The sequence below is a fragment of the Fulmarus glacialis genome, unplaced genomic scaffold, assembly GCF_000690835.1.
Source record: "Fulmarus glacialis isolate BGI_N327 unplaced genomic scaffold, ASM69083v1 scaffold1172, whole genome shotgun sequence".
Taxonomy (NCBI): domain Eukaryota; kingdom Metazoa; phylum Chordata; class Aves; order Procellariiformes; family Procellariidae; genus Fulmarus; species Fulmarus glacialis.
In genome coordinates this window covers 1-52,191 of record NW_009198185.1, presented here as the reverse complement: position 1 = coordinate 52,191, position 52,191 = coordinate 1, and the positions used below count along the sequence as shown (strand labels likewise).

Below are 52,191 nucleotides of genomic sequence, written 5' to 3'. Positions count from 1 at the left end.
CTGCAGAGCCTTCCTGCCCTCAAATCTGGCTGCTGGCAGTAGTGTACAGCCCTTCTCGTTGCCCGTGGGAGAGCCTGCGGCGGTGGGCGATGGCACCGTGTTGGGATGCGGCATCGTTCTGCAGGATGGACAGACATGTTCCTGTTCTGCCAGCTTTGGTCCTGGAACAAGATACCGAGTTGCTATTAGGAGGAGCTACACTGTGAGGTTGCTAACAGGGCTGACTAACCCATCTTTATTCAGGGCTTCATCTTTCACCTTTTACACAGCTGAAGAAGCAGCTAATTTTTGCCACATGGGCACATACATATTATGCCAACTGCTTTAAAGAAGTTTTCTCTCCTTTTTTTTTTTCCTACCAGTGCTTACACCATAATTTTCTGCTCTTCTGTTCTTCTCTTGCTTCAAAGACTTTTTTTAAATCTTTCTCTGTCTCGAGTAAGATGAGCACTTAATTGTACAGCTGCTCCCTCCCCAGGTGTGGGTGAAAGCTGGGGTGATGATTGGCCCCATGACCCCAATATCGTCCCTGCAGCGGGTTTGTGTGTTACCTTCCCCTTGCTCAGCAGAGCAGCAGACAGCAGAACTGCACTTGTCTGTGTGATAATTCAGGAAAAACTTGTGGATATTTTTACACTTATTTCCTACTTGCAGTCCAAACACATCACTGTTTTTACAACTGAGCATTTCACCAGGAAGCCTGGAACTGTTTGGAAACAGATCCTGAGCAGTCTGTCCTTTGCAGGGAAACCTCCCCACTCTGATAACTGGGGTTGAACTGGAGAGTTGCTCAGACCTTGACCTAAGCTGGTGCTGGCAGTGCTGTGGGAGGGATGTACTGTTGTGCCTGTTGTTACTCCGTGGCAGCTTGTGGCAGAAGAACACAAATTAACGTGTTAAAATTTGCTTGTGGCAAATTAACGTGCACAAGAAGTAAAAATTCGGGTCATTATTAATGTGCTCTCCACGTAATCAGTTATCTGTTTCTTCCTCCTCCTTTCACTGTGTAGACAAATTTACACCGTGGTAGAAGTTAACTCAGTTCCTTGGAAAATGCTTGAGAAAATATTTTATGTAGCATGTTCAGAGAGTTAATCTCTGTTTTGATGGACCCTAAGGAGTTGGGTGGCAGTTCCAAAGTCATTAATTTTTTATAAGCAGCCTCTTATGCAAACTAGATTGAGAATGATGAGTAAGGGTTGTGCCCACTGCTCATAATTGTATCATGTCACTCAGGTGGTTAATGGTAAAAAGCAGTGCTCTGCACCAGAGAAAGGCATTTTGGGGGACTTAAAAACCTTTTGTGTATGAGTTGCAGTTCTTTGTCAGATCCCGCTTTTTAACATTATTGTTTCAGTCTTTTGAAATGACATATTGAGTGGCTTCTTGTAGAAAAGCGACAGGGTAGTAGCCAGCAAGCTGGTCGCCTGCATGCAGGGAGATGGTAGCGTGCGTGGATCTGTTTTTTATTTCCTGTCTTCCATCTGGGCTGTTTCTGTTCAATATGCTGTACTGAAGTGTAGCAGCCTGGCTGTATTCTCATTTGTAGCCAACTCAACCTTTCACTTAGGTTTAGGTTTATCATGCCTTAGAGAGAAGTAGTTGTGTGAAAGGTCGCTTTGTATTTTAGCCTGAAGAGTTGTGAGTTTGAGTCATTGGGTTGAATGTCACATAATACTGAAGGACTTTTTTAAAGGACTGTGATGGTGGTGTCTTCAACTTTGTATTCAAGTTAAAATGGTTTTCTAATTTAGAATATGGAAATTCACATCAACTCAGTCATGTTCTTCAGAAGCCTTCTGGACCAAGTTAGGGACTGAGAATATCCTCAGCAATTTTCAGTTAAAATCACCATCAGAAAATGTCAGTGCATAATGCAAGCATTTGGATGCCCTGTTTTCCTTGAAAAACTTGGCATGAAAACCACTATCTGTATGAGAGAATAGCTAGAAGAATTTCTTTGGTTTTGGCATAGAACTGATTGCTATCTAATGACATTTAACAGCATTTGTAATTTTACATTTGATATGTGGAAACTTTCTTAATGGGGATATATTTGACAGGATGAAATACTTGAAATAGTTGATTAAATGAAGTCTCTGGCTAAACGGGACTGTCGTTGTAGCTTAATTCCTTATTGATACTTACTTTGTTCTTGCAAGTCAGAGTTGCTTTCTATCACTGAGTATTAAAGTTTTTTGTTCTTACATATTAAGTTTTAGTTTGAGGTCATGTAGCCACAATAAACTAGATGCTTGTATTGTCTTTGGTTTTGATTTTGTCCTTTAAAGTTTGGTTAACGGTTGTGGTTTGTAAACTCGGAGTGTAGGTATGGCATCTGGCCCATCCGTTTCTTTAGCTGTTAAGATCAGTTTCTCAGATCTGGTGAGAATAACTGGGCTTTTGCTGCTGTTTTGCTCTCAGTGGAGGGAGGGACCCCAAATAATTTCCAAGAGCATACTTGGCTTTCCATTTTTAAAGGCAATGAGGGCTGGATCATACCAGAAAATGAGAAAGTTTGGAAATCACTATGCTGCAATGCTTCATCTGATGGGGGAGGCCCTGCAGAGCTGCTCTAGGGTCTGTGTTGCGCTTCCCCAACACAGCAAATTTTGGGATCTGTGCATTGTGCTATGGTCACTCTCCTAGGAAACCCCTCGGGAGCACTTTTGCCGGTGCCTTACCCACCCCTTTCCCCTGTTCACGCTGTTCCCGAGCTCAGGCTATGCTACGCCTGGCTGGTCCCAGCCTGGGTCCAGGGACAGCTGAGATGCCTGCGTGTGCAGTTACGCCTGAGCCCAGGCAAGTCTGTCAGTGTAGACTCTGCACATAGAAAAGCAGCGTGGTGCCTCCAGACACGGGTCTGTTCTGGGGAAAAAATGTTCATGAGATGTTATGCCTGAGATGATACTTGCATCACGTACACTCTTCAAGCTGGATGACCTGACCACTAGTAAATGCAAGTTGACTGTTCAAAATCACCCTTGCTTAGAGAGAAATTCTGAAGTTTGGTAGAAGGAGTCAGATCCCTCCCCCCTTCCTGCTTTCAGGCTTTCAGTTTGGTGTTAATCCTCAAGAAAAATGACAGAAGAAATATTGGAAGTGGCATTTTAATGATTTTTAACCTCATCTGTGGAGTTAATGTATTATTCTGAAGGTCATTTAATCAGAGGCCTTTTACTTGAGAGGTGTGCTGGTACCTTATGTTCTATATAGTCTTAATCTGCTCGTTTTAGCTTGAGGTACAGTTTTTATAAATGAGGGAAGAAAAAGTGGTATTTTGTATTGGCTTTCATATCAGCTTTTTGGGGATGAAAATGAATATATACGTTGGTGGGCTTTGCAATTTCCAAACGTGAAACTCCAACTGGCTTCCCAGGTAGGTAGGTGGCACCTGAGGAAATTACGGGCAGGTCCATGTTAGGTTTGGGCTGTGATTTCAGTTTTGTGACTAGATCAAGGTAATGTTTTAGTGAGCAAAGTTCTAAATGTGTTTGGGAAATTTTGCTGTGGGATATTACGAATTTCGTCCTTTCAGTATCTCGGGGTGGATTCAGTCCCACAAACTGACCCTTCTGGGGTTGGTATCCACTCCTTCTCATCACTAGGGATTTTTGCATTGTGTACCTTCCCAAACTTCCCCACCCCTTGCTGAAATGAGATGTCAGGAAGGAAGGGAGGAGCGTGATATGAATCATCTCGGTTCAAACCGTAGAAATGAACTTTTTGTTTGAGTCTGTAGCAGAGGGGGCTTCCCCTTCCCCCCCGTGCTGGCGTTGTCCCTGTTTGCGATGCTGATCATGCTGCTGCCCATCCCTGCAGAAAGTGTGTGCACCAACAGACAGAGATCTGCAGGAGAGCTGTAATTTATAAACATATTTAAGAAAGTATTATAAACCATATAAATCTGAATCGCTGCAAATAGGAGATGACCTTTCCGTGCTTAACACAACAGATGAAAAAAGATGGTTGGGGTAGTGCGAAAGCGATGGAGAAATTGAATCCATGGTGCCTTTTTATTGTTCCTTCTGTATTGCTGGTGCTATATTTAGAAGCTTACATCACTTCAGGGATGATGACAGTCTCTGCCCTCCCTCTCCCGCTCCCTCCTGCTCTCCCTCGCTCCTTCCCTTAGGATGGATCGTGTTTTCATACTACTTATGAGTCCTACAGATCTTTCGGTAGGATTTTTCTACAGCCTGTTAGTAAGTGCTACCGTGGAAAGCGATGTATGTAAGGATGCAGTTGCACCATGTAATGTCACCCTGAAGGGGAACGGGAGCTTGCGGTGCTGATTTCCCTGCCTACGCTTCCTAAAAGGGTCAGGAACAGGGTGGAGAGTTGTATATTTTTTTTTCTCTTTTTTCCTTTAAACAGGAATAAACAGAAGCCCTAATGGGGGGTCTAACCTTGCCACGGAAGTACAATGATTCATTTAAGATGCTTAAGTTAAATGGCGGGGAGAAATGGGAGAAGCATGCCAGTGACACTGAATCAAGCAAGCTGTGCCAGCATAGCAGGGACTCCATCCAGCTCGTGCTGCAGCTGGCTCTACGTACTGCACCCCACGCTCCCCATCGCCTGCCTTTCCAAAAGATTTAAAGTACTCAAATATATTGAAACAACCTCTTGATGCAGGTGCCCTTAATGCTAAAATATTTCTGCATTATGCTGCTGTGTTTGGCAATTCTCACTTGCAAAACTGTATTAAGATGAATTATTTTAGCCTGAAACATCTTTGCTTGAGTGTGTGAAATGACAGATTGCTTTCCAAGCAGCTGATCTCCTTCCCTAGCCCCCACTGTGGGCTTGGAGTCAGGATGCTACCTTAGGTACTGTACTCAAAAGCGGGGGGAGCAAATTAAGGTACCTGCTCATAGCTGAGCACTGCTGCAGGGGGACGTGGCAGAGGACAGCGTGCCAGCGGTCGCCTGGCTCCGAGGACAAAAGGACAGAAGTCTGCAAGCCCAGCCCTCAGACCCAGGCCCCTCGGCACGCCGGCAGCTTCTGTCTTTGCTTCTGTCTTTTCAGCCAGTGCCATGATGGTTTTGAGAGCAGCACTCGTCCTCCCCACCGGCGCTGCACAATGGGCTTTTCTTTTTCTGATTGATCAGGAAAAAGTAGTGCTGCTTGATGGGTACCTTCTGCTGACAGCTGCGAGTGCTCCCTGCTTTTGCAGAACTTCAATTCGTGGTGTCCTTAAAAAAGAGAAGACTCTAATCCTGCTTAACTGAATGTGCATATAAATTATGAAAGGCCTCACTATCCTTTTAAAAACATCCCATTTTTCAGTGACTTAGTCTTGTTAGACAATTAGAACATGCAGATTTGTTTAACACTCGGGAGGATTCAGGTAGCATTTATGGGAGGATAAAAGGAACATGATGCATAGAAACATACAGAGTGATATTTCAAGCATGGAAAGAAATCAGTGTTAAGGTACAAAGACCACCTTTAATTCAGAGATTGTAGACCGAAGGGTTTTTTCCTTAAGATTCTCTGAAAACTTGGAATCTGGCTTAAAATGAGACTGGCGATTTACTGTTTGTGATTCTGCCCGATGCTGCGCTTCGTCACAACCGTATTTTGATCATGATCACTATGGAGCAGCCTTTGTATCGGATTTTTTTTTTCATCTCCGAGTTGCTTTAGTTTTGAGGTTTGTCATTAAACAGACGATTTGTAAAAACTTACAGCATTGTGCAGCAGGGAGCTGGGGCTGCAGAAATGCACGTGTTAAAAAAAAAAAAAACACCAAACAAAAACCAACCAACCAAACAAAAAACCCCCAAAAATCAACAAACCCCAAAAAACCCAGACATGAGTGGGGGATGCCCGAAAAGCTGGAGTGTGGAACTAGGTCAGGTTTTCCCCCTGCTCAGGGCTGCGTGGGCGGGCAGGGCTGCGCAGAGCTGGCTGCAGCCCCCCGGGACCACCGCCGCCGCGCTCATTGGCGGGACGGGCAGAGGGATGATGTCATCTTCACTTAAAGGCAAAACTAGAAGGAAATAGAATTTTGTTCCCATTATTGAGCTCGTGTTTACAGTAGTTGTAAAATATGGCATCCGCGCCAAAATCTTTAGAGGATTGGATTTCTTGCACAATGCAGCGGGTTTAAAATGCGGTTGGGAGATGAATATCTGCCCGGCTAGCCGAGGGATGGAGTTTGTGCGCTATCGGTGTGCGTGCAGGCAGGGAGAGGTTTCCTTTAGCTGGGTGGGTTTTCTTTTCTCCTTGATATAAATTGTGATGGTGATAACTATAATACAGGTAACACCGCATAAAAGTATTTGGATGTTCATTGCTGCTGAACAATGTGGCATTATGTTTGATGTTTAAGATGCTTCTGAATACAATTTTGTGAATTATTAGAGAAGATGCAATACAGTTATATGTAAGGTGAAGCTGACATATCTAGCCTATTGTTCAGTATGGAAGGAACAGTAAAAGAGATAGCTATTTATATGGCTGGTGTAATGCATTTTAAAAATCTGAAATAATTATCTAAAATTCTTTCAGCTTTTAAAAATCAAACAGACTTCGGGTTTGCAAATTTTGCAAGTACAGCAATGAAGTTCAGTTTTTCCTTTATGCTTAAATGCGAATTAAAGCCAGTAATATTTATGAAGCCTGGTTGCATCTATTGTTATTTTCATTGTCTGATAGGGGTTAAGTAAATTCAGGTATCAATGTAAATTTTTTTTCTTTTAAGCCAGTTTTGGAAGGTGCTAGGGGAAGGTTTTTTCTTGGTTAAGGCGCAACTCACGTCGTAACTTGGGTTATATGCCAGGAAGAATTCAACTCCTGGATGACTGCTGAAAGGAGCTGTAGGTTTGAGGTGGGGTGGGGTGTCCCGTTGGTGTAACTTGGCTTTCAAAATGTAAGAATATTCTTCCACTTGCCCCTTGAAACAGTAGATGAAAAAGAGCTTTCTGTGGATTGCCTCAAACTGCCCAATTCAGTATTCAAGAATAAACAAACAAACAACAAAAAAAAAGGGATATTTGGCCCTCACGGCCACCAGGCCACTCTTGGAGGCTCCCCTTCTGTACAGGAGGTATGGCCATCAAGGGCTAGTTTGGTTTTGGAGAATTAGCCCTGAGTCTGAGGACTGGGAATAATGGGATATATGGCGATGAAAATTCTTTCCAAAGAGGAAAACGGAAACAGTGAGTGCCCCTTCTTGCAGATGAAGTAAATGATCCAAAGTACTAAATAATGGCTTTAACAGAGCCAGCACCCTCTGTCCCCCTTCTTTTCTTTTCCGTGCTTTCTTCCCTTCTTGCACAGTAGCAGAAGTAATTTGCCTTCTAGGAATTGAAAGCATCGCGGCAGTCCCAGCTCAAAGGTGTGGGATCTCGTAGGTGCTTCCTCAGAGCAGCTCTCCAGCAGGCTGGGCTGCCATCCAAGATACTAAGCTGCTTGCAAATATTTCAGTTTTTAGTTGCAAAAAGAAATTATAAAACTAAATTGACTACTGCAGAATTAACGCAATTTTGGTTAGAAACAGAATTAGCCTTGATTGAGAGGAAAAAAAAAAACCCCACCCACCAAAACTTTTAACATGGTTACAAAACCATTAAAATTATGAGAATATAAACATCACCTTTCAATAAGAAATTTACTTCTCATTCTAGACAGAAATCTAATGAGTGTATAGGATGAAATAAAAATGTTGAGGCTCTTGTTTGACATGCTTGTATAAAAGCAGAAAGTATTTTACTGTGAACTGATTATGGGTGTATCTGTGTGCGTGCATGTGAATGTCTGCAGACATTTATTTTACTTATTTCTAAATTTGGATGCAAAGGTGAGAAATAATCCACCTAAATGCTGTTGAAAGTGTTAATAGACACATGCGACTCACTTAAAAAAATGATTTAGAAAAAGAAGAATATTCAGAGTTACAGTATATGCATTAATAGATCATAAAATGATATAAAATTATAATGTGGAGCAGGGGTGTTTTGCTGAGCAGTTGCTGTACCGATATGTGTGTTTGTATTAGGTCAATAAAGATGCTCTGTTGGCTGCATCTGCAGATACAGTAGCCAATTGATCTAATGCAGTTTCTAAAGGCTTTCTATACAGGTGATGTCATCCTTTTAGCTCGGTTCCCCTCCCACTCTCTTTCCTCCTTATTAGATATTTCATCTTGCTGCGGAGCATCCAATCGATGGGAGCTTCTCCTGAGGGAGCTGCTGAGAAGCAAGCAAAGATAGTAGGAATTAGGACTCCAGCAGTCAGTCTTGCTGTAGCCATGGACGTACTGTTTTGTTGTGCATTACAGAAATGTTTTAATTGGAAAAGCTAGGCGTGGATTAACCGTGGTGTCTGACTGATGCATTAGAATACTAAGCAACACTGCAGAGTTGTAAACTGCATTAAAAAAAGAAGGAGGGGGGGTAAAACAGAAAAGGGTTTGTATTGCAGAGGCTTTTAATGCATTCCACAGTGCAAACCTGTTAGAGCATATATCCTGGAGCTACAATCCGGACACTAATTCAATTTTTGCAGTTATGATGGACAAGAGTATAAAGAAGAAACTTTAATATCCGAGGTGTGGGATTCCTGAATCGCCTAAGACGCTGAAGAACCTTTGCAAAATTTCATCTACAATATGAATGTGAAGTTTCTGAAAAGTGGACCCGAAGATAAGCCACTCACAAATGCATTTTAGTGAAGAGGAAGAAAGGAATTTGAAGAATTAATATCTCGCCTTTTAATATATTGTTGCTTTAACCTGCAGTTCTAATCCATTTCAGAATTAATTCAATTTTAGAAGCACTTTTTGGGTACATGCCTCTTGCCTGCAGGAACATACGGATATTTGTATTTGAAAAGCTAGGAAACATTTTGATTTGAATTTATGTGCTTGTTAAAACTGGAACATTTTTACAGGAATTGCTGTTGCTGCTGCTAACTCACTGCAATACTGAAAACTACTCAGATACACTGGAAGCTGTAATCGAATTCAGTGTGAAATTCAAGCCTGAGAAGTTGCATACATGTACATTTGCTGCTTTGGTTTATGATTTTTAAAGAGAAGCCGGGAGGGATTTTACTCCATATTTTAGTTCTGTGGCTTTTATTTGAGAAAGGAAAACTTTTTTCCTCAGCCTAAGAAATGGCTTTTCTTGTTCGATGTTATGCCAACTGTCTGCAACCGTGGGCCTCCAAAGTAAGTAAGATTTTGTCTGTGCTGCGTTTCTCTGACATGTATTGACAACCATGGTGCTATTTGAATGTTCACTTCTCAAACCCTGATTGCTGCTTGGATGAGATGCTGGGGTCCTGGCTGAGCGTGGGCTGTTCTTGTGGAATCGTTTCTAAACGGGAAGGGGGGGACCTTGAAATCTTGGAATTTGTTTCATATAGAATAGCTTACAAATTAACAGGAAGTATAAAAAATGCCATTTGCATATGAAATGTGTAAAACTTGCTTTTTAGCCTATTAATATATGAAGCAAGTATTATTGAAGTGTAACATTTTTTATGCATATATTGCTAACTTGAAAATATTGGTATACAAACCCACTGATGTTCTAATTTTCAAGCTGTATGAAGCTGTACTGCTTGTTTCCTTTGTGCAGCATTGTGGAATTGGTTAATTATTTAGCTGAACTATGTAATTACAATTAGCTTTAAAGGACACAAATTATTTTGTGTGTCTGAAGATGCAGTATTTTTGTGAAATTGGGGAGGGAAGGGTGTTTCTTTTAAAGGAGGTAATGAAATCTAGAACATTCGAGCAAACCCACCTATTGAGGTAAAAGCCTTTAAAGAAATTAAAAAATATACTCTTTGTCAGACTCTTGCTATTTGGTATGCTCGGTCAGAAAATTAGCCGAGTTGCTGGTATTTTATTAATGCTACTGCCAAGAAGTAGTCACCCAAGACAGGGGGATTGCCTTATAAACCTGAGGCCAGGCATATATTCATTATTATTTATTACAATTTTGTGTTTATACTGCAACTCATATAGGCTAGAATAAAGATTGTGCAACTTTCTTGCATGTGAAAGCCAGCAGGGTTTGAAGGCAGTGGGCAAAATTCTTGTGCTCTTGACATCATGAGATATGGCATTGACTTTGGAGCCAGAAATTTGCTCTTGACTTTGGTCCCAAAAAGTTTAGACTCTAAGTGACGTGACGGTGTGGAGAGGCACAAGGGAGAAACACAGCTGGGTGTGCGAGTCCCTGTGCAGGATGGTTTTCCTTGTTTGGTTTTTATGTCTGATAAAATGTAAATGGAAGCTCACTGTGTATGGGGACGAAAATGCTGGGCTTCAGGGTTTCCGTATGCAGTTGCCAAAATCAACGTGTGAATGCGTGGGCGTACGTGCGGCCGAATTTTGGCTGTTTCACGTGTGCCGAGTCCACCCCATCATCAGGTGAAGCGGAGCTGCAGGTACTCGTTGCCTTGAAGGGCAGATGGGCTCCGTGCGCTCAACCAGGTAACTGCAGCTCCTCACCTTGGAGTTCCTGCTGGCAAATGTTGGCCTGTTTGTATCGTCATCCGTGTCTCCAGTATACATGTCGACTCTTTTGCTTTCTTCTCTTCCTGCTCTGTAGACATTAAATATGTAAGGATCAGTTTACTTAAGCTCGGCTTACTTGTACCGCCCTTATTAAGGAGGTCTGGACGTGTAATATTGCTTAAAAAATGGGAATGCTTAGTCACGTTGGTACTTCAGCTGAGATAGCTCTTTCCGTAGAGTTTGGGCTGAAGTGAGAAACCACAGAAAAGAAACCATGTGCTTAAATAAGGGCTGGGGGACAGGGTGGGGATTAAAAAAAAAAAAAAAAAAAATTTTAAAGACTTTTGGCCCTCTGTGTCAGCTCTGTGGATGATACCCAGCGGATTGCTGCCAAGCCATTTATTTACTCATTTACTATTCATAAATGAAATAGTGTAAAATGTTGGGGAGGGGGAGGTTTGTTTTTTCTTTTTTTTTTTTTAAATGGCTGATGCAAACCTATTAACTGGTTTTGCATTCCAATCCATAGCTAAAAGTTTTTTTTATCTTTAAAACTACAAAAGAAAAAGCACCTGTAGCCCCTGTCTGCAAAACACCACAAAGCCCCCCAAAGCTCCTGCAAACCCCCACAAACTTCTAAACTGACCACATGCACTGATTATCTGAATTGTATCTGAGTTCGTTCCATTTTGTTTTTATCTGAGCTTTGTACCACAAATCTGTTTCTATGACAGGTGTTTTATAATAATACATATTATAGCAAAATAACTGATGTCAGAATTTTAAATATGCAAGTTTATAACTTTTAACTTGAAAATGTCAAATATTTTATGATAGTATTTTGAAACTAGAACTATTTCTTGCCATAGAGCAGTGAACGTCTGATTTTTCATTTGCTTTCTCAGTGATTAAATTCAGAATTTCTTAGATTTATGTAGATATCTGCCCCAGAATTTTTTTAATTAGTTGCTTTTAAACTGGTCTAGGACAATAGCCTGAAAATGGGCTGTTGACTCAGTTGTAATTATAGCTGTTCTGAATGTGACAGTGTAATGATACATCTATTTAATCAGAGCAAAATGAAGTCATATTTCATATGACTAATCAGAAAGCATATTTCGTGAAGGTATGTAAAGGAGAATACTTCTGAAGGTTAACCTTAACCTAAGGAGGTTAATTTGTCTGGCTGTGGAGTGACCCGCAGGAGAAGCCAGCTTTAGGAGCTCCGTCACCTCCTGGAAGAGATTCTCCGAGTACAAGGGGCGTCCGCACCGGTTTGCATTGCAACACTGGTTAGCGTCGCACACACCCCTCATCTCCCAGAAACCCTGTTGCTTTTGGCTCCCAAAAGTGAAAGGGATGGAGTAGACATCTGTAAAGTAATCAATGCAATCTATTCTCCTGCATAAAGAGCTGTTAAAAGGAGGATAAACAGAGAGAGAACTCGGAGCATTGTGAATTTCTGCAGTGCACCTGAAGACGAGCCTTTCATCCCTTCCATGCAGGCCCTTGTAGAGGTCAACAGTATTTCTCAAGACTATGCTGGTATTTGGAAATGTGTCCAAGAGAGATCACCATCTCCTTTGCAGGAAGATGGTGGTTGTTCCTCTGTCAGTTGTGTCTGGAGGTGCCAATACAGGGGCAGAATCCTGCATCGGAAGCATAAGGAATGGTCTCTGCCCTGGGGACCATATGCATTCTGGAATGATACACTGTAGAAGATGAGATAAATAGATGCAGGCATCCTTAAAAAAACATGGTGAGTATGATAAGCAGTGAGGAATGTGGAAAACAGTGATGAAAGCAGCCCCAGCTGTCAAGCCACTGCCACTCGGGAGGAAGATGAAGAAGGGTAGAGGACTTTGCATCGGTCTGGTGGAGATCTGCTTCCACAGACATTGTATGTACGAGGACAAGAGGTATTCAACTTAAACTAATCTAAATTCCTCTGATACTAATGCAATATTTTAAAGCAAAAAATTTAAATATTTTAAATGTATCTCAGCAAGATTCTGATCTTCTTTGTAGTTTTGATCACAACTTTCTCAGTGTCTGTTAAATTGTCTGCAGTGCACTTTGTGGTATTAGACTCTGAAACATAGATGCTTTATGAAGTTACTATGAAAGAGAGCTCTAAACTTAACGATTTAGATGTATATGGTTCTCCTGTAATAGAAATTTTATGCACATCCTAACAGTTTCCCAAGCCTAGCATGCATATGCAGTTACCCCATTTATGTAGCAGGAGGGACTGATGGGGAAAATACAAAGTGATTGGGTAATGTATCTATAGAGGATATTTAAAAAGGGATGCTTTTTGAGAAAATGTGCTTTTTATAGAATATAAGGGGTTTTGAATTAACATCTAAGCTTCTAAAATGTTTGTTCCTGAAGGAAAACAGTTTCATTTAAGATCCCAGGTGCATGTTAAACTTGTCTTAAGACAGTAGACAGTAATTTCTTTTCTCTAGGCTTCTGTGTTCTTCTTCTCTTTCTGCTGTTTAGATAAAATCTAATAATGCTAAGCATAATAACAAGATACATTTGCTCTGTAGAAGTTTGTGTTTGGATTAGAACAGAAGACTTGGAGTCATTTTTCAGTCCCATTCCTGTTTCGGCTGTCGTCTCACAGGGACGTGATACAAGTTTTAGTTATCTGTAACTAAAATCAGTGTAACACCATCTTCTGGTTCCAAGGGCCATCAGCTTGATCTCCAAGATCTTGAGTTGAAACCTTCATGCAATTAAAGATTATTTTCAGCTCCTTGGAAGAAAAACAGACCTTGGATAGTGTGTCCTTGATTTGATTCGATGTCATCCTTGTCTTTGCTAATGCATTTATATGGAACATAGCCCTGGTATTATGAATTTTAAATGTTTTCAGTGCAAATAGAGTAACTGATCGTTCGCTTTCTTTTTTCCGTCAATTTTGACAGCGTCTTTCTCTCCCTCTTGGCCTTGCCTCTCCCTCCAATCTTTCTCTGTCCATGCCTGTAGCTTCCAGCGCAACTTTCTGCGGTGCAGAGCACCCCGTTGTCACTCAGAGCGGGACCTGTGGGCGCCGTCACCTGAGCATGCGAGTTTGTCTGTGGGCACAGGCAGCGGGTGATTGCCCTGCGAGCGCCTCTCTTCTGGTTCCTGATGGTTCTCTTCCCTCCTACAAACTTTGGTTTGTATGGTTTAGCTCTCTTTTGAGTTTCTGCAGTTTCAGCCAGCTCCTCAGGATATTTATGGTCTCTCCTATTCTGTATTTTCTGATCTTTTCCCCCTTCATCCCCTGCAACAGGAGGGTTGCCTTGTTTCTCCATCTTAATTGATGTGTAGGAGCACAGCCTCTTGGTTACTCAGTACTCTGATCTCTGAGTGCTTGGAGAGTGAGTGCTCGGAGCGACAAATGACGGTTTTCCTTACATTTAGTTAAAAATTTAGCTCTGTTTTTTCTAACAACTTGCAGGATACTTTCTGTAAAACTTTTAAAATGCACTTTTTGCTTGATAATTTATTAAGATAAAAATGGTTTAATATGAGCTGTGTGGCCATTTACTGTAGAAAGCTTGGATTTTCTTGTACTCCAGAATATAATATGTTAAAGTTAAATGCAAGTATATCTCGTACTACTTTTCGACAGAAAAAGCCTTTTCCTGAAGTATTGTTTTTATCGGAAATTGGCTCGTAATATGCAAATAAACACCTATCTCTTCATTTATTTCCTTCTAGACTTTGTTTGTTTTAAACCTGCTTTGTTACAGTTCTGCTTACAGCTACAGCCTAGTTTGGGACCACCCTGTTTTGCTCCTCTCACTTCCACGAATGCATTTCTTTATGAATACAGAAAGAAAATGTAGATGGAAGATTGGTGCTCCTTTGTTTTTTTTTTTTTTGCATGTACAGGATCTGAGGGCCTCATTACGCAGCTCTTAGCTGAGAGGTAATATGTTGCCGAGCGTTGCTTGCAGCATCGGCGTGCTCGCGCTGCGCTCCATGCGCCCTTGTAGCCCTGCTAGGTGCGTCCCTGGAGCTGATTGTCACTTGCATGCCATTACAGCCAAGTGAGGTTGTAGCAGCCTAAGGATGTGTGAAGAGGGACCGTCACCACCACGGTGTTTTACCAATCAGTGTATATAAGAGTTAATAAATTATTCAGCTGAGATGAAACTCGATGTAGATTTGGAATTTCATGTGCCCTGCAGTATTGTCTCAGGATGAGAGCTTCCGATACGTTGGGCTGCTGTTGCCTGTGTGGCTGCCGGAGATTTAATGACTTGTGAAACTTCAGCTCCTTACAGAACTCGTAGCATCACTAGCCGCTGTCACAGTTTGTTTTCTACTGTAATTATTTAGACAAGGCTCTTTTTAGTCTTGTAATGTATTAGTTTTCAGTGGAGAGAACAAACAATAAAATTTGAACTCTGGCACTGAAAATCAGTTTTTCTTGAACATTCCTGTTACATTTTCATTATAACAAAACACAATTCTTGACATTTTAAAAATGTTACGCTATGAATAGACAAGAGAAGAGTTGATCTGTATTAATTGATGGTTGTAAAAAATGCAACTTATGTTTACATGTCGGATATTCCCAGTATTATGGAGCTCTCATCAACACCAGTACATTTACCAGTACAGGTGAATTTTCACAGCTGAAGTCCCCACTTCTTCTCCAAAGCAGAGATATTTGCGTGTCAAACGCTTAGCATTATCTTGAGTTAAGGCATAGCAGTAATCTATAATTTAGACATATGAAAACCAAATTAAAATTGCATTATATGTGTGGTTTAAGGCAAGACCAGAGTTTAGTTTGAAATTCTGTCCTCATGTCACCTTATTGTAACTAAGGAAACATAATACTTCAGAGGATTTTATTTTCTATGCACTGTAGGAGCCATGAAGACCAAGAAGCTCTTGGCTGCTGGAGGCATAGAACAGCCTCTAGGGATTTTTAATTCTTTTAGGTGTTTTTTTGTTGGTTTCTTTTTGGGGTGGCTTTTTTTGTAAGCCTGGGGTTATTTTAGGAATGCCACAAGGATAGTGTTCAGGGCACTGCAGGGTTGTCGTGAATGGTATCAACTTGGTCCTTACTCCTTTGAGATTCATGTCTGTGGTACATAATAACTGGAGTAAGTATGCACTGTAGCTAATGAATTGAAACAAGTTTTGAAATAAATATTGTCAGCAAGCCCATCTTTGTATGTTTTAAAAAGGAAAATGATCTGAAGTTTGTATGGTTGGATAGGCACTGTTTTTCTTTGTGTCATGTTATTGAAGGTTACAGGATTTTGTCTGAACCTGTTGGGAAAATATTTGATCCATCAGTTGGCTTTAAAAGCAGAAAAAAAAAGACATCATTGCTGCTCTTTAAAAATCTGAAGAAATCTTCTTTTGTGCCACTGCTGGAACATCTGTGGTCTTTAAGGAGGAAATGTTTTTGTTTGCATTAAGTTAGTTGAGGACTGATGTCAGCATAGGTAATTTGGCTGGGCTCATCTTACCCTCTCTGTGGATACCTAAGTGGCCTCTTTGTGTATCTCAGAGGAGCAACTTTCTCCTCTCCCATTAACACAGCTCTAAGTGTATTTTAAACATTTTTAAACTGGAGCAGAATTGTAGCTTGTATGTAAAAAGTGAACATAAAGCAGAGTTAATTTATATAAATCTGTGGGAAAAAGGCTAATGAAAATTCTGCGAAATAACTTCAGAGATCTCCAGTTGTTTTTGGTGGTTTCTCATTATTTTACTGGCAGGATATATGAGATGATTAAAATAATTTACTTACTGATGCCAAGGAAAAAAGTCCGAGAGGTTTGTGGTGTGTTTTGTTTTTGTTTTGTTTTGTTTTTTTCTTCTTAGATGGAATGAATGGGATGGATGAGAGCAAAAAGTGGGATACGGAAAGGTTTGCTTGGTGAGAGACTGACTGCATGTCAGTGGGAGCAAGTATCGCTGCTCTTGTTTCAATAGGTTGTAGAAAGAAAAAATAGAACTAATTAAACAAATTAGTTAACTTGTGAAAATGACCAAACTGATGATGGAATCACAGGCACATAGTGAGACCATCAAAACAACTGGCAAATAAGATGCTAGAGTGCAGAGTTTGCTCATGTTGGAGGCAAAGTGAAACAGCACTGACTGTAAAGCTAGCAAGGGGTCTGGCAGAGAAACTACTGAATTACCAACAGAAACCCAAAATAGTGCTGTTGTGCCGAGCAGAGTTGGTTGGCTGCTTCTTGACAAGTTGATACAGATCAAAGAAAGTTAAATGCTGATTTGGAGGAATTTTTTTCTACATAGAGCCTTTTTAACACGGTAGAGTCTTTGAGTAGAATATTTAAAATAATCAGATACGGATTGCAACCACTGTAATGCCAGAGGAAGGAGAGGTGCCTGGAAGCAGAGCCGGCGCTGTCCTGCGCAGGTTGGGCGTGCTGCCTGGGACGTGCTCCAAAAGGCCAGGACCACTAATGGTATAATGCATTAGAGCGCTTGCCAGCGTCTGGACTTAAGGTGTTCTTGAATGAGCCATGTAGGAAACCCATCCCACCCATCCCTGGAAGTATTTAAAAGACGTGTAGATGAGGCGCTTAGGGACATGGTTTAGTGGGCATGGTGGTGTTGGGTTAACGGTTGGACTTGATGATCTTAGAGGTCTTTTCCAACCTTTATGATTCTATGATTCTATTCTATGATTCTCTAGCTCCTCAGTCAGAGCTTTGCTCTGCTGTAGTAGGGGTTTGGTTTATAGGAAATCACGAAGGTATCGGAGGTGCACGTGGGATTGCAAAGTAAAGAGGAAAGCTCCCAGCAGGGCTGCCAAAAAACGGGGGGATCCAAAGACTGGAAGTGCAAGTGGGAATTAAAAGGAAGAAATTTGGGCAGAACTATTTCATTCTAATATTAACTGTGTGAAGGATTTGAATCAAGGGCATCAAAGAGAAAAAGGCATGTGAAGGGAATGGAAGGATGTAGTGACCGAAAAGGAGAGGTGGCTGGCAGAGGGTTCACAGGACTGCGGTCCCGTTCAGCTGTTTGGTCAACCAGCCTTCTTAGATTGGCAATTTTTTTTTTATTTCATTTCTTAAAACTGAAGGCAAACATGCTTTTTTTAACTTGCTGTTTGTAAAGTCTAGACTCTCTGTATCATCTGAGAAAGGAAAATTGCTACCCTTAAACCACTTGGGTGCGATGGAGGCTGAGAGGGAGCATTTCCTAAAGCTCAGAGGTTACCGAGGGAAATGACGGTTAATGCTCCAAGGGTGTGTTAATGGGTTCTAGCTTAAAATAGTGAAAACCCCTTAATGGAAAACCTCAAGCAATAAACAAAATAATAAATATATGTGCCTTAAAATTGGGTTGTTAGGTTTGGAGTTTGAAAGCTGTTTTTAGGGGTGAGATGGTTGGGTTGGTGTAGCAGTGCATGGTGGGTTTTACGGTGACACGGCAGACGTACATGTGCACTGACACTGCGGGGCTGCGCTGTGCTTGTCCTCGGGTATTTCATGGAGATAAACCCTGTGTTGTTTCTGAATATTACTCTTGCTGGCAGCATTTCAGGGAACTTCAGAAAAGCAAATAAGGTATAAGGTTACTGACAATCTGTAAAACCAAGGACAGAAAATTTGCTTACGCAGCCTATAAAAGGACAGACTGTTCCCTCGGAAGCTGATGCTTCTACTGTGTCCAGACTAGATCGATCGGTTGTAAACATCCATATGGGGACCTAGGAAAACTGATGAAAAACTTTGCTATTAAGGAGTATCAAATAAAGAATGAGGCGAAACTTTTGCTTCCTTATTGCCCATTTTCTTTCCGTTAATTTGAATTTGTAATGGACACTATACACTGGGAGAATTATGCCGACTGTGCTTCCTTTAGTAATTCGGTTTCTGATGATGAGTCCTTCGGTCAGCACCCTCATTGCAGGATGTTTCTGAATATGTTTAATAAACATGCCATTTACTGCAGCTTGAAACAATGGTGAAGCTTCTTTGACACATAGAAAGAGATAATTCATAGGTCTTGTGTCCATCTGTCAAGATTATTTAGCAAATTCGTGTTGTCTGTGCTTTTTCAGCATGTGTTGTTTCAGATATCCAAACTGCACCAGGAAACACTGATACTTATTTTCAAAACTTGTGGCACAGAGGCACAGATGTGGCTTTTCCACGTAATTTTTGTGGGGAAAGATACTAGCAAATCCAAAAGTAAGTCACATAGGAGACAGAGCATGAAGAGCATAGTCCCTGTGCCGAAAGAGGTTCTTCTGATTCCTTTCCCTGAAAAAAAATGGGGAATAGAAAGATAAAAGTCTCAGTTTAGCCCTCCTACGACATAACTTCACTTATGACTTCTGTGGTTGCCTTTTTCTCTATATAAACTCTGCAATTACTTTTCTATAGCCTTAATTTTTAGCAAAACCTTGCTGGGGAGCACATAAAGGAAAGTTGTCCTCAGGCTAACAGTCATTTTTAGTGCTTCTCAAAAGAGTTGATTGGTGGTCATCTCATCAAAGATCACGTAATTTGCTCTGTTGTGCAGGGCATGTGCAATCTTAAAAATCTGTTATTCCAAAATCAGCTTTTAATTTAATTCCCAAGTATTCTGTGTGACTTCACTGCTGAGAGTAAATGGTGTTTACGTAGGAAGTAAATGTCACTGCAGACGCACTCCACTTGGGACTGTAGAAAGGGTCTATTAGTGTGTAATATATACCAGGTATCAGTGTTTTTACTCCAATTAATTTCAATTACAGACAGAAGACTTGGAGAAAGTTGGCAAATCACTTCTTGTATAGCATGTATTGCCATAGGTATAGATAAAATACTACTGCAAAGCTAAATTAATTTAGAAAATGCGTGTTAATTGGGAAATCTCTGTTCAGACACGAGTCCCAGTAGCATGGCAATTTTTGTTATCTTGCCTGCATCTTTGGTCGTCAGACACCTCAAACTGGATGTTTTGAAAATGAGATACTTTCAAATGAGATCAAATGAAATGCAGTTCAGTCTACTGCACTGGATAGCTTGAAAATTACGTGTAAAAGTTCAGTATAGTTGTAATTGTTGCCAAGTGTTTTGTGGCTATGGAGGGTAAGTACTGCCCCATTGTAAATTTGGGGTGGTTTCAGTGATGAGAATGTAGTGAAGTAATAAAACTAAAGAATGTTATCTTCCTGTTATCCAAGAGGAAATGAGCTGGATGTCGGCTGGTTGGTTTACTTCCGATGCTCATCAGACGCAGAAAACGCTGAATAACCCATGAGACTTTGGTAATTGTGCAGCAGCGTCTGTTGTCAGTATTGGCACCAACATGGTCCTTTTTGGGAAGGGAGCCTAGATGAGATTATCTCATCTTATTAGCACCCTGTCCAGTCACATCCTGGAAACTTCCAGTGATGGGGACTCTACTGTGTCCCTGGGGAGGTTGTTCCAGTGATTGATTGTTCTCAGAGTAAAAAAATTTTCTTTCCTATATCAAGATGAAACCTCTCTTCGTGAAACTTGCATCTGTTGCCCCTTGTCTTCTCCATGTGGCTCCTTGTGAAGAAAGAGCCTCCATCCTCTTTGTAGCTGCCCTTTAAGTACTGGAATACTGTGATGAGGTCCTCCTGAGCCTTCTCTTCTCCAGGGAAGAGACCTAACTCCTTCAGCCTTTCTTCATGGAAAAGGTTCTCTAGCCCTTTGAACATCTTCGTGGCCCTCCTTTGGACCCTCTTCAGTCTGTCCACCTCCTTTTTGAATTGTAGAGGCCAGAACTGGACACAGTACTCCAGGTGTAGCCTGATAAGTGCCAAGTAGAATGGGATGATCATGTCTCTATCTCTACAAGTAATGCCCCTGCGGATGCAGCCTGAGATCTGATTTGCCTTCATTGCTGCAGTGGCACACTGACTTGTATTCGGTTTATTGTCCACCAGGACCAAGGCTGCTCCTCAGTCACACAGATCCCAGCCTGTCCTGGGCTCTTTGGTTATGCCACCCTAGCTGCAGGACCTTGCACTCGTCTTTGTTAAACTTCATACAGTTCTTGGTAGGGAACTATCAGAAACCTCATCAGTCTCTGGGAGAAATCATCATGACGTTGCTCTGCCCTTGTTATCAAACTAGTTTCAGAAAGTTGGTAATTCTATATTAAACCAAGATGTCCTGATTGCCTGTTTAAAGAAAATAATCACATCAAATATTCTTTGCAAGTATACCTTGTTGAAAAGTGGAAAGATAGAGCTGGGCTCCGGGGAGTGGTTCAGCCCACCAAACCTGCCGTTTTCAGGTATAATCCTGAGTTACTGCTGTCAGCTTACCGCGCGCTCTTCCTTAATTCTTTTCTCATTCAGAGTGTTTACAATAAATAAAATAATTTATTGAAATGCATTGCATGTTTTGAATGGTTAATTAGTAAATCAATAATTTTGGAATACTGGGTATATAGTTTTTCTTTATTTGACAAATTTACTGGCTGTTAGAGTATAAATTGCTCGTGACTGACATTTACAGCTTTTTTGCCATACTACTTGTTTTTACCAATTCTTCGGTGGTTCTTTCATCTTTAGCCATTTTTAGCTGATAATTTTAGCTAACCAAAGAATGTCTATACTGGTCAGATCGGGAGTGCGTGTGGCCCCATACATGTCCCCTGGTGTCATGCAGAGCACGGCTGTGCAGTTTCCCCTGGGACACCTTGGGGCAGTGGCAGATGCTGTAGGGTCTGTGTCCTCTTCTGGTTCCTCCCTCCTCGTTTTGATTCTTTGTCTCCTCCACCCAACCTCCCTGGGTTTCATCCATTACCCCTGTCATCCACTGGTTTCTCCACACTCTTCCCAAGGACCGTCCTTTCTTCCAAGGATGCCCAAGGACAAATGTGAGCAGAGATCTTTCTCTTCCACGCTTCGTTGCTTTTACAGCATCCCGTTGCTGCGTTTTTATGTCCCTCGGCTTCATCCAACCGTTCAGAGCAGCAGTGCTGCTCCCAGCTCTGCCTCTCCACTCAAACCTATAAATCAGTCTCTAGATGCAATTTGTCTTCTACAACATGTGAAGACTTGAGCGTTCTTTCTGTCTGGATAGGACAAAAAGCACTTATGTATGCTGCTCTTTGTGGGGTTTTTTTTTTGTTTCTTTGGGGTTTTTTTGGTTGTGTTTTGTTTGGGGGTTTTTTGTTTTTTTCTTTTAGAATGTGAGAGTTTCTGTATTGTATTGTGTCATAGGAGAAAGGACAGGTTTGGGGCTTGTAGAGGTTTTTGGGGGTTCTCTGGTTTAGTTGTGTTTGGCATTTTTGGGGGTTCTCTGGTGTAGCAGCAGGAGTGCTGCTGCCCCTTGCTTCAGTGCTGGATGGCTGCACCCATGAAATCGATAGCAAGAGCCAAGCTCTTGGTGGACCTCGTGGAGTCTTCATCTCGTGGGTGTTTTCAAGGTTGCTGTGGGTAGAGTTTAGTATTTTGTGCACGTCATTTTTATTAACTGTTACTCAGAACCGGCTTTTACGCTCTCAAGTCCTCTGCCTTCCCCTGCCCTCTCGTGAGCCTGCCTCGGCTGCGTCCGGGCGAGCGGGACGGGGTGGACCCTGTGTACCACCTTCAGAAATCTCACATACGTTTAACAAAAAGCAGTCCAGGCTGCTGTCACTTCTGGGTTTGTGTGGCTAGACAGACTGATGCTACCATTAGGATGAGCTTCCAAAGGATTTGGTGGTTTTTCTTTCCTTTTTTCCTATCACAATTTGCAATATCTCTTTAAAAATTCCCTTGTTGATTAAGTTTTTTTCAGTGTAATCACCGACTGTATTTTCCTGACTCTGTGGGAGGGCAGAGCTGTAGGTGGCTGTGCAGACCGTAACTTCCATTTTCTTAACTTCCTTTCACGTACAGCTCTGAACCGCAGTATGGCATTTCAGCGGGGGGTTTGGTGCTAAATATCCCTTTGTTGGGAAAGGTCAGTCACAAGGATGTGCTGGCACCGATATAGGGACTGGCTGTGCCAGCGTGTCAGATGCACTCATATTTGAATTCCAGATTCTTCTTACGAAAAAAAATGTAATTGTTATGGTTTAAAGTGGCAAGTAAGTAGTCTATTCCTGTATTGAGAGTTTATCAGAATTTCACGGATGTTCGGGGTTTTCCTATCTGTGGCAGCTGGGGCACGCAACTAGCCAGAAGATAACGCAGGTATATATGTCTGCATCTGAAAGCCTCTAACATAGGTGGATATAGCTGAGCGTTATTATTTTGAATTTTTCCCTAGCACATAATTTTTCGGGATATTGATGTGATTGTAACAACAGTTTCTAAGTTTCTCCCACAAAAAAATCATAGTCAAATAATAAGTGAATGTTATTCATCAATAGTTAAGACAATGTTACAGCACTATCAGCAACTTCACAACCACATCCAGCAAGTCCTTCCCGTGTCCGCTGTCATGTTGTTACAGAAACACCCTATCCATGTATTGCTGCTTAGTGAGCTCTGAAAGAAAGAACAATCAGTTTGGGTAATAAAAACGACATACAAAAGGCAGAAGCTGTGATTTATTTTGGGAGATTGAGTAGAGTGGCAAGCAGCACTTTAAAGGTCACTTGTCTCAAATAAACCTTATCTCTCTCAAATTTAAGGAGATATTGCAGTGTTTCCTTGCATTTAACCTGCACTAAATGTCTTTTACAAGAACATATTGCAGAGTCCAGCAGGAGCATCATACATGCCCACGTGCTTTATAGGTGATGGAAATGAATGGGAGTGCTGGCAGGGGGAATGAAGATCCGTTGTAAGTGATTAATGAGTTGATAAGAAATACTCCTTTGGGAAGGCTGGTGGTGTTGTGAGTTGGTCTTCAATGCGTATTTGTGAAAATGGTGTACAAAGTACACACGCAATGTCTTGTTCCAGCAGTACTTCTCAACCTAGGTGTATAGAACAGCCTTCATCTCAAGAATCTCAAAATTTAAACTAAATTAGGGAAGAAAAACTGTCTGTGGCAGCGTGTATCTGTGTGTGTGTCACTGTCTTTGAGCCAGAATGGGCTTCAATAGCACCAGTTTTTGGCAGAGAGCAGGCATCTGCCCTTGCTCTCCTGGGAGATCCTGCAGAATCAGTTCTGCTCATTCTTTTCCTGGAGCCGTTTTGAAAATTTGAAAATCATTATGAATCTGGATAGCAGGGAGCTTAAATTAGGTTTCCTTGTGTCTGTATTATCACAGTCAGCGTGGCACTTGCTCATGGATGGAAAGAAAACTGACTGAAGCTGAACTCTGTTGGAATAGGGAGGTTATAAAGATGGGGACAGGCTGAGGAGTTTGCAGCAAAACTGTGGTCTTGTTAAGCTAGGGGTAATGAATCTATATGGCTTGATTTGTTCCGTAATTTACTTAAACTCCTGGATTTTTCAGTTACACTGACCTGCAGCGTATCAGTGACGGCCAGCAGCCCTGCCTGGTAATTTGCTAGCAAGTACTGGGCTGCTGCTGGATGTCGTCCTCCCTGGCAAATGATGCACTGACCTTGCTCGTACGTGCCTTTATATCTTTTCGCATGGACGACGGCACTGCGGTGCGTTTGCAGAGGAGCCTGCTGACGTGTGAAACTCCAGGGAGCAGAGGAGCAGTGTCACCCTGCGGCACAGGCTGCCCCGGCTGCCCCGGCTGCTGCTCGCTGCTGCTGAACGCTGTAGCGCAGGGAGCAGATGGGGAGAGCCAGGGAAACAACCTCCATCAGCACCGTGGTCGGCATCGTTGAAATATCAGTGGCTTAACTAATGTCCAAATCGCCGCAGGCTTTAAGGAAGATAATGCAACACTTTCTGCCTCGTGTCCATTAGTAGGTAGATAGTGCTTTTCTGTACATGGCACAAGAATACTTCTACAGTACACATTTATTTGGCTTTTAAAAGTAACTAGCTAGTGCTCCAGAATTAAATCTCAACTTCCCTCCTTCACTTTTATACTTTTTTGTTGTTGTGGAAGAGGTCACATCTTGATGTACGCCAGCTCTTACCTTTTGGCCACTGGATTGAATTTTGTCAGCTGAGTGGTTTGACCTTTTGGCTGTTCTCAAATCCTGAAAATAGATTTTTCAGCCTGTAAAACTTTTTGTTGGCTAAACATAGGCTTCAAAGTGTTGCGTTTCCTTCGTATTTGGATCAAGTTCACTATTTTATGCCTACTGCTTGAAGGTTTTTTTTTATGACCGTTTTTTGAGAGTTTAGCAATCTTTTGCTTTTCAGACTTTCTCCTTTTCCAAATACATGTGAACATAGATATTAATTTAGAGGTTGGATATTTTATATTTTCTTTTTCTAAGTAAAATATAAACAAAACTAGAATAATGTAAATATTAGGATAGTGAAAAATGCTAATTTCATTTCCCAGAGTTATTTTGCAGGTAATGATCTGTGCTGGTTTTTAGAGCCCGTAGGACGGTCGGGTTTGAGTAGCGATTGCCAACGAGAATGTCGTTGGGAATTACAGATGACACAACATCCCCCATATTCCTCATAACAATTTTGATAATCAAAATTATGTTACATGTTTCAGAGGTCCTCTCAACTTTTTTTTTTTCCTGGGGGTGGGGGAGGTTTGGAGAGACCTACAGTGCTACTTACGGTTTCAGAAAATATGTAAAGAAGTATTTGGTAAAGTGCTTCTCCTGTGTGTTCTTCAAAAAAAGGACATAAAAACGTGATTCCAAATGAAGATCTGGTTTCCATTTCTCATAAGTTTAGTCAGTATTTATAAAGTTGATATTGGATCAACAACATTTGTACAATACTAGCTTTTAATTCTTAGGACTGAATATCTAGTGGGTGACACAACTGTGTGGAATTTTGTTTGTTTTACAGAAGAAACCTTTTCATTTTGGTCATGATACTTGATGCTGTCAGAGTAGTTTTGGACTTTTTTTTCTGTATCAGAATTTTTTTTAAAAGAATAGTATATAATTGTCATTTATAAATGGTAAGAGTATAGACATTTTATCATAGAATCTGATTCTGTGATACAATGTTCTTTCCATATAGTTGAGTGTAAATTTAAAAAATACTAGAAATATATGTGGCAGAAAGTAAATGAGCAGCTGAATTAAAGGACTGGTTATTTTATAGTATTCCATGTGGCTTTGATTCTTCAAAAGCCTACTACTGACTTCTTTTTTCAATAGAAAGAACATGCTTGTGGTCTTCAATCATGCACCAAAATTTATATATCTATATACGTGTGTTCTTTTACAGATCGATTTAATAGCATAGAAGTACTATTGTACATACATGTACCAAGAATGCATAATATTCTTTCTGTGTACTCATTTTCTTAAAGAAAATGCAAAGCATTTTATGGACCAAAACTTTTGTTTAGATTACATTACTTTTTGTTCTGTGTTGATGTTTTCTAAAGGTTATTCTTGAACTAAGACATGAATTGAATTTATAAACAGGAATCCTGCTTGATATTGGATTGCAACATAAGCTAATGTTTAAGACTGTGGGCTATTTGGCCGGCATCATCTATTTGTCATCTTATGAACTCTTAATCCTGTTGTTGTATATCAGTTAGCTGTAAAGAGGCTAGACCTTTGTTTTATAGAAAGGTGCATCATTTTCTGTCAGTCATATAAAATTTGAATGTGATAGGGCAAACTTAGTCTAAATCAGCTTTTTCTCAAAATGTACATCAAGTTACAGGTGGATATTCAAATGTGTAACAAAAGTTTTATGAATAATTTTGTCTTCAGATCAGACTTACACATCTTCTTTTCCTTTCTGTTTCCTGCCTTTCCCCAAATCCATTTTACTTACAGCTTCCAGCTGATCTTACCAAGATGCATCTTACCGACAATCCTCACCCTCAGGTGACTCATGTCCCTTCAAGCCAGTCGGGATGTAGCATTGCCAGTGATTCTGGGAGCAGCAGCCTATCTGATATTTATCAGGTAAAACTGCATTTGTTTCTTATTTTTCCTTCCTTGATGTTGAACATTGTATAAACAGAAACAGTGGCCCTTTATCCAAGACTTGCCCTCTTGATGCTTCGACGTATCGCTGTGTTGCTTGTGTGACTTGCCACCTCCACAGCCACATAGAAGAGAAACAAACTTCTTGTAAAGCTCTTTTTGTTGCTTTTCACATCTTTATATACCAAAAAGTGTGCTGTGCCTTTTAAAAGTCACATTTGATGATTTATGGGATCATTTTCCTTCTTTCTGAAATGGAACAAATTTCATGAAATCATTCTTGTGTTTCACATACCTTCCTTGATTATTTGTATTTATTGTTAATAACAGATGTTCTGTTCTGCAAACAAAAGCATGGTAATAAATGCACTCTCTGCACTAATTGACTGTGGAAATTCTAGTGTTGCTTGCTGAGAATAGAAGTTGTCTGAAATCCAGAGATAGCGTTCATTTGTTTAGAGATAATATACTTATTAAGTTACCTGACTCCAATTGCAGAGCTGGTTTCATGGGGTTTTTTTGTTCTGGTTGACGAGGGTGCTCATCTTGGGTTTGTCTTGATCAGTAATTTCACAGTTTTTCCACTTTCAAGTTGAAATCTGACGACAATACTGAGTATGTAGCAACTGTTGAGCACGATGTAGGTGTGACTTGATTTTAGACACCTGTTCCCTTTTGGGTCCTGTCCGGGTACTATTTCTATACTGGAAACAGATTAGTGATACATCTATTTACAGCAAAGTATTGCTAGGTAACTTTAAAAATAAGGCATTAAAAGCAAAAATCCTTTTAGAACATTAAGTGCCTCTGTGCATTTTTGTCCTATTTAATCTATTACCTTACTACTTTAGATTTGCTTGCTGCCAGCTAGGTCAGGAGTAGCTTGCATCCCTGAGAGTCTTTTCAAAATGCTCTGTGGATTCTCTGATTTCTGAGAGGCAGTGCTGGAAGATGTTGTTCTGTATCTTGTGGGTTTTTTTTTTTTGTTTTGTTTTGTTTTTTTGTTTTGTTTTTTTTTTTTTTAATTTTCGGAGTCAACAGAATTGATTAAATTAGTCAGAGTCACCAGAACTAGTCTGTGGATTGTACCTTAACATCTTATATATTAGAATGCTGATGGACGGTTTTCCTGACCGTCGTCTGCCTGCCTGTCTACCTGAGTAGTTTGGAGAGGTTGCTCTAGTGAAAAGCACTTAAAATATATTATTGATAATGAAAATATCATTCTAGTAATGATAGCTAATAATGATATGAATACTCTATCATGTGTGGTTAATTGCATTTGAAATGCCTTATGTCTACTCTTCAGAAAATGCCAAAAGACCATAATTGCTAAACAAATAAGAATTATATAAGTAAAAGAAATAATGGATTAGCATATTTATATGCACTGTGGCAAATAAACAGTGGAATATATTTTTGTACCCTAAGGAATTATTAATTTATTAATGTGAAAATGACTGCAGGTTTTTTATTAATTTTGAGGAGTGAGGACCTTTCAGGTAGGAATCTCCTTCTCAGTGACATTAGCCCATCTGTTTTTGCATCCTGCAGGGAACATGGACAGTGTAAATTTTGCTGAGAATTTCTAGCCAGCCAGGGTGATGTCTGAGGTGGGTTACCACTGTTAGACTCATGTGAGATCTTCAAAGATAGTATTACAGCAATGTATGATCATAGCTACGGTGTCATTAATCCTGAAAGATAGCAGTGGAGAATCAAGCATTTGATAAACTGTGGGTGAAGATAAGATGTGCAACAGGCATGTCGTGAGGGGAAAGAAAAACCCAACAACCCACTGTTTGGGTTTTTTTGGTTTTGTTTTTTTTTCCCTTCTTATTTTTTTAGTGAATTTTTCGTATCTTGTTCTCGTATGCGTAATGTGCAAATAGTAACCTGTCAAAAGATGCTGGGTATTTTATGGGCTTTATTGCAGTAGCTGTAACAGTTTTGGAGAAATCTCTTACTGTTTGTCACCCAGTTATAAGTGCATGGATAAATACTGTGTAATAATGTCATGGCACAGAATTTAACATAGCATTATATTGCAGTGACACATCAATATAGACAGATTTTGAAATCAGAAAGAAAAAGAAAAGTGTTTCCGCCAATATTCATCATGATATTATGAAGGCAGAGAATCTCTTTGATATGCAATAAACCTACATTTTGAATATAATGTATTGGCTCTGTAGCTGGAAGCATTTTTGGTACATTAAAATACAGCTTTTCATAAATAATGCTTTGCATTTGCAGTCAGCTTCATATCTATTACATGCCAAACTCTCTAGGAGTATCATTAATGTCAGCAGAGGAAGAGCATTTTTGAATAGTTTTGATTAATGTAGCCTTGGAATGACCTTTTGAATTAATGGTATCTTAACATTAATTGTAGTGCAAATGTAATTCTAGAATAGGAAAATATGATTAGAATAGTAGAACCAAAGAACGAAACAATTTTTTATTAAGATTTGGAAAGGGTTTCCGTTCATCTGTGTACACTATATTCATTGATAGTGTTGAAATGAGGTTTCACTTGTTCCAGCTGCTTCTCAGTCCAGGATGTTAAACAGGAAATGATGAACATAAAGCTTAAGGTGAGGTCAGCAGAAAAGGAGTCCTGCCTGTAAGCACTGCTGTGAACATATTGTAGCAAACCCTCAGTTAATTGCAGCAACTTATGAAAATAAATGTTTGAAGATATTTTTCTCCCTTCTCTTGCACTGTTACTGCTCCCTGTTGGAGCTTTCAGTCTTTATGTGGTAAAATGTCCAAACGTATGTATTGCAAAGTCCAACTTGCTTGGAATACTGCAGAGCAGTTGTTTTTTTTGTCAGATTGTAGACTTTTTTTTTTTTAAAATATAGGGGGGGAAAAGGTTATTCCCTCCAATTTTTTAAAAAACTTCTTAAATTTGCTTGAGTGTTTTTTTTTTTTTTTAATTTTTTCTTTTAGTTTTTTCATTCAATCCATTTCTGACAGTATGCTTAGTTTCAGAGCTATGGTGTTTAGACAGAAGTAGAGGAAGCTGTGTGGTTATGCATACAGAAGTTGAAATGCGGGATTATAACTTCTGCAAACAGCTGCTTTGACCTGTAATGGATATCCTCAAGGAAAATTAATCCAACAAGTATTACAGAGTGAAAACATCGTTCTTTGCCCTTTCACGGGGCGAGCTTTAAGGTGGCCAGCCGTGGTAACATTGGTAATCTAGATCATATCTGTAGATGTAGGTGGGTAGGGTCTCACTTCTGCTATAAGGAATTAGTTGCCTGTATCAATAGCTTGCAATGCTGTTCTCTTAATGACCAACAAATTTGCATCTATTTTTTCTTATCTCTTTAGTTTTGTCAGTGGTGTGCTTAAAGTTTCTCTCTCTCTTTCTCTTTTTAAAAAAATCTTTCATTTATCACTTTGGCAGTATATATTATTTGTGGGCAGCAACATTATTGCCCAGCAATAATTCCAGTTGTGGTTAAGGATTTGATATTAAAATGGGTTATCTATAAAATATGCATCAGGGAGTGGGCCTTCCTGAGGGTTTTTCTATCTATTCTGAAAAAAGACCTGGACATTATTCCCCTGACAGAATTGACATGAGGGGAGGGGATAAAAAACCCTCGCTCTGAATAGCAGGTTGCATCAGGAGTCATGAGTACCAAAATACATTATCCTATGGAGTTATTCCTGCACAGGAAATCTTTTACATGAGGCATATTTAATACTTTTTTTCTTCTGGAATATGTATCATTATCACCAAAAGGTTGCAAGGGCTAGTTCTTACGTCTTTGGCTTCCAAAGCGTAGACCAGTGTACAAGACATCTCCATGATCAACATTTGGCAAAAGTAGCTGAAACATGTTAATTGGCAAAATTTGCAGTGCTATATATAGAGTAATAATAGTGTGATTTTAAAATAGCAAACAAATGTTTTGACAGTAAACTGGTGTTGACTTCCCAGATGATCTATGTGACACGCACTATTTGAGTCTGTTCCCGCTGTCTGCTCAATAGATTTTCTGGCCCTATAGACCCAATCCTGAAAATCCGTATTTGTGTAAGATTTGAGGATTGCAGCTTCTGGTTTCATTTTGTAAATTAGTAGTTCATAAATGTTTCCGTTAAGAATGATTCTGATATTTGATAATGGAAACAGCTGGGGCATCATGCTTGGGAAGAGCAGCTACTTCTGCAGACAGCTTTACGAGCAAAATCCTTCCTGTTCCTTCCAGCACTGCCTGACCTGCCAACGTTTTGTCAACCATCTGCACATAATCTTTGAAACACGGTTTGAGGACCATCTCTTATTTCATAGCTCGATCAAATTCTAACTTACTAATCAAGAAAAGAGAAGATTTTTTTATTGTCCTATGTAGGATATAAAATGAAAATTTTAAAGAATCAATTTTCTGTAAAACCTATAGCCTCAGCTTTGTTGTCTTAGCTTGAGGTTATCAAAGTGGGAATTAGTACTGTAGTCTGTCTTACGCTGCCTGGAAAAGTTTATATACATTGTGGCTATTTAGATGAAGAAATGCTAGAATAGTCCTTGAATAAAATGCTGTACTGATCATGTGCTGCTGAGACTCTCCAAGCACAATTTGCACTTGGGCTTAATTCCAAAACTGTTAATGTGAGCTACATAAGCCAATAAAGTGATGTAATGTAAAACAGATTTAACCCTATATATATTGTTACCCTTCTCTGAAAGAATTATTTGTTAAATCATTTAAGCCATATTTATTAGGTTTGGCTAATTACTGAAATGAGGACAAGCTCAAAGGTGTCCAAGGTTATATCTAAAACCCAGTATTTTTCTGTCTAGTGAAAGAAGGAAATGCTGCTCATCTGTCAATGTGCTGGGGCTTGCATTAGCCGATCAACATGGAGCGTGTAGGAAGATGGAGGCAGTGTGCAGTCTGCTGTGATTAAATCACTTAAAACGAGTGTTGTTTTTTATGAGGCAAGGAAGGCAGGAGACCAGCGTGGCTGAGTAAGGACCTCCTGGTCAAACTAAAGTGCAAGAAGGAAATGCATACAGTGGAACCAGGGACATGTATCCTGGGAGGAATATAGGGACACTGCCTGGACGTGTAGCGTTGGGATCAGGAAAGATAAGGTATGGTTGGAGCTGGATTTGGCAAGGGATGTGAAGAATAACAAGAAGGGCTTCTATAGGTACATTGGTCAGAAAAAGAAGATTAAAGAAAATATACTCTCCTCCCCCCATAAATAAGACAGGAGAACTAGTGACATGAAGAAGGCTGAGGTACTCAACAATTCTTTTGCCTCAGTTCTCACTGGTAGTCACTCTTCTCACATCTCTCAAGTCCCTGAATCTCAAGGCGGGGACTGGGGGAATGAATTCCTTCCCATGGTAAGAGAAGATCAGGTTTGAGACGACTTGAGGAACCCGAACGTACACAAGTCCATGGGACCCAACGAGATGCATCCCAGGGTCCTGAGGCAGTTGGCTGATGTAGTTGCTAAGGCACTCTCCATCTTACTTGAAAAGTCATGGCAGTCAGGTGAAGTCCTCAGTGACTGGCGAAAAGGGAGTAAGACTCTGGGGACACCTTACTGCAGCCTTTCAGTACTTATAGGGGGCTTATAAGAAAGGCTTTTGCCAGGGCCTGCAGTGACAGGACAAGGGGCAATGGTTTTAAACTGAAAAAGGGTAGATTTAGCTTGGATATAAGGAAGCAATTTTTTATGATGAGGGTCCTGAGACACTGGAACAGGTTGCCCAGAGAAATTGTGGCTGCCCCGACACTGGAAGTGTTCAAAGGCAGGTTGGGCAGGACCCCATCCTTTATTTTGGAGATTTTGTGAACATGCAGAGTATTTGATGCATTAGTTTGTCATCAGTGTTTTTGTGAAATCTCAAGGATTTCTTTTAAAGTGAAAGTGGATACTGTAAATGTGTTCATTTAAAAAAATAAACTCTGTTTTCTGCAAGTCTCTACATAATTGCCTTATGCTTCTCAGTGACACATCTTGTCCAAATTCTTGAATTTGAACAGAAAAATGATTTGCATGCTGGTTTAAACTAAAAAAAAAAAAAAAAAGTGATTGAGCAACTACTCTGTTGAAATTGAAAACTTGAAACTACGTTATGTTTTTTTTTGACTTCCATCTGTTTAGAAAGTTATTTTCATGCAATTACATCATTTAAACTTTACATAAGGAATTATTGCAAATGATTCCTCTGTGATTCTGCTTTTTGTTGCCAGTATTGCATTCTCCTTCACTGTTGCCTCACGTGTCTGCTCAGTGGGATGTCTATATTGCCATCTATTGATGACAGTAGAAATGTGTCTACAGGCATTGGGTAACCAATGGTGTTACTGAATTATATTATTAATTCAGTAATAATACAGACTCTCAAATTGTGAAAAAACATTTTATTTACATGAATTCGCAAGAAAGAGTAAATGCTATAAAATGAGAATCAGCCAACAGAGGAAATAACAGTCATCCTTATCTCTCCCCCCGTCCCCCACTCCCAATTTATATACTCCACCTGACATACTTGCTCTATGCCAGGATTAAAATCCATGTTATAATTCCAAAATTAAAAATGAGTTCAAATCCCTTTCATTTTAGCCACTCAGTGTGCTTTGTTTTTTCCTGTGTCACATGGTTAATACTGATGGGTTTATGTTGCCTGTAGTTCAATGGGGGTGGGGAGGGATACAAGTAAAGACAGAGAACAAATGTCCCAGTATGTTGATCTCTTGTTTTCAGAACTTGTGATCATAACTCCTGTAGCATGGTGCAGTTTTATGCCAGTGGTATGTATTTGTACTATCCTGTAACTATAGATTTCAGTGTAACATGTTTTTTTCAGTGTTCAGAAAGGGAGCTATTACAATTTCTGGTTCGAATTGTTGGTCACGGAATTTCTTTTGTTGTATTAGCTACCTAAGATAAGACCATAAATCATTAAACTGAAGACATTGATCTCTTTGTCTGATGAATGTTTTCTTTGTAGGCTACAGAAAGTGAGATGGGAGACGTTGATTTAACAGGTCTTCCAGAAGCACCTGTAGACTCTGAAGATGAAGAAGAAGAAGAGGATGAAGATATTGACAGAACTTCAGATCCGCTTCTAGGGCGAGATGTTGTACGAGAGTGCCTTGAGAAAGAGCCTGCAGATAAAACTGATGATGATATTGGTGAGGAGGAAAAAAAAAAACCCTTTATGTAAAACTATATCATATAACATCTGTAAGAGAAGCATATCTGAAAACTGTTCAATGAGTTAATGTTAAATATATATCCTCATAATTATGAACGATGCCTTCCAGAGATCACTTTGCTCTAGTGATACTGTTAATTGAATGATTTCTTCACTTACTATCTGAGAGAGTATTTGTTCTGAGAAACTAAGTATTTTAAAAAACAGTCTTTGAGATGCTTAAGGTGTTAAGTATTACAGTCATTGTATGTGTTGATATAAGGGAGGGATAGGTAGCAAGGTAATTTTGACTGCCTGAAACTGTTGAATTAGTTATTAAATGTCAAAGAGAATATACTATTACTGCAGTATAGATTTATGTAACTGTAAACTGGAAAACCTTTAAGATTAAAATAATTTACTGCAGTGTTTAACTAGAAATTGACATTAGTTTAATAGTAAAAATTGCGTTACGCTTTATACTTCAGATTACTTCTCTAAACACTGGAAAGTCATTTCCTGCTCCTATCAAGCTTATAATTACTGTACTGTAAGGGTATTTTTAATTTTTCTAAATGTTTGAAGCTGAAGTGCTTTTTACACTCTAGCCGGACTGCTGCCGTAAGAGTCAATCAGAACACGATGCAGACTGTAGAGCCGAGTTCCGGCTGTTGATGACAAAATGCATACTGGGCTCATTTAGCTGCAGGCACTAATGGGGATTGTAACACCACTGAGCAATTTTTCCATGAATTTAACTGAGATTTAATATACCTGTGGAGGGTAAGGTATCTAAGGAACCCCTGGGTCTTGCAGTCTTCATATCAATGTTTCCTTTGTCTAACAGAGCAATTATTGGAATTTATGCATCAACTCCCCGCCTTTGCAAACATGACTATGTCTGTGAGAAGAGAACTTTGCTCAGTGATGATATTTGAAGTAGTAGAGCAAGCAGGAGCCATCATACTTGAAGATGGACAAGAAGTAAGTTACTGCTTACGACACAATTTGAGTGCTATAGGCAGTAGGTCATCAAGGGCATCTGGGGGCGAAGGGCTGGAAAATCTGTTTCCCATCTCTGTACCTCTCCCGCACCTGAAAGTTAGAGAATTCTTCTCTCATGGTGACCCATGTCCAAAATCCCAAAATCTTAGCCCATCCCTTTGGGAGATTCTGCTTGTGTATTACTGTCTTTTTTAAGACTTCAGTGTGGCCAAGTATAGACATAAACCAGCATTCAGTATGTTGTTATCAGGTAAGTGCTAACATCTGGAGGAGTTTATTTCAAAGACTATTTGTGGCACAGAAGAGTGCATCATTTCTATTGGTAAAATAACGCTCTTCTAATAATGTGGTTTTTTTTAAATACTGGCATGGAGAGGTACCCTTGCCCAACAATGTAGGTATTATAAATGTCTAAATTAGGAGTGGTTTCCATACATATTCAGTGGGAGGAAAAAGATGTTCAAATTAGTCAGTGATCAGGCTCCCAACGTAAGTGCTCTGAATCACTATTTTGAAATCTCTTTGTCCTTGGATCAAGACATTTGGAATGGCCATAGCAGGTCATCCCTCCAAGAGGACTAGGTAGACTCTCATCTCTGGTAGTGACCAAATGGGTACCCAGGGGAAGAGTGTTCATTCTCACTAAACAGTATAAATATATTGTAGCAATTAGCCCACTGATTAAAAAAGCAATCTATTCATCAGCATTCCTCCCAACTGAATTAGTTCTGAAATGAATGAAGAATGCTGAAAAGCATTCTTGTTTCAGTCATCTTTATTGCTTGCCTTACAGTGCACATTTTTAGTGAATTAAATGTTGCGAAGCTGTTGTGACAACAAACTGGAGACTGCAAGAATAAGCCTTTCTGAGATAAGAGCATTGGAATAGCTTATAAAAGGTGTTGAATTAGCTTCACTTCTTAAATTTGTTTTTTACTTCCTCTAGCTCGATTCTTGGTATGTTATTTTAAATGGCACAGTGGAAATCAGCTATCCTGATGGGAAGAGTGAGAGTCTCTGTATGGGAAATAGTTTTGGGATTACCCCCTCTCTGGACAAACAGTACATGAACGGAGTGGTCAGAACCAAAGTAGACGATTGTCAGGTAAAATTACAATTCTATACAACCACCTTGTATTTTTAAGCATCTAATAAAAGAAAACAGACTGCTTTCATCTTAAGGCATGAACCTTATTCCAGGAGCAGAAAAAAGGAGGTTGGTATTTTATGGGTCAAGGGCTCTGCTGATATTGAGTTAATTGTACGCTCTTTAGTAGCTGGGATTTATTTCATGCTGCTGTTATATGAGAAACAGGAACTTTGCTTCGTGCTGAAATGTAAGCTTAGTCCACCCCAGTCATGCTGGGTGTGCGATTGACATGCAGTAAGAACAGATAAGTAGAAAATACCCATTTCCACTTCTTACAGGCTTTGTCCTCTGTATGTTTATCCATTCAGACAACCTTTTGGAGATGTAAGAAGGTGACCAGTTCTATTTGTCTTCTATTTCTAACTTTCTCCCTCGTGTGGTTGGGCAGAACAGAGTGGGGTTGGAATCAAATGCTGTGCTATTGTGATTGTGTTGAAGCAGCCCAGAGATGGGGATACATTCATGTTTTGGGTATTAATTAACAATCCCATCTTGTTTGGGTGCAGTTTGTGTGTATAGCCCAGCAAGACTACTGGAGGATTCTGAACCACGTGGAAAAAAACACTCATAAAGTGGAGGAAGAAGGAGAAATTGTTATGGTAAAGGAGCACAGGGAGCTGGATCGCAGTGGAACCAGAAAAGGACACATAGTTATCAAGGTGAATTTCTTTCTATGCTTTCCATTAATCTATTAAACCTTTATTTATTAATAAATAAATACAATTTAGGTTTGATTCTAGAACATAGACTCAGTTTTGTCTGTCTCAGCTCAAAAAAATTGATTGGAAGGAATTTATATTATTTTACCAATTTACTTCCATCTCCTTTGTGATAAGGTTAGACTTCTTCAGCACATATGTTGAGTTTTGTATTGGGAGCACCCTTTGGGCATCTTTATGTATTGACGAACTTAAACTGTGTATTAAAAATAAAATTAAGGGAAGTTACTAATTGTTTTAGCCAGGTATTACCTATGCAAAACATTTGGGCTGAGAGAAGCATGAAGATTTGATTTAAACATGTTAGTGTGTTTTCTCCTGAGTTTGCCATAACTGAAATTTGAAAAGGGAGTATACTGTTCACGTGGTTTTATGTTAAGATACTCTCTAGAGGGGAGGTAGTGACGAGAGATATCAGTTATTTTTTGCATTTAATTTTTAAGGCAACACCTGAGCGACTCATCATGCATTTAATAGAAGAACATTCTATTGTGGATCCAACCTACATTGAAGATTTCCTTTTAACATACAGAACATTTCTAACAAGCCCTCTGGAAGTTGGAAATAAACTCTTGGAATGGTTCACAGTGGACAGCCTCAGGGATAAGGTTGGTTTGAGTCTAAGAGATTAGTATTTCTGGTGAAAATATCTCCAAATTTATTCCTTTTTGTGTTGCTGATAAACTAGGATTATGCTCAAGCTATTTTATATGAACTATTTTAAAGCAAAGTATTTTTCACTAGTATCAAGAAAGGATTCTCCAGTGTGTTGTATTTGTATAGTGTACTACCCTAAATTAGGTATGACACTGCCTCTCTCCTAGAGAATGATAAATACTGTTTTCTGTTTAATTTAAAGATGTAAATGCCAATCTCTGAAATCCTTTTTCACCAGAAATGCAGGGAAATTGTGTTCGTGATCTCTTGGACATACCATCTTTCTTTTCACAATAGCATTGTGCTTGTCTTCCATAATTTTCTACTGTAGAGCTTTTCAGTGTATTGAGCACATTTTGTTTGAGCAGCTTATTAAAAACTCTGTGCTTAAAATAAACTCTGCTCAAGACAGGTGCAGTTGATAAAAATGCTTCCATAAATAGAATGAGGCTCGACTCTATGTAACTGTATCACATACACATGAAAAATGTTCATAGTCTGGAACTTGTACCCATGCCCAATTTGTTGAAAATTATGGCAGTAAAATTCTTAGCCAGTAGTTTTATGTGTTCTAGCTTTGATCTGAAGGAAACCCAACAGACTATCAAAACGCTGTACTTCTTGTGTAGGAAATTGTTTGGGGTCATTTGCTGTGGTTACTGCTTCTCTTCTTACCTTTTTCCATGCTGTTCATTTGGCAACTGCTGTTTTTTAAGAAAAGGAAGGTAAAAGAAAACTGTCTCAGCAAATAAAAGAGGAAATTGTTTATTTTTAGAAGAGAAACTGCTATGGATTAACCTTTTTTTATAACATAGATGGATAAAATAGTTGTCAGACTGACTTTATAATGAATGGTAGTAACTCTGTAGCATGTACAAAAGCAACCTGAAGATTTAACTAAAAGTTCTTAAAAGAAAACTTTCTATTATCACAACGTATTTCCTAAACTTTCTTTAAGGAGAACGTTAGGATGCTTTAAAAAGATGTTTTATAAACAACATAAGGAAGGGTTACCTGAAGATGGATTTGTGCACCAGTAAGTACCGGGTGATGTAGCCAATTAGGCACAAAAATGTTTGGTTTTTTAATTTTCATTTGTTTCCACAAATAAAGGAAAAGAGAAGATGATTTCAAGTGTAAATGTCTTCTGCTTCCATTTGTTAACAGATGCAGTAGTCTGTCATATGTTATTCTGCCATGTCCATGTATTCTTCTTTGCTTATAGATTAAAGTTTATAGGGGGAGAATAATAGGTACCTTTATATATACATAATTTTTTTTTTTCACAGGTTACCAGAGTGGTCTTACTGTGGGTGAACAATCATTTTAATGACTTTGAAGGAGATCCTGCTATGACTCGATTTCTGGAAGAATTTGAAAAGAACTTGGAAGATACGGTAGGAGCAAAATCATACTTTCTAATGTTACACACTTTCATTTTCCAGTGTGTTACCAGTGACTAACACATTGTAATCTATGAGTCTTAACAGTCAATAGATGGCTTTTCACATGGACATATTTGTTCTTAAATATATTTTTAGATATAAAGCCCATATAAAATAGTACGTATGGCACTCATTTATGTGTGTTTGCATTACTGTAAAAGAGGACAAGGTTTATTTAGTAAGACTTGGATGCATGGCATCATAAGTCCTTTTTCTGGCACCTGGGGTTTTTTCCACAACTGTTTTTCCATTTCTAGTAAAAGAAACACTGCACTCCATTTTGTGTCTTCTGTGTTACAGAAAATGAAAGGACATCTCAGATTGCTGAATATTGCCTGTGCTGCCAAAGCAAAATGGAGACAAATTACCCTGCAAAAACCTTCTAGAGATTCGCCACTGTTTTTCAGCCTCCTTGGAGGAAGTGACAAGGGTTTTGGTATTTTTGTAGAGACTGTGGAAATGGGCAGTAAAGCAGCAGAAGCTGGACTCAAGCGTGGTGATCAGGTAAAAAGAATAAAGTTCATTTAAAATGTCCATTTCGTATTTTATTAAAAAAAATTCTGGTTCAACCAACTGTAGTGTTCCCAACAAAAAGAATATGCTGTTTACTAAAATACTGACTGGCTAGTATTCTATTGTGAATGCCACAGTTCGGCTTCAGTTTACATGTGTTAAATGGGTTTCTATTAAATAGTTCTCAGAATATTTAAAATATTTAAATAATTCAAAAACAGAATGGGAAGAGAAACCAAATTGTGGTTATTTTAGGAGACTTTCCGTTTGGAGATACGGTTAAGTTGAAGCCATCAGATTGTTTTGTTGGATTGATTCCCACCTAGTGTAAATCATCCCAGTTTACTGAGGCTGGTGGAGCAATGACAATTTACACCAGGTGAAGATCTGGCCTTTGATTGTAACACCTGTTTTGCAGTTTGTGATCCACCATTTTTGATTCAGGTGCAATTCCTAATGGCAAGAATGTCATGTTATCACAGAAGATAAATTTGGTTAAAGTGTTTGGCAGGTAGAAATGGGAGGTCCTGGCTTGTTAACAAGATATAACTTCACTGACATGATCAAATTAGTTACCTTACAAGGAATATTTTCATGCTACCACTGCTATAAAGATAGTAACTTCTGGGAAGTTCTTACTGTGCCTTTGTATTTGTAACTCTGTCGTAAACAGTTGTTCTCCTAATAGTTCAATTTTTATTTCTTCTTAAAGATAATGGAAGTAAATGGACAGAATTTTGAGAATATTACCTTTGTAAAAGCTCTGGAAATCTTAAGGAACAACACTCATCTCTCCATTACTGTAAAAACAAACATTTTTGGTGAGTAGACTTTATATATGATGTATTTTTGTGTATGTGAAGAAAAACTCTGGTCTTTCTGGCTTTAGAAGTGCAGTAAGATTCCACCTTTTTTTTCCTAACTTGCTCTAGGAGTGAAAAGTTGTGCAGAAGTCCCCTCGTTGTGCCTCCATTTGCTCGGATAAGTTCTGGTGTGCCAAGGGCTGCACGTTGAGTGGCACAAAGCCAGCATAGCCAGCTCTTTACTCCCTGAGAAATCCTCAAACGACTGTTTAAGCGGCTTTAGTGTCCCTTCATGCGATATGGCTGAAACAGAGCCAAGGGATCTGGGCCAAAATATTTTTGCCAAGAAACAGCAAAAATGTAAAACTGGGCTTTTGTAAAACTTTTTATAATGGCTGTAAGAACGATAGGATAAATTGCCTTTATATCTAAAATTGAAGAGGGGATATAAAAAGCGGTATGACATATAAATGTTGGCTTTTAATTGTCAATGTGAATATAAACACATAAATACCTCTTTAAAATCTCAGTCAAACCATCTGTTCTTTTTCCATAATCCTGTTCAGGCAACAGAATAACCATAGCTACAGAAAGAACGAGACTGTGCACAAGATAGCTCCTTCCTCTGTAGTTGTATCTGAGACCTGGTGGTTTCCTTTTCTCAGTTTCTTCCTCCAGTTAGCTGCCCTTGTTCACTATTGATTTTCTTTTCAATTATTATTTTCTGTTTATCACTGTGCAGGTAAAAAATTTCAAGATCCTAGCAGTTGCTTATAATAGGAAAACTATGATATAGTTGCCATCGCGGAAACATGGTGGGATGGCTTGCACAACTGGAGTGCTGCAATGGATGGCTATAAACTTTTCAAAAGGGATAGGCGAGGAAGGAGAGGCGGTGGGGTTGCCCTGTGTGTTGGGGAGCGTTTTGATTGTCTCGAGCTTAATGATGGTGGGTGTGAGTGTTTATGTGTAAGAATCATAGGGAAGGGCAACAAGGCAGTTATCATGGTGGGAGTCTGTTATAAACCACCCAACCAGGATGAAGAGGCAGGCGAAATATTCTATAAGCAGCTGGGAGAAGCCTCACAATCGCCAGCCCTGGTTCTTGTGGGGGACTTCAACTTCCCAGATGTCTGCTGGAAATACAGTACAGCAGAGAGGAAACAGTCGAGGAGGTTCCTGGAGTGTGTGGGGAAAAAAGCTCCAAAAAAGCCATAGTAACTGGCGGCCCAGACTAATGTGAAATGACATCAAATAAAGCATAACTGTAATTGAGGCAGTGATAAATTGTTAATTTATATTATAAATGTAAGCAACATACATTTATGAGTGGATTCGAACCTCTTCTCTTCCTGCTAGCTGATATAATTTCAGGGTGGTGTCCCTGATACATTTTAATGAATTCATGTCTTGAAGTATTTTTTCAACAGCGATACTTATTATCCTGTCTTTTTAATTGAGTGCTAAGTGCCTGGTGCTGACAACGAGCAATTCTTATATTTGAATCTATACTGTGAAGGCTTGTAGCCTTAAATTTTGTTGCCTAATAGAAATAGCAATTTGGCTGGGACTTTTTATACAGAAAGTCCTGGTTGTCTTGCTCGTAGGGACAATCTGAGAAATTTGCTCTGTGCCGTTCTGCATTCCCCACTATCACCATGTTTTCAACAGAAAAAACTGAATTTCTGACTTGAGTGATCTAAAAAGATTTAAAAAGATATTTAAAAGATCTTTTAAAAAAATGATTTGTATTGATAAACCAATTTGAACAATTTGTTTTCACCTCTTATATGTGGGAAGAAACACAAACATAAACACTATCTTTTCCATGGAATTATATCTTCGGGAATGTCAGTGTTGGTAATAGAGTGGCTTAGTTTGATAAACACAATAGGAAATTTGATGCAGGTTCTGTTCAGTAGTATTACTAAAAGCAAACAAAGACAGTTTTGGAAAATATCAGTCTGTCTTGCAGTTATTCTTAAGGAAGCATCTGCACTCCATTACCTGAAAGATGCAGACAAAAAAGTTAATAAATACATAGAGATGATTGCTGTGAACGCAATGTTTCCTTATTATCTATCTGGTAATGATAGACTAGTCTATTAAATTTGCTGTGATATGTGCTAATTTCAAAAGTAGTTAGGAGAACTGTGCTATGCATGTTTGATCGTTTTTATTGAACATTTAGGAGTTACTCTTTCTGCCAAGGTAACGAAAAGCAAAACTTGAACGGGAAAAGACCCACACCCTTAGAATCAAAATTAAAATGCAATGTATTGCCTGGTTTGTAACTCTTTGGTTCACTTTTTCTGCAGGAATGTGGGAAGCAAAAGGTTTGAGGGGAAAGAAGAATTCACTGTGAAGTTCTAAGTGTGCAAAGGTAAATCACAATGATTGTATCTTCTCTTGCAGTGTTTAAGGAGCTGCTCTGCAGGATAGGACAAGAGAAGAATGGAATTCCACATATCCCAAAAATTGCAGAAAAGAAAAACAACCGTTATTCCATCCCAGATATGCCTGGAGATGTGGAACAGATGTTTCCCCGTGAAAAAGGAAACAAGAAAATGAAAGCAAACACTGTATCTGGTGGGAGAAACAGAATCAGGAAAATTCTAGACAAGACCCGATTCAGCATCTTGCCTCCAAAACTGTTCAGGTTTGTCAGACTCTTCTGGTCAAAAAGTAATTGTTCCTTATTAAGTTGTGATATTTTAGTTGCTTAGCATCTTCAGTCATTACGTCCATGTTACTTACATTTTTTAAAAAACGCAGCAAATCTTACCCATAAATGCAGAACAAGACCAAAATACCTTCTCTCTCCTAGTGAACACTTTCAAATATCCTTTTCCTCTGTCCTTGTTTTGAAAGCCTGTCTACAACATGTAATTAAAACATCTGAGTGCCATTATTTTTATTAGTTTCTTTCGTCCCAAGATGAATATAAGGAGCTTAATGCACATAATTGAAACAAAATTGTTTTGCAGTGATGGTAGTGTGAGCCAGTCACAGGACGACAGCATTGTTGGGACTCGGCAGTGCAGACACAGCCTGGCCATCATGCCTATTCCGGGAACGCTCTCATCCAGTAGCCCTGACCTGTTGCAGCCTACGACAAGCATTCTGGATTTCTCTAATCCTTCAGGTAAGACAGCAGCATTAGCTTGATTTACAGGATGATTACAAGGTAGCTGGTTCAGGGGGAAAATTACATCTTTTACCAGCATCAAACATGCCGAGTGCAGTTACCTGTTTATCTTGTGGCCCTAATGGGTCCAAACTGGAGATTCGCTGAAAATCCAAACTGCCTGAACCTCTCTTGCCTGTTTTTTTGTAATGTGACACTTAGCTTGTTTTTACAAAGAAATGTATTTTGCCACCTCTGAGAGTCTTTGAATTACTGGAGTTTACCAGAGCTCTGGTGGAAGCAGATTGTCCTTGTCTGCACCTTTGTCTTTTGTCATCTCTTCCCAATGCCAGTACTCCTGCTGATTTCACTTGTCCATCCACCATCTTTGAATATATATTTCAAGCAGTATTATGGAGAGAATAGGACTGCCGTGGTACCAACATAGTGATATTAATGTTTAATGTTTTACAAACATTACATATATTCAACTGTATGTCTGAAAAACTGAAAAATGTTTTGAGATGTGTAGTCTATGCTTTCATTGCTGTTACTGTAGGAATACAGTTTATGGGGTGGCTGCAGGAGGCATTTGTTGTTATATGCAGCTGCCTGTAAACATGTCAAGTCAGAATCTCGTTTCCCTATTTCAAGTGTAAGTTCTGTGCAGAATTACATATTCTGTAAAGCGCCTAGTGGCTATGACTTATGTTTATGTAAACTTGCAGATTTCCCCTTTATAAGGGATGTACACAGAAATACCCTATCAAGTGCATAAATAACCATAGCAAATAAGTTTCTTTTTTGCTGCAAATCCAGGTTCTTGCTGTCTGCGTGAGAGCTACATACGTGTTCTCTTAAGAATCTTCATTTATTACTCTACAAGTTACTGCATAATACGGAATGTTGATAACTAGTCCTTCTTACCTTTAAATTTACTATGACAAATATGCTGTCATTTTTGAATGGCAGAGAAAATCAAAATATTTCTGACAGTGTACTACATACACTTGATAAGTTTTGTAAACATCTAAATCTTGATTTGGTGTTGACACAGTTTTTTTCTTTCTTTCCTGCCTGCAGCTGTTGGGTTTTACTGTAAGTATCCTGATGTATAGCATCCTGTAGACCTTAATATTGCATGGCTTGCCTGTTAAACTTAACACTTTCATATGTTGCATTGACATAGTTATTACTGTTAGGGCATTAGATAGTCCTGTGCCCTGTAATCTTCCCTTAAATAAAACAAATCCATAGGTTCTCTTCATCGGCACAGTGCTGTACTGAGGCTGAGACCTGCATTTTATTCCCATTTCTGTCACCAACACACTGAATGACTTTTGGCAGGTTACTTCGTTTCTCTGTGACCTTGCTTTAAAGGAATGAAGTTGCTTACATCCCTTTTATGGAAACTGAAGTTTTAGATGATAATGTGATTTGAGATTTAGTTTGTTCTTCTGTTGGACTCTGTATAACTAAAATTATGTGCATGCAAACTTGAAACGTGTTTTGTATTGTCAACATAAGCTGAATAATGCATAAGAAAATAATTTTTTTTACTGTTTACCTGCTTAAAAGCAAAGACCATGAAGACAGATATGTGTTTGTAATATAAGTTTCCCTCACCTGTCATAAGTTACACTAAGTTTTGGTTGTGTGGTGATTCTCGCCCCCCCTCCCCCCCCAAATTACATTTCAGTTTTTGGGTTTATACCTGGAGTGTGTTCTGATTTTTAGGTATGTTGATACCAAAGTATAGATGCCTGCCTCTTCGGTTGATTTATTATAATTTTTATGAGTGCAGGCATTTCCTGAATTGTTCAGTGTGTCATTTTCACCACTTTCAGTCTGAAATAAGTACATAATATTTATTTTTCGCTTTTATTGCCCCCATTCATGTATGCATGGAGCTTCTCAAATTCAACTAGTTCCCAACTGTTAATAAGACTATTCTGGTAATGTGATAATCATAATGAAACTGTTAGTAGAATTAGTTTTCAATCAGATTTTTTTTTTTAAAACCCTGTTTCCTCCCGTCTTCCAGTTTATTTACAGCTGATGTTGAGGCTTTCTTTTTTCCAATGGGTGGAAACTTTTCATGCTGGATCATAAATTACCTGCTTACTTTTTGCCCTGAAATTCCTGCTACTTGCCCCCATAACACCATTAAGTCCTGATGCAAGAAAGAGTAATGCCAAGGTCACTGCCGCATTAAAAGAGATCTTCATTTCTTCTTTAAACAGTGGATTTTGACAGAGAAAAATTAATGCATAGGCGATTGGGTAAGCCGCATGTAAAACTCAGTGCTCAGAGAGCTGCTGCTGGGAGGACCTCGATGCACAGCCCGGCAGGATGATTCGCCTGGCAGAAGCGCTGATTCCCCTCGGGCAGAGGGACGCCTGGTCATTACCTCCCCGCGGCACTCCCTGCCCTGCCCGGCGACTCGGGGCGTCCTCTTGGGCGGCAGGTCTCATACCTTAATCCACGGATTTGGCACTTATCGCTGAGGTTATTAAAGGCTAGTCAAATAACAGCGAGAGAAGCGAAGAGCTGTTTTGGAGGCTGTTGCTCTACTAACGGCCCTTCACTTCTTTCACTGGGAATCTCTGATGCAGGAGTTAATGGCACATCTGCCTCCGACGTGGTTTTTGAATAGCTGCAGGCTCTGAAGACATGGCTGAGGGCTCAGTAAGAGCCTCCCACCTTCTCAGGTCTGCAGAAAACTTGTGAAGTTTTAGTCTTCAAAGTTTAGGGAGGGGGGGAAAAACTGTGCTTCCCTGAGTTTCAAATGAGCGTGCACTCTGACTCTTGACATTTTTTTCCAATCAGTTTTATTTTGGAAATCAAGCCTTCTGTAATAACTAATGGAGCGAATTATTTCCAATCATCAAGCTGTAGATTAAACGTGCGTTTCTTTAGATATTTATTTCCTGCTGTAGGCTGCCTCAGATAAAGCTGTTCTCTAATGCATTTATAATACATAAAATGTGCTATAAATAAGTACACTAGCCAAAGAATTAACTGCTGGCAGCAGTTAGTTCCTTCAGGGTGAGAGAGGGAGTGTAAACGCTTGCAGCTAGTTATGAGAGCAACCAGATCTCCTTTCCTCTTCATCTCCTCCTGCCCGCAGCCCATCCATGCGTGCTCGATGGCTTACCGTCCCCGGGAAGGGTACCCTGGCACGCATGTTGATTCTGGCTCTCGCAAAGACAAAAGAGCCAAAGAAGGAACGATGCTGCCAAAGTTTTTGAGACACGCTGAGAAGGACAGTGTATAGCTTAGTAATATATCTAGATGTCTTGTACTTTGATTGTGGTCGTGGGATGAAGAAGTGATTGAGTTGTGGAAATGCAGGGAGGAGAAGAGTCCTCTTTTTTCCTCACACAGTTGAAGGAAATGACTGAATATTTTAATGAATATTTATCAAGTCCAGCATGGCTTTTTTCTTGCTAGCTGCTTTTTGATTTCTGGCTATCAAATGAGATAGTAAATGACCTCGTGTCTTTTCAAGGGACAAGTAACTTCATACGTTAAAGGTGTTACTCTGTTATTTTAGATATTCCGGATCAAGTAATAAGAGTTTTCAAAGCAGATCAGCAGAGCTGTTACATTATCATCAGCAAGGACACTACAGCAAAAGAAGTTGTGAGTCACGCCGTCCACGAATTCAACTTGACGGGAGCCCCAGAGACCTACTCCCTCTGCGAAGTGTCTGTCAGCCCCGAGGGAGTCATCAAACAACGGAGACTCCCAGATCAGTTCTCAAAATTGGCCGACAGAATTCAACTCAATGGACGGTAAATGGTCCCTTGTGATTTCAGTTTGGATTTATTTGCCTTTTAGGATTGAAACATCCAAAAGAAACACTGGGGAGGGATGCCTTAATTAAAATAGACAGGTGTCTATTAGAAGAACAAGCAAGTAAATGTCAGTAACTTACACTTCCCTCTCTTTTTTTTCTTGTTGCACCTTCCTCTTCTGCGCCCAAAAAAACCCTCCCCAAATCTACAGCAAGCTCGCTTGATGACAATTAAATGTAGCAAATCAGGATAACATATATAGTGGCTTACACTTAGAACAAATATAATTTTTTTCTTTTTGACGCTTTCCACATGTACTTCAGGATTAAAGCATACAATTAATTTCTTTCTCAGTGATGTCATGTTGCAACGAACTGATACTAACCTGAGATAAACTCTTCCATTTTTATGTAAACTGTTATGAATGTTTCTGAAATGTTAAGTGCGTCAGTTTTATCTGATGACCTGATCCATACCAGAAGAAAGTTTATTCCGTAAAAAATTCTTTAGTCTTCTTTGCTAGGCAACAGAGGGAATTTATGAGGAATACACTTTTGTATATCTGAAAGTGATCTGCTTGGGACCATGGAAATTAATTTTCCAGATACATTTTCATTTCCTGAATACTATGTGCTTCATGTAAATATTAATATGCCACACTAAATTTATGTAAGAAACCACACTAAATTTGTCTAAGAAATGGAGAAATACATTAATGAGATTTCTCGGGACTAATGTGTATTTAAAATGTTATTTCACAGCTGAATTTACAAACGGGAAAGTAACTGACCTTCTTCTGAAGGTGAAAGCTACAGCATATTGCGGAGTACAGTATAGAAAATATTAGCAAAGCGGTAGATTAAAACAGCTTTTGAAATGTTTTTTTTACTTCAGTAATGATGGTATTTTATACTAGCTAAAGTACAAGGTTATGCTGTCCCTTCTTGCCTCTGTCTTTGCCTCTCACACTGGGTTGTCAACAGCAATGTGGAAATACTCTCATATAAACACGCCTGTGGTGTCAGTAATGTCCACATTGATTGGTATAGTGCAATGTCTTTGTGTTCAGAAACCCTCTGAAGAGCATCTCTAATGTTTTATTGTAACTCAACTATTCTTTAGGTATTATCTGAAAAACAATATGGAGACAGAGACCTTATGCTCAGATGAGGATGCTCAAGAGCTACTGAGAGAAAGCCAAATTTCCCTCTTACAGCTGAGCACCATTGAGGTTGCCACTCAGCTTTCCATGAGAGACTTTGAATTATTTCGCAATATTGAGCCTACAGAATACATTGATGACCTTTATAAGCTAGACTCCAAAACAGGAAATGCTCACCTGAAACAGTTTGAAGATGTCATAAATCAAGAGACGTTCTGGGTTGCCATGGAAATTTTAGCAGAGCCCAACCAACTCAAAAGAATGAAGATTATTAAGCATTTCATTAAAATTGCCCTCCACTGTCGAGAATGCAAGAACTTCAATTCCATGTTCGCGGTTATAAGGTAAAATACTTCCCATTTGTCAGATCTGTGTTGTGCTGTCAAAGGTATTTTGTTAATCTAAACGGAAAGAAAAGAAATAGGTATATCCTGAACAGGTTACCGATGGTGCTGGGTGGTTTTAAGGGAATTACCAAGCTTTTCAAAAGCCAGACTGTACAAAGAGATGTATTGTCGCTGCAGTCTGTCTTCCTCAGCCTCAGAAGTTCAGTCTTATTGCGGTGGTTGATGTGACTGTCTCTTTTTTTAATTCTTACTTTGAAAGAGAAGATTTGGACAAAAGCAGTGTTTGCCTGATGAACTTCAGAAACCTGCCTGAACACTGCTGTCATTTTCTGTGATTCTGGCACTTTATTTCCTTTCTCTTTTCAGTCATTGTTACTTTTTCAGTGTGCACTGAGTCATATCTGCGATGATGAGATTTCTTTATTTCTTCCTTTCATTGTAAGGACTTCCTCAAATCAGTCTTGTTTTAGTTTAATTTTCCTTTTCATTCTTTCCTGTCATCTGCTTGCTCCTCTGCTTTGTTTTTTTTTTTTTCCCCCTCTTCATATGCACATTTAGGCTTTCTCTTCTGATTTATACTAGATGCTGTTACTTTAACAGCATGAAGCTTTCTCTTCTGATTTATACTAGATGCTGCTACTTAAACAGCATGAGTTCAGCATTTCCTTTATTTGCAATTAACTTATATCCAGGTTTTAATTTAAGAAAAAAAAAAAAGGCGCTGTGATTCATCAGACAAAGATCTGGATTCGTGCTGTATCCCAGCACCAGCACTATCTTTGAAAATACCATTTTTAAATATTTTCTTCCATGTCTAGCCAGTTTATCAAATGGTATTGGCTTCTGTTTAGTCATACACTAAAGAATTCATTAATTTCCTTAAAGGGTACTGGGCAACCATTGGGGCTGTGGGTACTCATTACATGGTGAATACACATGTGGATCCTGAATCTAATTTCTATATTCTGCTCCCTAATTTCTCATGGTTTATTGACTCTTCCTGCTTCTCAGTTAAGTCTAATCAGGCCATGACTGAAGTGATCCTTGGTCAAAAAAAAGCAGATAAATTAGCTTTTGTTTTACCCTTATTTCCAGAGGAATATGTTTTTGTTAGCATATGCCACAGGGGTTCTCGTTCTTGCCTTGCATTGCATATCAATACGATGCCATATGTTTCATGAAATAGGAAGATAACCATCCTAATGTAGCATGTGAAAGAGGAGCTGTGTGGTGGCATATGTTTGATTTTTCACATGAGAGAAGGCTTTGTTTGTGGTTTGACAATAGCATGGAGAGAAATCTGTATTAAAAAAAAAAAACCAAATACAAAATAAGTTTTTGAAGCTTTCAAAATGAGAAAAATCTTCTTAGAATAACAAATTCAGTAACTGTATGATTCTGGATTTACTAATGAATGCTGGAGAATATCACTTTCCAGTTCTGCAGCTACAAGAACTTTGCAGTCATTGCAAAATTTCTTGAGCAAAGTTGGTGACAAATTATGATAGGGAGGATGGATATATTTCATCTTTTAAATTTTTTTTTATTGCATCCAGATACTTCTGGATATATTTTTACTTAATGAGAATGAGGGCACAATAGCAAATTTTAGCATATCTGCTGCTTCTAGTTCTTAGTCTGTTTGTGCTCATTTACAAATGCTCCAAACATACTCCTCTTAAGTCTTGCCACTTTTGCTTGCGATAAGCTGTGCACTGTTCTCACTTGCTACTGTAGCAGTGCATTCACCTCATTAATTTTTCACCCTTTTTGTCCTTATTGCGGTATACATTTTTACAGGAGAGAAACAGTTTTTAAATTAAACGGGCATCAGTACTGTGTTAGAGAGAGATTGTTTTGGCAGACTAACTTGAAATTTGTACCTTGTGAATAGGAAGCAGTCATGCTTTTTGCAGTTCTTTTTTTCAGATGCTCATAAGAGCGAACAGCAGAGGTTTATTGTGATGAACTTGCAGCCTGGCGTTCACCAGCTTGACAGTTAACCTTGTGAAAGCTATCTTTAATCCTTAAAACAAAAAAACAACCCTTTACTTCCTTATGAAAGGTAATGATTCCGCTAACAGCTAATAACGAAATGTGTCTGCCTTACAGTGGGTTAAATCTAGCACCAGTAGCACGTCTCAGAGGCACTTGGGAGAAGTTACCGAGCAAGTATGAAAAGCACCTCAGAGACCTTCAAGATCTTTTTGATCCATCTCGAAACATGGCAAAATACCGCAACATCCTTAGCAGCCAGAGCATGCAGCCTCCAATTATTCCACTTTTTCCTGTTGTCAAGAAGGATATCACGTTTCTGCATGAAGGTAATGTCAAACATAGAAAAATAATAAACTAAGCATTGGATACGCTTTAGCCCGTTCTTCAGTGCTCTGTGATTCAACAGATGTCTAAAAGAAGCTGCCACCAGTAGGATGCTTTTCATGCATCCTTTGTGGGAGTAAAATAAAGTAGAACTCTGAATGCATAATGGAAGAGACTGATCCTAGACAAAAATTAAACATTAAATGCATATTTTTAATATTTTAAAAGCAATGCTTAATCTTCATCAGCTGTCTAAGGTTTAGGGTGCAGGAGTAGGTGAGTGTGCTAACTGTAGTAGTTACACTACTTCAAACATATTTCTCTTACAAAAACTTGTTGCTGCCATGTTTCTAGGTTTTAGTTCCATGTTACGGCTTTCAGATAGCTATGATGATACAACACCTCCTACTCTTGCTTTCAGCATTTTCAAAGGTTTTTGTTTAAACATTTCCATTTTTTTCCTTTTACACAAAGTTCTGTTCACAATTGGTTAAGGTGTTAAGCATTTCCAAATATGCCCAATTCTTGTGATGTTTCAGAACTATTTGAACTAGTTTCAGAATGCGAACGCTGTTGATGTCAGATCTATATTTATATTATTTTAACATCTATGCCAATGAATTTGGGCATAGTTCGCTTACTCCTTTTTCCTCCTACTAATATTTGTTATTTTAGAAATAGATTAACAAGAGCAATGCTAGGTAGTCTGAGTGACCCTGATTGTCACTTGTGTTTTGCCAGAGTTTCCTGTTTTCTTGCTATTTTGATTAAAGCAGTTTTGTTGATGGAGGTGCAGGGAGGGAGGAGGGGTAATGTGGAGGACATAGAACCACGTTGCCCATTAAAAAAGTATTTCTTACTCTCTTTTTTTCATATATGTGTGTGTTTCAATTATGCAGGAAATGATTCTAAAGTGGATGGCCTGGTAAATTTTGAGAAACTCAGAATGATTGCCAAAGAAATTCGCCAAGTTGTCAGAATGACCTCAGCAAACATGGATCCGGCTGTAATGTTCAGACAAAGGTGTGCAATTTAGAAAGGCAGTAGGATTGAAGGTGTCTCAGAGTGGGTAGGGATCTGGGTTTGTGTGTGCATCAGTACGTTAATATTTCATTGTGTAACTTACCATTGACACTCACCATCAGAACCGCAATCTTTATCAAATTATGTCAATACAGTTGATGCTTCCAAGACCTGCTTTTAATGACTACTAAACCAATTTTTTGTCTTTTAAAAGTAAGGAAGAATAGGTTCTAGTTTTAATGATTCATATTTTTGCTAAATAAAATGTTAGAGTCAGTAGAGTTTTGGGAGAGGTATAATATTAGGGGGGTACAATAATATCTATATATGAGAGAGAGAAAGATAAAAAGCACCTAAATCACCCATGTATAAATCTGAAATGTTGCTTCAAAATGACACCCCACTGATAACACATTAAAAACAAACAAAATATTTTTTATTTGTTCTAAACACAGCTTGCTCCACCTATGTAATGTTTGATATGTTCAGGCTGTAAGGAAGTGGAGGGTGTTTTCTTGTTTTCTCTCCGCCCC

The 52,191-nt window shown here is 39.2% G+C and overlaps 1 protein-coding gene across 1 annotated transcript; it reads left to right on the top strand.

Annotated features, from left to right (window-relative positions):
* Positions 1–9,127: 9,127 nt before the first annotated feature.
* Positions 9,128–51,658, top strand: RAPGEF6 (Rap guanine nucleotide exchange factor (GEF) 6; the record flags this gene model as incomplete). The annotated part of the gene is made up of 17 exons (XM_009572804.1): positions 9,128–9,181; positions 26,253–26,384; positions 33,400–33,583; positions 34,433–34,569; positions 35,537–35,695; positions 36,247–36,399; positions 36,903–37,067; positions 38,406–38,513; positions 38,862–39,065; positions 39,787–39,895; positions 42,293–42,536; positions 42,865–43,022; positions 44,088–44,102; positions 46,561–46,801; positions 47,927–48,310; positions 50,426–50,637; positions 51,535–51,658. Coding segments are annotated over exons 1-17 (2,783 nt in total), but the record flags the coding sequence as incomplete, so codon positions are not given.
* Between the last annotated feature and the right edge of the window lie 533 nt (positions 51,659–52,191).